The sequence below is a fragment of the Homo sapiens genome, chromosome 10 (assembly GCF_000001405.40).
Source record: "Homo sapiens chromosome 10, GRCh38.p14 Primary Assembly".
Taxonomy (NCBI): Eukaryota; Metazoa; Chordata; class Mammalia; order Primates; family Hominidae; genus Homo; species Homo sapiens.
The window spans coordinates 30,505,968-30,566,915 of NC_000010.11; the positions used below are offsets into that span (position 1 = coordinate 30,505,968).

A 60,948-nucleotide genomic window follows, 5' to 3' on the forward strand; every position below is an offset into this window, starting at 1 on the left:
CAGCAGGGGACTTTGCAGAGAAAGTACTCAATTGGACTGGGTGTTGCAGAAAAGCAATTCGCAACACGGACTCTGAAACGGACAGCCTGGGTTTGAATCCCCACTGCAGCACTTGTGGCTCTGTGGCTTGGGGAGTTCCTTACCCTCTCTGTGCTTTGATTTTACTCATGTGTCAGATGAAGATGATAATACAGCTGCCTCAAGGACTTGTCATGAGGATTAAATGAGGTGATATGTGTGAAACACTGGGAATATGCCTGACCTCACTAAAAAGTAGTTATTGCTGGGCGTGGTGGCTCACACCTACAATCCTAGAACTTTGAGAGGCCAAGGCAGGAGGATTGCTTGAGCCTAGGCATTGAAGACAAGCCTGGGAAAAATGGTGAAACTTCGACTCTACAAAAAATACAAAAATTAGCCAGGTATGGTGGTGAGTGCCTGTAGTCCCAGCCATTCTGGAGGCTGAAGTGGGAGAATCGCTTCAGCCCAGGAGGTTTGAGGCTGCAGTGAGTCACTCCAGCCTGGGTGACCAAGACAGACCCTGTCTGAAAAAAATAAATGAATAAAAAATAAAAATTAGTTATCAATGCTATAGAGGGGACACTCTCTCCAGATCATGCGTTCATTTCCTTGTTTGGGGGTTTAGGAAATGTGGTTGGAAATTTTATTCTGGTTCCTTTGAAGCAGAAGTGTTTCTAGTATATATGTTTTTGTTTAGTCATTACAGCTTTGCTCTTCAAAACAAACAAGACTTAGGCGATCACTTAAGAGCATACTTTTAAAATAAATTCGTGGTCAGCATCATCTAAACTTTAAGATAGAATCTAAGCTCCAAATCCTCATTAAATACTCATTGGCCTTTAAGATCCACCGGACATGAGGTCTGTCCTCAGCTGGTTCTATAGCTCAGGTGAACCACAGTCCGGCAGCAAATAATTGTTTACTAAGCTCAGGTGAGAAAAAAAAACTGTCTGGTTAGATTTTTTTTTTAGAACAACAACAACAACAACAACAAAACTGACTTTAGGCTGTTAATTTTCTGGGAAGGGGATTGCTTTCACATTCTGTTTTAAGGACACAGCAGAGTGACCCTCTAAGGGTTGGAAGCAAGAATCAATGATGGGAACAGGTCATGCCACACATAAACAAGGTTCATTATCCTTTGTAGACTTTCCCATGATGCCTCACTGCTTTAATTTTTCTCTACCTACCCCACAGTGTTCCTAGGCCTCTAGAATAAAAGACAAACATCTTAATTTCATTAGTTCCTTCCAGAAGGAAAAATGCATTGTATCTGCCTTTCTGAAATTGATAATTTTATTGTAGTTTTAAAAAGTATTTCTGAGTAAGCAGATTTTTCTGGCTTGTCTCTAAGAAAAAGCTAAAACTATTAAAAAATTACAATTTGGCAAAGATCCATGATTTGGAAAGCTGTGCATTTAGCACTTATTAAAAAATAGTTATGACTTTTTATGCTTATTTATTTATTTTTGAGACGGAGTCTCGCTCTGTCACCCAAGCTGTAATGTAGTGGCATGATCTTGGCTCTCTGCAACCTCCGCCTCCCAGGTTCAAGCAATTCTCCTGCCTCAGCCTCCCGAGTAGCTGGGACTACAGCCACGCACCACCACGCCTTGCTAATTTTTGTATTTTTAGTAGAGATGGAGTTTCACCATGTTGGCCAGTCTGGTCTCAAACTCCTGACCTCAGGTCTCCCAAAGTGCTGGGATTACAGGTATGAGCCACCGCTCCCGGCCTTATTTATTGGCCTTATTTATTTTATTTTATTTTATTTATTTATTTATTTTTGAGACAGGGTCTGGCTCTGTCACCTAGGTTGGAGTGCAGTGGCACAATCACCGCTCACTGCAGCCTTGACCTCTGTGGTCAAGCAATCCTCCTGCCTCAGCCTCCCAAGGAGCTGGGATTACAGGTATGAGCCACCACGCCTGGCTAAATTGTTTTATATTTTGTAGAGATGGAGTCTTGTTATGTTGCCCAGGCTGGTGTTGAACTCCTGGGCTGAAGCAATCCCCTTGCCTCAGCCTCCCAACATGTTGGGATTATAGACATGAGCCACTGTGCCGGCCTAATTATGACTTTTTAAAGAACTCACTTAGGTTAAATCTACAATATAGGAAATCATTCACTAGACTATCCTAAATCGTAAATTACTTTAAAATGTGTTTGCAATAGATATTTAATTGTTTAGAAATATATTTGAAGAACATGCAAAAGAATGCCGGGCGTGGTGGTGGGTGCCTATAATCCCAGGGGCTACTCTGGAGGCTGAGGAAGGAGAATCGCTTGAATCCAGGAGGTGGAGGTTGTAGTGAGCTGAGATCGTGCCACTGTACTCCAGCCTGAGTGACAGAGTGAGTGAGACTCCATCTCAAAAAACAAACAAACAAAAAAACATGCAAAAGGAATTCAAGGAAGCACCTTTTCATTGGCATAAATAAACACTTTTTTTCCATCGATTAAAAAAAATTAACACAGACATTGTTTTTCAGCATGCAGAAAGAATGCTTAATTTATAGAGTGACTTCAATATTTTGATCAAGAGGCCTCAAAATATAAGATTCAAGTAATATGATGGGTGATTTTTCAGAGTTTACAGGAGTGAAGATGCCAGGAACGGACAGCCCATTCCACTCTCATTTTCCTGGCACCAGTGGATTTGTGGAAGACAGAGTGAGGAAACAAGCTCTGGTGAATGTTTTCCTTGAAACTGTAGGAAATGTGATTTGATGGCTTGTATGTTTCTGCAAGGCTGCTCTTCACACAGACTTTCTCTATCTGACTTTGTATTAGATTTCAAACATCCAAACAGACCCTTTCCTCTGGCCTGGGGTGGACAGGGCCAGTCTAAGATAAGTGGCTTTAGTAATTCAGAGTTCTCTGTAGGATCTCTTATTTTCTCTCTCTCATTTTTTTTTTCAGACAAAGTCTCACTCTGTCGCCCAGGCTGGAGTGCAGTGGCTCGATCTCGGCTCACTGCAACCTCTGCCTCCCGGGTTCAAGCAATTCTCCTGCCTCAGCCTCCCGAGTAGCTGGGATTAGAGGCCCATGCCACCATGCTGAGCTAATATTTGTATTTTTAGTAGAGATGGGGTTTCACCGTATTGGCCAAGCTGGTCTCGAACTCCTGAGCCCAAGTGATCCACCTGCCTTGGCCTCCCAAAGTGCTGGAATTACAGGTATGAGCCACTGCGCCCGGCCGGATCTCTTATTTTCTCTAGAGCACGGTTCATCTTCTCAGACCTTAAGTTTATTACCAGAGTATGAAACGCTGGAACAGTCATCCATACAAGAACCCTTTAGATACCCACAAGTCATTTGCAGGGAGTTCAGTTGATATACTATTTACTCTTCTTAATGAAAAACTGCTCACTTTTTTTTTGATAGAGAGACACACAATAACTTACACTTCTACAGTGCTTTTTACTTTAATCTTCTTTGTGTATTGCAATTTGTATAGCCTGTATTAAAAGGAACATTGATCTTGAAGTAAGAGTTTGAAACTTTCCCCTTATTGTCAAATGTCTGAGAAATGTAGTTGGCTGTTCAGAACATTCGTTTCTTTCTATATAAGGTACGCACAATAATAACTCTTAGAGGACTATCAGGAAGTTTAAAGGGGTTTTGTACATTGCAAAACACCATTCATGTGTAAGTGGTTATTGTGAACATGGCTGGTGCTTGATAAAATATTTGTTGAGCCTCTTATGCAAGCTACCAGTAAGCTCCTACATTCAGTATTTCATGCTGCAATTTGACAGGGGTATCATGTGTAGACACTTTATCTGCTGGTGTGAGCTACAACGCCTAGGCTCAGGTCCTGGCTCTGTCACTAACTACTTGGGTGAGCCAGGACAAGTTAAGTTCTGTAAATGTGAAATAATAGCAGATGGGTTATTAATGTTTGCAAAGCCAACTTGCTTGGCCTTCGCTTGTTTAATTTGTGAAACACGGATTTAAAAATTGAGCCCAGGCACGGTGGCTCATGCCTGTAATCCCAGCACTTTGGGAGACTGAGGCGGGCAGATCACCTGAGGTCAGGAGTTCCAGACCAGCCTGGGCAACCAACATAGTGAATCCTCATCTCTACCAAAAATACAAAAATTAGCTGGGCATGGTAGCATGCGCCTATATTCCCAGCTAGTCGGGAGGGTGAGGCAGGAGAATCGCTTGAACCTGGGAAGCAGAGGTTGTGGTGAGCTGAGAGCTGAGGTTGTGCCACTGCACTCCAGCCTGGGTGATAGAGCAAGTCTCCTCGAAATAAAAAAACAACAACAAAAAAAACCATTGAATTTACTGATGAAGTGATATGATGTGTGGTATTTACGTCAAAATCACCCAGGAGATGGAATATGGGAAGTAGAGGGGGTGTAGGTAAAATGAGACCGTCCATGAATTCACAGCTGCTGAAGCCAGCGATCAGCACCTGTCAGTGAGTTCCATTCTCTCTGCTTCTGTATATTTCTGAAATCCCCATGATAAAAAGTTAAAACAGACAAACAACTAAGAGATGCCTTCAAAAGAATTCAAGATGTAACAATCTGAAAATTAGCTTCCGAAATCCCACTTGGTGTATTGGTGGATTCTTTTATTTTGTTTTTTATTTTTTGTTTGTTTGTTTTTTTAAAAAAACAAAGGAAAAAGCCCCTGGGTTACTTGAGACAGTGGGGGAAATATCAGCTCAAAGATTCTCAAGTGTAGCCGTTATCTGATTCACCCCTACTCCCTCAGCAAAGTTGGCCGCCTCTAGTGGACAGGGTATTCCCCGGTCCCATCCTGGGCTCCAGTGACTCATACACTAAATCAGAGTTTCACATCTAACTATTATGGGCATTGGTTACTAAGGCTGGAAGCCAAAAGCCTGCTTGAAATGAAGATTCCTTTCTAAAGGTCAAAACTTTCCTCCAGAAAATGTTCCTCTCCATCAGGAGGCCTTGGCATGATGTCACCTTAGATATGAACTTACGAGGGGACGTTTCCTAAAAGTACACTTATCTCTTTTGTGATATTCATGTTAGGGATGAAATCAGCCTATGTCATACACTGACTTGTTCACTTAAAGAAAATGCCAGATAAGCAGGGAATTCATCACAGTCTTGATCATTTAGACTGTCTGGATGGTCGACCGCTGTTTCACTTTACCTCTGCTTCATAGGAATTTGGAATAGGACTAAGGCTGCAGCCCTTGCTCTCAACACACTGACCAGATGCTAACTGGTCAGGACCTTTTCTCCCACAGACACTAAAAGAAGATTCAGAAATCTTCCATGCTCAGGGTGCCAGGCAACCATTGCCCATCAATAGAAGTTGGCAAGTGAAATGAAACCTAATCACCTGCCCCTGAAGCAGTCTTGCTTTCAAAGTTAAGAAAACTGAGGCTTAGAGAGGTTAAGAGGTTAAACAACTTTTCTCTAAAGTCATACCTGTCATGGCTGGGTTGAGTTTGAGGCCACTTTCTCTCTGAGCTCAAGCAAGCTAGAAATTCTATGTCCCAAATATGGAAATCAAGCCTTTGACAGAAATGTAATAAGGATAAGGTATATTTGCCCACACTTTTCATATCTTGAAATAACTCTGTGGGGGTAACTGTGGTATCTCTGACACAGGAGGAGAATGAAGTGCAGCCTAAGAGCATAGAATTGGTGAATGGTGGAGTTGCAAACCAAAGCCATTTTTCTTTTCTTTTTTTAACTTAAAAAAATTTTAAATTATTTTTAATAGAGATGGATTCTTACTATGTTGCCCAGGCTGGTCTGGAGCTCCTGGGCTCAGGCAGTCTCCCCACTTTGGCTTCCCAAAGTGCTGAGATTACCAGTATGAACAACTGCACCCAGCCAAAGCCCTCTTTCTCTATGCTCAAAAGCTATCTCTTCTTTTCTTTCCTTTTCTTTTCTTTTTTTTAGACAGAGTCTTACTCTGTTGCCCAGGCTGGAGTGCAGTGGCACAATCTCGGCTCACCATGACCTCCACCTCCTGGGTTCAAGCAATTCTCCTGACTTAGCCTCCTGAGTAGCTGGGATTATAGGCACGCACCACCACGCTCAGCTAATTTCTTGTATTTTTAGTGGAGATGAGGTTTTGCTGTGTTGGCCAGGCTGGTCTTGAACCCCTGACCTCAAGTGATCCACCTGCCTCAGCCTCCCAAAGTGCTGGGATTGTAGGCGTGAGCCACCATGCCCGGCCAAGCTACATTCTTTCTGTTTCACTGGAGAAAATGAGTAGACCCTTGATCCAGCAGAGATCATTCTTTCTCTCTCTCTCTCTTTTTTTTTTTTTTTTAATTTTTGTGAATCATGGCCCTGCACCATGGCTCACATCTGTAATCCCAGCACTTTGGGAGGCCAAGGCGGGCAGATCACTTGAGCTCAGGAGTTCAGGACCAGCCATGGTGAAACCCCATCTCTATAAAAAATACAAAAATTAGCCAAGTGTGATGGTGCATGTCTGTAATCCCAGCTACTTGGGAGGCTGAGGCAGGAGGATGGTTTGAGCCTCAGATGCAGAGGTTGCAGTGAGCTGAGATCGTGCCACTGCATTCCAGCCTGGGTGACAGAGACCCTGTCTCAAAAAAAAAAATTGTGAATCATTGTTTGCTCAAGGCAGACACTGTTCTACGGGAGTGGCAGACACTGTTCTACGGGAGTGGGAGGTAAGCTAGATGCAGGAGGTGGAATCTCGTATCCTCTCTCTCATTTTCCCAGCATCCTTTGTAGATCTTCCCTTCTCTCCTCTCTGCTTTTGATCCTGGTTCCCTCCTCCTGGTCAGTAACGCTCTTCCCTTCCTTCTCAACACCTTAAAAGTCTCCTCAGGGCTCGTCTCAAATGCCACAGGCCTTCCCTGATCTTCTCAGTTATAATTAGTCCCTTTTCCCCTGGCATAATTTGCTTATACATTTTGCATTATAGGTTATGTTTTACATGTCTGACTTCCCTCACTAAATTGTGAGCAGCTTCAGCTGGGTGTAATCCCTGTAATCCCAGCACTTTAGGAGGCCGAGGAAGGTGGATCACCTGAGGTCAGGAGTTCGAGACCAGCCTGGCCAACATGGCAAAACCCCATCTCTACCAAAAATACAATAATTAGCTGGGTGTGGTGGTGGGCACCTGTAATCCCAGCTACTCGGGAGGCTGAGGCAGGAGAATCACTTGAACCTGGGAGGCGGAGGTTGCAGTGAGCTGAGATCACACCACTGTACTCCAGCCTGGGTGACAGAGTGAGACTCTGTCTCAAAAAAGAAAAAAAAAATTGTGAGCAGATTGAGGCAAAGGACTATATTTAATAATGTACATATTTCTTATTTATTTATATATATTCTTAGAGAAAGGGTCTCATTCATCCAGGCTGAAGTGCAGTGGTGTTATCATAGCTCACTGCAGCTTTGAACTCTTGGGCTCAAGCGATCCCCCCACTTCAACCTCCTGAGTAGCTGAGATCACAGGCATGCACCACTATGCCCAGCTCTTGGGTTCAAGTGATTCTTGTGCCTCAGCCTCCTGAGTAGCTGAGATTACAGGTGCCCACCACAACTCTTGGCTAATTTTTTTTTTTTTTGTATTTTTAGTAGAGATAGGGTTTCACCATGTTGGCCAGTCTGGTCTTGAACTCCTGACCTCAAGTGATTCCCCCACCTTGGCCTCCCAAAGTGCTGGGATTACAGGTGTGAGCCACCACACCTGGCCAAACCCTTTAAAAATTTTTTGTAGAGACGGGGTCTTGCTGTATTACCCAGGCTGGTCTCAAACTCCTGGGTTCAAATGATCCTCTAGCCTCAGCTTCTCAAAGCGTTAGGATTACGGGTGTGAGCCACTGCTCCCGGCCTTCAATTGTCTTTTGATATCAAGTATCCCGATGATGTCAATAAGTTTTATGACTTTATGCACAAACGGTTTCTAAGTATTTTTAAAATTTGTTCTTGTTACTTTATAGTCTTTTTATTTTATAAAAGTTGTCTCTGAAAATACATTTTCTAATCCTTTGTTGTTGGTGTAGAGGCATGGACTTGATATTTGAATGTTCATGTTACATAAAAAAAATCTAGCTGGGCCAGGTGCAGTGGCTCACACCTGTAATCCCAGCACTTTGGGAGGCAGGAGGATCACTTGGGACCAGGAGTTTGAGACCAGCCTGGGCAACGGGGCTAAACGCTGTCTCTACAAAAGATACAAAAATTAGCTGGGCATGGTGGCGCATCCCTGTAATCCCGGCTACTTAAGAGGCTGAGGCAGGAGAATCATTTGAACCCGGGAGGCGGAGGTTGTAGTGAGCCAAGATTGCGCCACTGCACTCCAGCCTGGGCGACAGAGCAAGCCCCTGTCTCAGAAAAAAAAAAAGAAAAAATCTAGCTGGTTTATATCATAATTCTGTTACTTTTTTGATTGTCTTGGATTTTCTGCATATGGAAAAGCATATTATCTGTGAGAAATGACAATTTTGTTTCTCATATTCTAATTCTTTTAATTTTAAAATCTAAAATATTAAATAATTTACATTTAAAAAAATGAGTTATTCACCCAGGCTGGAGTGCAGTGGCATAATCATGACTCACTGCAGCCTCTATATCCCTGGTTTCAGGTGATCCTCCTACATCAGCCTCCCTAGTAGCTGGGATACAGGCACACACCACCACTTCTGGCTAATTTTCTGTAAGTTTTGTAGAGATGGTGTTTTACTATGTTGCCCAGGCTGGTCTCGAACTCCTAGGCTCAAGTGATCTGCCTGCCTTGGCCTCCCAAAGCACTGGGATTGCAGCTGTGAGACATTGCACCCACCCCTATTCTAGTTCTTATTCCCTTCATTTTGGCAACCTGTCTTACTGCTCAAGATAGTACACCTATTATACAATGGACAGAAGTGATGATAACGGACATCATCTTGTTTTCGGTTTTAAAGAGATGCTTCAAATACTTCACCACCAAGTACCTTAAATGAGCCAGTTGCCCTTGTAAGATAACATTTGTCTTCCTGAGTCTCTGCCTTCACTTTCCCTCCTGGCCTCCAGACCAAACACCAGGGTGAAATCCCAGTGTGACCTAACTGGGAGTGTGCTACCCTTGCTAAGGGAGAAGGATTATACTTACAAATAGCTGCAAGACCAGCTTACTGAGTACTGGCAGGAACAAGAGTCGTTCTGGGAGAGGACCTGGAGCGTGCAGGATCAGGGTGGGTCCATGCAAAGCCGGATAAGGGAAGTGTTTGTCAATATGGAGAGATTCTCCCATTATAATCGCATTGGCCCAAGGGACCAAGTCTTGGTGGGATGGCTTTGCAGGCTTGGAATAAGTGATGGGCCTCAACCAGCTGAAGCAGAGATGCTAAAAATGCCATGGGCTTACTGTGGAGGAGGGAATCTGAAGACTCAGAGAGATGGGCCTGCTGCAATGGACTTGCTATATAAGACCAGGACGACCACCAGCCGACATTGGGAGGCCCCGGAGGACACCCTGCTTACAAGGGGATAAGGAATGTGGGTTAGGGGAGCACCAGTACTGCTGGACTCTGCAGGCCAGGACGGTTGGTGAGACATGCTGCTCCAGAACCAGGATTTCTAGTAGCAAAAGCAATGCCGGATAGAAGCATTTAACCTGCAGAAGCGAGGTGGGTGTCAAGGCCATAGCAGGAAGCAGAGCCGGAAGAGCAGCTAGCTGGAGGGTCCTCGTTCCCCGTGGCCTATAAAGATGGTCAATAGCACATGCTGGTCCCAGGGCAAGAGAGATGGAAACTTTCAAAGGTATTACCCAATACATACAAAAGAGATATAAAAACATGTCAGCAGAAGGTTGAGATTAGACACCACAGTGGAAAGCCCCTTTGCTATTTCCAGATTTGAAATGGGTCTTATTTATTTATATTTATAAATGAGACTGGGTCTTACTATGTTGCCCAGGCTGGACTTGAACTCCTGAGCTCATGCATTCCTCCTGCCTCAGCCTCCCAGGTAGGTAGGATAATAGGCATGTGCCACCATGCCCGGCGTAACTCTTAAACCAAAAACTCACTGGCTGAAGGAAGGTCTAGGTCACCATAAAGAAGGGCTCTGCAGCACCATGACAATTGCATAGGGTAGCTATTTCCCTAATCTTTTCCCCGAAGGATTTACTTGGGTAACCATAACTAAGGAAAGTGGTATGCCCATGTTTTCAAGGACTGTTGGATACAGGGCAGAGTCAGGCTGAGACTTGCTGTCCTGGACATGTGTCAGAGTAGGGCACATGGAGATAGTGGAGTCCTGGCCATTGGAAATATTGGAAATAAGAGGTCTGGAGGGGAGACATGTGGCTGGATGTATGGGAAGCAGCAAAAAGTGTGAGAATCTTTGGTTTTGTTTGTTTGTTTTTTGAGACGGAGTCTCGCTCTATCGCCCAGGTTGGAGAGCAGTAGTGCAATCTCAGCTTACTGCAACCTCTGCCTCCTGGGTTCAGCAATTTTCCTGCCTCATCCTCCAGAGTAGCTGGGATTACAGGTGTGAGCCACCATACCCGGCTAATTTTTTTGTATTTTTAGTAGAGATGGGGTTTCACCATGTTAGCCAGGCTGGTCTCAAACTCCTGATCTCAGGAGATCCACCTGCCTCAGCCTCCCAAGGTGTTGGGATTACAGGCGTGAGCCACTGCGTCCAGCTGAGAACCTTTGTATCACTCGCTAATACCCACCAAAGAGCACACACCACAGAAGAGAACAACCAAGTTGACAGGATGACTGGGCCAGTAGATGCCAGCTATTCCTGTCCTCATCCCCCCTAATGCTTGCACCATGGGATCACAGAGATGGCAGAGAGTTGCAGGCTACATGTTGGGTTCCCTCTTGCTAAGTCTGGTCCATCTCACAATGGGTGCACTGAGTGCCTGGGCTCACCCAGTGGAAATTTCCTGGATTCCCAAATGTGTGATAGAAATGAACATACCTAACACATAGAACCCTTATACTTTTTTCTTGATTTTTACAGTAAGGGCGATTATAGTAGGAAAAGCCAAATAGAAGCCCTTGAAATCATGAGATGAATGGTGACCCATGCCACCCTCAAAGACTTAGAGGATGTCAGAATAGCAGTCCTCATCATAGTCACCCACATTACCTGTCTAGCTTCTATATAACATAAATGGATTATGACAGATGACAGTGACCTACTGCAAACGTACCCAAGTGTAAACCCAAACTGCAGTTGCTAGGCCAGGGGTAGTATCTTCATTAGAGCAGATTAACATAGACGCTGGTCTGTAGGATGCAGCTATTGATCTGGCAAATGCTTCAGCCTTGGTAAGAGAGAGCCCATTCTTTTTTTTTTTTTTTTTAAAGACACATTTATTTAGGGTCATGATCAGACTATTACATTTAGCAATCAACAGCATGGGTGCAAAAACCAAAATCTACATTAAAGCCCTTTGTTGGACTGCTTTATGCTTTCCAACGAACAGAAATTGAAAATAATCTGTTATGCAATTAGTCATCAATACAGTCTTGGAGTTTTTTGCCCATACATATATTTGTCAAAACCATGTCTTCTTTGTAGCAGCTGGACCCTGCCACCATGGTGCTTGGCTGAGTTCACAATGTGTTGTAACCTGTAGCTTCCCTGTCCCTTCTCTGGCTCGCCTCTCCTGCTAGGCTTTCTTTCCTGGCAATAATTAAAATCTTTTGCCACTGCCATAGGTACTGCTGCTACTGGAACTGCCACAGCCACCTTGGTTTCATGGTTCGGCAAAGTATTGGCCTCCAACATCACAGGGGCCAGAGCTTCTGCCTCCAAAGTTTCCACCCTTCATGGGTCCAAAATTTGAAGACTGATTCTTGTAATTGCCAAAATCATTGTAGCTTTCACCACCTCCAAAATTGCTTCCCTCATTACCAAATCCATTATAGCCATCCCCACTGCCCCCATATTCACCATCACCACGGCTGCCACCAAAGCCACCATGACGACTGAAGTTTCCTCCACAACCCACCAAAACCACCCCCTCCACCACCACCGAAGTTTCCAGAACCACTTTGACCTCTTTGGCTGGGTGAAGCACTAGCCATCTCTTGCTTTGGCAGAGCTTCCCTACCTAACTTCAAAGTTGTGACCATTCATAGGGTGGTATTTCTTTTTTTTCTTGAGACAGAGTCTTACTCTGTTGCCCCAGTTAGAGTGCAGTGGCATGATCTCAGCCCGCTACAACCTCCACCTCCCAGGTTCAAGCAATTCTTGGGCCTCAGTGTCCTGAGTAGCTGGGATTACAGGTGTGTGCCACAATGCCCAGCTAATTTTTTGTATTTTTAGTAGAGATGGGGTTTTGCCATATTGGCCAGGCTGGTCTTGAACTCCTGGGCTCAAGTGATCCACCTGCCTCGGCCTCCCAAAGTGCTGGGATTTTAGGCATGAGCCACTGCACCCAGCCAGGATGGCATTTCTGGATGACAATCTTATCCACAGAGTCATGGTCATCAAAGGTTACAAAGACAAAGCCCCTTTTCTTGCTGCTGCCTCGTTTCAGTCATGATTTCAATCACTTCAATTTTTCCACACTGTTCAAAATAATCTCTTAGGTGATATTCTTCAGTGTCTTCTTTAATGCCACCAACAAATATCTTTTTCACAGCTAAGTGGGCACCTGGTCTTTGAGAATCTTCTGTTGAGACAGTTCTCTTTGGCTCCACAACTCTTCCATACACCTTGTGTGGCCTTGCATACATGGCGGCATCCACCTCCTCCACAGTGGCATATGTGATAAACCCAAAGCCCCTGGAATGCTTGGTGTTTGCATCTCACAGTTCGTTGAGCATTCCCCATGCTTAAAATGGCTCCTCAGGCTTTTGTCAGTTGTTTCAAAGCCCAACCCTCCAATGAAGAGCTTCTGCAGCTGTCTGGTCTCTTTAGGAGACTCTGACTTAGACATGATGGCAGTGGGAAGAGAGACTTTACCAATGCTTCTTCAGTGGAATCTACAAGCAGAAAGGCAAGGGAGCCCATTCTGTCAAACCAACATGTTGCCTGCAACTCTCTACCATCTCTAAAGTTGATTTAGCAAGCAGTAGGTGGTTAGGGACTAACCCTGCCAGTAGCTGGCATCTACAGGACAAAGTTGGAGATCTCACACTTCTTGACTTCAAACTTACTACAAAGCTACCATAATCAAAACAGTGTGGTATTGACATAAAGACAGACATATAGATCAATGGGACAAAATAGAGAACTCAGAACTAAACCCTTGCATATATGGTTCAAATAATTTTAGACAAGGATGGCGATATCAGTCAATGAAGGAAAGGACTTTTTTTTCAACAAATGGTGTTGGGACAACTGAATATCCACATGCAAAAGAACAAAATTGGACCCTTTGGTTTTGGGAATAACTCTCAAATCCATATTTTTCCTCTGCTCTCACATCACAACAATCAACACAGAAGACTTCTGTGACCAAATATGTGGATTTTTTCTCCCCCATCAACAATCAGTGGACACCAGCTGGTGTCCTCCAATTCAATTCCACCACTATCTACCTGGAGATTGCATCAGATCCCACAAGTTGAGGGCTCAGTCCCACAAGACTGACCCCTCCTTTCCCTCAGTTACAAGTCTGGGCCTCAGGAACTTTTGACCAAACTGGCTTCAAGTTGGGGTTCCTATAACCCCTTCTTTGGGTTCAATTAACTTGTTAGAGTAGCTCACAGAACTCAGGGAAACACTTACTTATGTTTACCAGTTTATTACGAACTTCCATGTGTTCAGCTATCTGGAAACTCCCTGAACCCAGTTCTCTTGGATTTTTATGGAAGCTTCATGACATCAGCATTCCTTTCCCCAGGATATAGGGTAGGACTTTCTCTGGGGCGGGCCTTAAGACCCACAATAAGAAAGGTGGGGGAAAATTAGAGTCCTGCCTTCGGGCAGATGAAAGGAAGGCAAGAGTAGGACAGAGAGATTCTGTTTCCTGAGGCCTGCCCCAGGGGCTCATTTTAACACACCCGACATTAAAAGGAAAGACTCTAACAAGGGCTATGGGGTTTCTGAGCCAGGAACCATGGACAAAAACATATGCATGTGTATATAACACTACACCTTTCCTTATACCACATATAAATAATAACTAAAAATGGATCAAAAGCCGGGCTCAGTGGCTCATGCCTGTAATCCCAGCACTTTGGGAGGCCGAGGTGGGTGGATCACCTGAGGTCAAGAGTCCAAGACCAGCCTGACCAACATGGTGAGACCCTGTCGCTACTAAAATTACAAAAAATTAGCCAGGCGTGATGGTGTGCACCTGTAATCCCAGCTACTTGGGAGGCTGAAATAAGAGACATGCTCAAACCCAGGAGGTGAAGGTTTGCAGTGAGCCGAGATTGTGCCACTGCACTCCAGCCTGGGCAACAAGAGGGAAACTCCATCTCAAAAAATAAAAATAAAAAAAGATCAAAGACCTAAATGTGGAGCTAAAACTGTAAAACTCTCAGAAAATAGGGGAAAAACTTCCCATTTAAGATAGGGGAAAACAACTGGGTTAAAAAGTGGGCAAAGGACTTAAACAGACGTTTCTCCAAAGAAGATATACAAATGGCCTCTAAGCACATGAAAAGATGCTCAAAGATGCCCAACGTCACTAATCCTTAGGGAAATGCAAATTAAAATGGCAATGAAGTACCATGTCCCACCCGTTAGGATGGCCATTATCAAAAAACAACAAGAAAGCAATGAGCGTGGGTGAAGATGGGGAGAAACTGGAACCTTCTGCACTGTGGGTGGGAATGTAAAGCAGTGCAGCTACTGTAGAGAACAGTATGGCAGTTTCTCCAAAAATTAAAAAGAGTTACTATATGATCCAGCCATTTCATTTTGGGGTATATAACCCAAAGAATTGAAAGCAGGGACTTGAACAGATAGATATACACTCATATTCATAGCAACATTATTTATAATAGCTGAAAGGTGTAAGCAACCCAAGTGTCCATCTACAGATTTTTTTGTTTTGTTTTGTTTTTTTGAGACAGAATCTTGCTCTGTCGCCCAGGCTGGAGTTCAGTGGTGCAATCTTGGCTCACTGCAGCCTCTGCTTCCCAGGTTCAAGAGACTCTCCTGCCTCAGCCTCCTGAGTAGCTGGGATTACAGGCATGCACCACCACATCCAGCTAATTTTTTTTTTTTGAGATGGAGTCTTGCTCTGTCGCCCAGGCTGGAGTGCAGTGGCACGATCTCTGCTCACTGCAAGCTCCGCCTCCCAGGTTCACACCATTCTCCCGCCTCAGCCTCCCGAGTAGCTGGGACTACAGGCGCCCGCCACCAGCCCAGCTAAATTTTGTATTTTTTTAGTAGAGTTGGGGTTTCACCGTGTTAGCTGGGATGGTCTCGATCTCCTGACGTCATGATCCACCCGCCTTGGCCTCCCAAAGTGCTGGGATTACGGGCTTGAGCCACTGTGCCTGGCCATTTGTTGTATTTTTAGTAGAGATGGGGGGTTTCCTCATGTTGGCCAGGCTGGTCTTGAACTCCTGACCTAATGATCCACCCACCTTGGCCTCCCAAAGTGCTGGAATTACAGGCATGAGCCACCATGCCTTGCCTACAGATGAATTGTTAAACAAAATGTGGTATATACATAAATGGAACATTATTCAGCCTTAAAAAGAATGGAAATCCTGACATATGCTACAACATGGATAAACCTTGACATTATGCTAGGTGAAATAAGCTACTCACAAAAAGATAAATGCCATATAATTCTATTTATGTAAGGCACTACAGGTGTCAGATTAATAGAGGGAGGCAGAAAGTACAATGGTGGTCACCAAGGGCTGGGGAGGAGGGGACATGGGTCAGGGAGCTTATTGTTTAATGGGTACAGAGTTTCTGTTCTGCAAGATGCAAAGAGTTCTGGAGATGGATGGTGGCGATGGCTGCACAACATGAATGTTCTTAATAGCATTGAACTGTACACTTAACAATGGTTAAGAAAGGGTCTTGCCCTGTTACCCAGGCTGGAGTGCAGTAGCCCTATCATAGCTCACTACAGCCCCAAACTCCTGGGCTCAAGTGATCCTTAGCCTTCCAGTGGTCTTTGTTGTAGACAACCTGATGGATTCTCATGGCACAGAAGATTAATTAAACAATGTCTTTCAATTTTAATACGTTTCTGCAATCCAAAAAAAAAAAAATAGTTAGCATGGCAAGTTTGATGTTTGTTGCGGGAAGTCCGGGACCCCGAATGGAGGGACCGGCTGAAGCCATGGCAGAAGAACATAAATTGTGAAGATTTCATGGACGTTTATTAGTTCCCCAAATTAATACTTTTATAATTTCTTATGCCTGTCTTTACTTCAATCTCTGAACATAAATTGTGAAGATTTCATGGACATTTATCACTTCCCCAATCAATACTTGTGATTTCCTATGCCTGTCTTTACTTTAATCTCTTAATCCCGTCATCTTCATAAGCTGAGGATGAATGTCGCTTCAGGACCCTGTGATGATTGCGTTAACTACAGAAATTGTTTGTAGAGCATGTGTGTTTGAACAATATGAAATCTGGGCACCTTAAGAACAGGATAACAGCGATTTTCAGGGAACAAGGGAGATAACCTTAAAGTCTGGCTGCCTGTGGGCCAGGCAGGACAGAGCCATATTTCTCTTATTACCAAAAACGGGTAAGAGAAGTATCACTGAATTCTTTCCCCAGTAAGGAATATTAATAATTAACAGCCCTGGGAAAAGAATGCATTCCCGGGGGGGCCTCTCAAATGGCTGCCCTGAGAGTGTCTGCCTTATGCAGACGTAGGTAGGGATGAAACACGCCCTAGTCTCCTGCAGCGCCCCCAGGCTGGCTAGGATTAGGAAATTCCAGCCTGACAAATTCTAGTCAGACCGGTTCTCTGCTCTTGAACCCTGTTAAGATGTTTATCAATGACAATGCGTACACAGTGGGGCATGGAAGTTCATTAGTGATTCTAGTTTCACCCTGACCTTGTGATCTCGCCCTGACCTCCTGCCTTGTGATCTTTTGTTGCTCTGAAAGCATGTGATCTCTGTGACCCACATCCTATTCGTACACTCCCTCCCCTTTTGAAAATCACTAATAAAAACTTGCTGGTTTTGCAGCTTGTGGGGCATCACAGAACCTGCCAACATGTGATGTCTCCCCTGGACACCCAGCTTTAAAATTTCTCTCTTTTGTACTCTTTCCCTTTATTTCTCAGACTGGCCGACACTTAGGGAAAATAGAAAAGAACCTATGTGAAATATCGAGGGTGAATTTTTTTTTTTTTTGAGACAAAGTCTCACTCTGTCGCCCAGGCTGGGGTTCAGTGGCATGATCTCAGCTCACCACAACCTCCGCCTCCCAGGTTCAAGTGATTCTCCTGCCTCAGCCTCCTGAGTAGCTGGAATTACAGGCGCGCACCACCACCCCCAGATAATTTTTGTATTTTTAGTAGACACGGGGTTTCACCATGTCGTTCAGGCTGGTCTTGAACTCCTGATCTCAGATGATACACCCACCTCAGCCTCCCAAAGTGGTGGGAGTACAGGCATGAGCCACCGTGCCCGGCCACATGTGACTTTATAGTTCCTCCCAAGAAGCAGTGTATCCTTCTCTGCCCCCTAGTCCAACCCAGCCTAGATTAGCAGAGCCCCAAACCATCTGTGTAAATATGAGTGGTTGTAAATGATTCTTGTCTATAATCGCTGAGTTTTGGTGTCTGTAGTGTATTTCTCAGCAATAGCAAACAAATTTTTCTTTTTTTTCTTTGAGACAGAGTCTTGCTCTGTCGCCCAGGCTGGATTGCGGTAGTACAATCTCAGCTCACTGCTGACCACAGTGAGCTGAGTGCCACCACACCTGGCTAATTTTTGTACTTTTAGTAGAGACTGGGTTTCACCATGTTGGCCAGGCGGGTCTCAAACTCCTGACCTCAGGTGATCCACCTGCCTCGGCCTCCCAAAATGCTGGGATTATAGGTGTGAGCCACTGCGCCCGGCCTGCAATAGCAAAGAAATGTAAGTACAAACATACTTCAAATTTTAAAAGAGTTTCTAAGCTGGGCACAGTGGCTCACACCTGTAATCCCAGAACTTTGGGAGGCCGAGGTGGGTAGATCATGAGGTCAAGAGATTGAGACCATCCTGGCCAAACTGGTGAAACCCCATCTCTAGTAAAAATACAAAAATTAGCTGGGCATGGTGGTACATGCTTGTAGTCCCAGCTGCTCAGGAGTCTGAGGCAGGAGAATTGCTTGAACCTGGAAGGCGGAGGTTGCAGTGAGCCAAGATGGCACCACTGCACTCCAGCCTGGGCGACAGAGCGAGACTCCGTCTCAAAAAAAAAAAAATAAATAAATAAATAAATAAATAAATAAAAAATAAAAACCCCATAAAGAAGCAGTTTCTATAATGCCTATGTACATTTCAAATAATACTAACACTAATATTAATACAAATGCTAATAAAAGAATATAAATATTTTAACCCAACTTAAGTAATAAACATTACCAAATACCTTTTCCCATTCTTTTCCCAGAGCTAATTATGATCCTGATTTTGTTAATTACCTCTTTGCCTTTCATTAATTACTTCTTTGCCTTTCTTTATAATTTTGCCAATTTTTACTTATCTCTAAGTAATAAATACATTACTGAATATTGCTTATTTTTAAGCTTTATTGTACTATGTAAACTTGGTTTGGCACAAAATTATGTTTTTGAGATTTAACCACATTGATTGAGATACTCCCTTCCCCCCGCCATTTTTTCCTTACCTTATTGGTTGCAATTGATTATTAATATTTCACATGAATATTTTACCTAATCCAAAGTTAACTAATAAACTTTATTCTGCTCCCAAATCAAAGAACCTCAGAATGCTTTAACATCAATCTCTCCACTCACAGTTAACATACCATTGTTGTCCAGTAATGTTCAACTTCACACATATAATGTTCAACACAATATATGTTAACCATTATATTGGTTAACATAATCAGTGAATTTATATTTTCCCACATTTAGGCCAGGCATGGTGGCTCATGCCTGTAATCCCAGCACTTTGGGAGGCCGAGGTGGGTGGATCACCTGAGTTCAGGAGTTCAAGACCAGCCTGGCCAACATGGTGAAACCCCGTCTTTACTAAAAATACAAAAATAAGCTGGGCATGGTGGAGGGCACCTGTAATCCCAGCTACTCAGGAGGCTGAGGCAGGAGAATCACTTGAACCTGGGAGATGGAGATTGCAGTGAACCGAGATCACATCACTGCACTCCAGCCTGGGTAACAGATTAAGACTCAGTTTAAAAAAAAAAAAATAGCAGGGCACGGTGGCTCACACCTGTAATCCCAACACTTTGGGAGGCCAAGGTGGGTGGATCACCCGAGGTCAGGAGTTCGAGACCAGCCTGGCCAACATGGTGAAACCCCATCTCTACTAAAAAAAAAAAAAAAAAAAAATTAGCCGGGCGCGTTGGCAGGCGCCTGTAATCCCAGCTACTCAGGAGGCTGAGACAGGAGAATCACTTGTACCCTGGAGGCGGAGGTTGCAGTGAGCCGAGACTGCGCCATTGCACTCCAACCTGGGCAAGAAGAGCAAAACTCCATCTCAAAAGAAAAAATGTTCCCACATTTTATTTATTCACCAATCTTTCTTGTATCTCAGACTTCTCTGTGATCATTTCCTTTTATTGGGAATTGTATATTTTAGAGTTTTTGAGAGTCTGTTAATGGTAATTATTCTCAGTATTGCTTTTTCAAAAACAATCTTTCAAAAACATCTTCAAGATGTCACAATTTTACTTTTTTCTTTTAAGAATTGCCTTGTTTGGGCAGGCAGTTTCCTGTCAATACTCACTTTCTCACGGCACTAATATTGAAGATAATAATCTACAGTTTCCTGACTTTCACTTTTGCTGCTGAGTAATTAGCTGTTCATTTTATTTTCACTCCTTTGTAGATCATATGTCTTTTCTCTCTGGCTGTTTCTTTCCAGATGCTTCTTTTTTTTTTTGAGACAGAGTTTCATTCTTCTCACCCAGGCTGGAGTGCAGTGGTGCAATCTCAGCTCAAGGCAACCTCTGCCTTCTGGGTTCAAGAGATTCTCCTGCCTCAGCCTCCTGAGTAGCTGGGATTACAGGCGCCCGCCACCATGCCCGGCTAATTTTTGTATTTTTAGTAGAGACAGGGTTTCACCATGTTGGCCAGGCTGGTCTCAAACTCCCGACCTCAGATGATTCATCACCCTCAGCTTCCCAAAGTGCTGGGCTTACAGGCATGAGCCACAGTGCCTGGCCCCCGGATGCATTTAACAATTATTCTGCTTGGGATCTGTGGGAGTTGCTGAATGTATTACATCAATGATCTCTGTCCACCTCCCTGGTTCAAGGTTTTCTCCTGCCTCAGCCTCCCAAGTAGCTGGGACTACAGGTGCATGTCACCCCATCTGGCTAATTTTTGTATTTTTAGTAGAGACGGGGTTTCACCATGTTGGTCAGACTGGTCTCAAACTCCCATCCTTAAGTGATCAACCCCCCTCAGCCTCCCAAAGTGTTGGGATTATAGGTATAGGCCACCGCACCCTGCTTTCTTTGTTTTGATACAGGGTCTTGCTCTGTCACTCAGGCTGGAGGGCAGTGGCACAATCTCAGCTTCCTGCAGCCTCAACCTCTTGGCTCAAGCGATTCTCCTATCTCAGCCTCTTGAGTAGCTGGGACCACAGGCATGTGCCACCACACCTGGCTCGTTTTTGTATTTTTTGTTGAGATAGGGTTTCACTATGTTGCCCAGGCTAGACTTGAACTCCTGACTCAAAAAATCCTCCCACGTCCCAATGTGCTGGGATTATAAGCATGAGCCATCACACCTGGCCGTATCAATTCTCAAAATTCTGAGTCCTACCCTTGCTAATATTGCCTCTCACACACATTCTCTGCTACTGCTTTCCTGACTCAATGCATGCTGGGCCTTCTCTGCTATGTGTCTTAACCTCTTTATTACTTTCATTTTTTATTTTTATTTTTGGCACTGTAGGGTACATTTTGAGTAATTTATTCAAAAGTATCCTCCATCCCACTAATTTGGTCTTTAATTGTATCTAATCTGGTGTTTGCGTTTCGATTTTTAATTGTAGTCATTATCTTTTTATATGTTAGTTGTGTTAGTTGAAGTTTGGATTTAGTTCTATTGTTTTTTCTTTCTGTGCATTCTTCCTCATGATTTTTTTTTTTTTTTTTGAGACAAAAGTCTCGCTCTGTCAGCAGGCTGGAGTGCTGTGGTGTGATCTTACCTCACTGCAACCTCTGTCTCCCGGGTTCAAGTGATTCTCCTGCCTCAGCCTCCTGAGTACCTGGGACAACAGGAGCGTGCCACCAGACCCAGCTAATTTTTGTATTTTTAGTAGAGATGGGGTTTCACCATGTTGGCCAGGATGGTCTCGATCTCTTGATCTCATGATCTACCCGCCTTGGCCTCCCAAAGTGCTGGGATTACAGGTGTGAGCCACTGTGCCCAGCTGAGCTCATAGTATTTAGAACTCTACTCTGGGGATTATTTAATACTTAAGGCTTAGTTGGTTTGAGTGTACATTTTTCCAGAAAGTATTTGTGTTTGTGTCTGCTTGGCACTGCAGACATTATCAGCCAGATCCCTGTTGTCTCCTCTTGTGGCTTTCCAGGCTACGCAGACCCCATCAACATGAAGATTGTCCATGAATGCCCAGGGAGAACTGAAAGACATGACCCCAGAGCCAAAGCAGAAATAGAACCTGTCTCTTTGCCCTCTGCTTCAGTGAGGTCAATTTTTTTTTTTTTTTTTTTTATTGAGACAAAGTTTTACTCTGTTGCCTAGGCTGAAGTGCTGTGGGGCGATCTCAGCTCACTGCAACTTCCGCCTCCTGGGTTCAAACAATTCTCCTGCCTCAGCCTCCCCAGTAGCCGGGACTAGAGGCGCCCACCACCACTTCTGGCTAATTTTTACATTTTTAGCAGAGACAGGGTTTCAAGGGTGAGCCACCACACCCAGCCAGTGAGGTAGAATTTTTCTCACTTCACCGTTTCCTGGGTCTGGGCGCTGTGTGTGTGTGTGTGTGTGTGTTTGGGATGAGGAGTGTTCATTGATTTGACTTCTGTTCAAATGGAGCTCAAAGCTTATCTCCCGTGTCCATAAACAAGGCTGTTCAAACAGGTTAGGCCACCTGGGGTCGGAAGGTATTTTAAAGTATTTTAGGCATGTTCAAGACATTATACGGGGCCCCTGACAGCCATCAGATATGCAGAAACTTATGTACAAACACATCAAGTGAGACTTCACTGGATAAAAAGATTTCCAAAGCCATCTGGAGTTGGAAGGTATTTTAAAGTCGGCCACAGCATCATTGCAGGCTGGCCCCCTGAGCTTGTATTTCTGCTTTGTTCCACGCGAGCTTCCTACAACCTTATCCATTCATTTCAAAATATTGAACTTTGTATTTTTTCTAAAATTTTAAGGCTTTATAACAGAGTTTCAGGACGTCTAGTCTGCCATATTCCTAGAAGCAGAACTCTCACTTTATTTTATAATACACTGGAGTCTTGCAACGTGTCTTTCGCAGTGGAGGCCCTCACATGTGTGCTGGATGAATGTGTGACGGCTGCTTTTCACATGTTAATTCCATCTCTCCTGTCAGATACTCTTGCATTTCTTTCATGTCTGCCCTAGCGTCTAGCTTAGTGCTGTGCGCTTGTTAGGGGTTCATTATAGCACTTGTTGAATGAATACACAGGTCCTTGTCTTGTCTCTCTAGGGAGGGAGTTTTTATAATTGTTCTTGGAAGCCTGTTTTATATATTAGTCATCTTTACATTAAAAAGTGCCTGTGGGGCCAAGTGTGGTGGCTCACACCTGTAATCTCAGCCCTTTGTGGGGCTGAGGTAGGAAGGACACTTGAATCCAGGCGTTTGAGACCAGCCTGTATAACAAAGCAAAACCAAAATAAAATAATGATAATTATTACATATTATTTATCATTCTATAATAATAATTATTATTAGCCAGACTTGGTGGTGCGCACCTGTAGTCCCAGCTACTCAGGAGGCTGAGGCAGGAGGATCACTTGAGCCCAGGAATTCAAGGCTAATCATGCCACTGCACTTCAGCCTGGGCAATAGAGTGAGACCCTGTCTTTAAAAAAAAGTAAAGTTTTAAACCATTAAAAAATAATAATAAATAAAAAACACTCATGCAGTCTAATCAATGCCTCTTCCCCAGATGTTAACCTGTTTCCCTCCCTTTTGCCCTTTGTGAATATGGAGAACAGTTGCTTGACAATTTTCTCATTTAACAACAATTACGTTTTTAGATACCTAAATGATGTTAAGGCAGCTCTTTAAAACATTGCTTTGCTGAAGCAACCTCATTCTTCCAGTGGTAGAGAACATAATTCCGTATATTTGTGGGGGTGGTTGGGTGTGGAATGACCAAAGCTTTATTTCGGAAGTTCTCTGTCACTGAAAGTGCCCTGATAGAAATAAAGCACTTAATGAGGTCTTGGACAGGTGCTGCCCGCCCAGCATTCTTGCTGAAACTCTCCCTGTGCGTCACTGGCTCCTGGGCGCGATGTTTCAGGTAACTCGGGCAAAGCACGCATGCTGCTGTGGCTCTGTGGTCAGCCCATGACGAGAGCCTCGTCCACGTTCCGTGAAATCTGTGAGTGCTGCCCGAGTCGAGCTACCGTTGCTCACCACCGCCACTTCCTGTCTTCCTACCCAGCGCCGCGGCTCTCGGAGGCTGCCAGTGGCTGGGTGCGCCTGGCCTGAGTCCTCCACCCGAAGAAAATAAGGAACCTGGCCAGAGAGAGGCAAAAGGAAGAGTCTGCTCCTCATGTTCCTTCTTGCTGTGGTTTTACCCTCGCCACTTATTTCGTGGTCATTCATTGGTGAGTATTTGAGCAACGTTCATAACATGACTGGGGGCCCTTGACAGTGATCGGATGTGCGGAAACGTAGGTAAAAGCTCACTCAACAGTGAGCGAGACTTCACTGGATTAAAAAAATAGTCCATTTCCTTTTTTTTTTTAACTTTTACTTTCAGTTCAGGGGTACATGTGCAGGTTTGTTACATAGGTAAACTTGTGTCATGGGGTTTGCTGTACAGATGATTTCATCACCCAGGTATTAAGCCTAGTACCCATTAGTTATTTCTCCTGATCCTCTCCCTCCTTCCACCTTCCATCCTCTGATAGGAACCAGTGTATGTTGTTCCCCTCTATGTGCCCATATGTTCCCATCATTTAGCTCCCACTTATAAGCGAGAACATGCAGTATTTAATTTTCTCTTCCTGTGCTAGTTTGCTAAGGATGATGGCCTCCAGCTCCATCCATGTCTCTGCAAAAGACATGATCTCATTCTTTTTTATGGCTGCATGGTTGTCCGTGGTGTGTATGTACCACATTTTCTTTATCCAGTCTACCATTGATGGGCATTTAGTAGATTCCATGTCTTTGCTATTGTGAACAGTGCTGCAATCATATGAAAAAAGCTTAATATTACTGATCATTAGAGAAATGCAAATCAAAACCACAATGAGATACCATCTCACACCAGTCAGAGTGGCTATTATTAAAAAGTCAAAAAATAACAGATGCTGGCGAGGTTGCAGAGAAAAAGGAATGTTTTTACACTGTTGGCAGGAGAGCAAATTAATTCACTAGTTGTTGAAGACAGTGTGGCAATTCCTCAAAGGCCTAAAAACAGAAATATCATTTGACTCAGCAATCCCATTACTGGATATATACCTAACGGAATGTAAATTTTTCTATTATAAAGACACATGCACACATATTGGCCGGGCGTGATGGCTTACACCTCTAATCCCAGCACTTTGGGAGGCTGAGGCAGGCAGATCATTTGAGGTCAGGAGTTCGAGACCAGCCTGGCCAACATGGCTAAACCTCATCTCTACTAAAAATACAAAAATTAGTCAGGCATGGTGGTGCATGCCTGTTGTCTCAGCTACTCAGGAGGCTGAGGTGGGAGGATTGCTTGAACCCAGGAAACAGAGGTTGCAGTGAGCCGAGATCATGCCACTGCACTCCAGCCTGGGTGACAGAGTAAGACTCTGTCTCAAAAAAAAAAAAAAAAAAAAAGACACATGCATCTATGGTCCATTTACTTTTGCCTGTTCAATGAGATAACCAATTGTGCCACTAGCAAGAATGAAGCTAGTTCTTCTCAAATGCTCAGCTTTGTGCTTCGAAAATGAGAAGAGACACAGGCCCTGCCTCCCTGAGAACACCTCTTGACAAATGGATTTCTGAAAAGGAATTCATTCAGTTATTCAACACAGATGTTTACGTGCCAGATACTATTGTAGGCATTTGAGATACAGCAGTGACCAAAACAGACATCAATCCCTGCCCTGGTGAACATTCGTCCAAGTTGTGCACAAATACATTTTTATTAATGAAAGGAGGTTTTTCAACTCCCAGGGGGTGACTGTTACTTAAGGAAAGCTGACTGTGGATTCTTCTCTTCTTCTTTTTATTTATTTATTTATTTATTTGAGACAGAGTCTCACTCTGTTGCCCAGGCTAGAGTACAGTGGCACGATCTCAGCTCACTGCAGCCTCTGCCTCCTGGGTTCAAGTGATTCTCCTGCCTTAGCCTCCCAAGTGGCTGGGATTACAGGCATACGCCATCATACCAGGCTAATTTTTGTATTTTTAGTAGAAACAGGGTTTCACTATGTTGGCCAGCCTGGTCTCGAACTCCTGGCCTCAAGTGATCCACCCACCTCGGCCTCCCAAAGTGCTCGGATTACAGGCATGAGCCACTGCACCTGGCCGGATTCTTATCTTCTCTTAAGAAAAGACCCTTTCTGTGCCCATGCCAGGGGTCCCCTGGTGATGGGAGGCAGTAGAGGTTGCTGATCAGTGGCCATGGAGGACCAGGTGACCAAAAGCTGGGAGGCAAGAAGGCAGTAGGGTGCAGGACTGAGGCTCCAATCCTGGTGCACGTTCCATTGTCCCGCTGGACTTCGCTTACAAAACACAAATTCAAGGTTGGGCATGGTGGCTTGCGCCTATAGTCCCATCCACTTGGGAGGCTGAGGCTGGAGGATCACTTGTGCCCAGGAGGTGCAGGCTGCAGTGAGCCATGGGTGCAACACTGTTCTCCAGCCTGAGTAACAGACCATGACCTTGGCTTCAAAACAAACCAACAAACAAAACATAAAGTCAAAGATCAAATTAGTAAGATTTTAAATGAATAATTAATTAAACCCCAAGTGCTAGGGGAATGTGAAAACTTCCAAATGCTGGGACTTTCTGAACATGTGGGGCCCTGAGTGACTATCCCGGTTACTCAAGCTGGCCCTGCCCAGAGCTGTTAACTGGTATGTTCTACAGGGATGGTATCTCTCTTCCTACCTTGCAGCTATGCTGTGAAGAGTAAGAGGAAGTATTCTGAAAAGTGCAAGGTCTTATACTGAGGTAAGACACTCTATTGTTTTGTTTTGAGACAGAGTCTAGCTCTGTCACCCAGGCTGTTGTGCAGTGGCTGGATCTTGGCTCACTGCAACCTCCGCCTCCCGGGGTTCTAGCGATTCTCCTGCCTCAGCCTCCTGAGTAGCTGGGACTACAGGCATGCGCCACCAAACTTAGCTAATTTTTGTATTTTTAGTAGAGATGGGGTTTCACTATGTTGGCCAGGCTGGTCTTGAACTCCTGACCTCAGGTAATCTGCCTGCCTCAGCCTCCCAAAGTGCTGGGATTACAGGCATGAGTCACTGTGCCCGGCCCACTCTATTGCTTAAGTCTGATTTTTTTACATCTGGATCAAGTTGGTTTACCAGAAATCACATGCATGTGTTTGGTGTTCTGTGCCCCATAGTGTAGAGTCAATTTCCCAATTCTATGGGAACAGATTATCTTAGAGGCCATAACATGTTCTTTTATAAAGGAGCCACATAGCGGACTGCAGAAGAGCTCCAGGATCAGCTTGGCCCACTAGTCTCCATGATCCTCTTAGTATTACAGGAAAACTCCCTGAAGAGTTTTAGAACATTTTCTTGGAAGTTTGTTGGTCTTGGTGGGTGGGGGCGAGGTGGCAGTGGTTTAACGTAGTGTTACTTAAATCTGGATTGAATCCAGAGCTACTGCTTCCTAGCTGGGAGGCCTTGTGCAAGTTGTGTGAATAAGCCTTTCTTCATTTACAATAAAATAAGTGTGATGTTAATGATACCTTCTTTAAAGTTTTCTTGTACAAAGCAACAGAGGATTCTTTACATTGTCAGGTATGCAGTAGGTGCTCAGTAAGCATTAGCTGTTACTATTTTTAGCTTGGAGAGGCGCAAGCAAAGACTTTCAGAGTAAAAGATAGTTTGTGCTGGTCGCTTATTTGGTGAGTATTATTCCCACCGCCCAAAGTCAAGGAGAGGCCAAGTCTAGCTGGCTGCTAGAGACTCAAGTCTTTGGATTTATCCCATGCACTTGAAATTGTCCATTCCAAGGTCTATGTGGAGGGAGAGGAGAAAAAAAAACAAAAAACAAACAAAGAAAAAAAACCCAGAAACAATAACCCAAGCATCATAACTCAATTGAAATCTTCACTTTTTCTATTGTCACAGAAAGGCACAGAAGCAACACTGCAAATATCACAAATCTCCAGCACCGTATGCTGTTACTCTGAGCTGGATTTTTTGTTCTTTTGTTTGCATAGATTATTCTGCTTTTAATCTTCAAAATCTGCGCATGAAAGGGGACTGCACAGAATTTTTTTTTTCTTTTTGAGATGGAATCTCATTCTGTCTGTCACTCAGGCTGGTGTGTGCAGTGGCAAGATATAGGCTCACGGCAACCTCTGCCTCCCTGGTTCCAGCGATTCTCCTGCCTCAGCCTCCTAAGTAGCTGGGATTACAGGCATGGGTCACCACACCTGGCTAATTTTTTTTTTTTTTTTTTTTTTTTTTTTTTTTTTTTTTTTTTTTGAGACGGAGTCTTGCTCTGTCGCCCAGGCTGGAGTGCAGTGGCGTGATCTCGGCTCACTGCAAGCTCCGCCTCCCAGGTTCACGCCATTCTCCTGACGCCTGGCTAATTTTTGTATTTATAGTAGAGGCGGGATTACACCATATTGGCCAGGCTGGTCTCGAACTCCTGACCTCAGTGATCCACCTGCCTCAGCCTCCCAAAGCCCTGGAATTACAGGCGTGAGCCACCTCACCTGACCTGCATAGAAATTTGATAATCATGGTTTAGGAGGAGCTGCTTCTTGGTTAGATCATAGGCCAGGATCATATTTTTGCATGCTGGACTCTCACAGAATTCTCCTGCACCTGCTTCGGGATTAAATGTTGCTGATTCTAGAACTACTTTTGAGAAAATAGTCACAACAGTTCACCAACCACCAAAGAAAATACTGCACCAAGTGGCCGGGCGCCATGGCTCACGCCTGTAATTCCAGAACTTTGGGAAGCCGAGGCAGGTGGATCTTCTGAGATCAGGAGTTTGAGACCAGCCTGGCCAACATGGTGAAACCCTATCTCTAATAAAAATACAAAAATTAACCAAGTGTGGTGGTGCGCACCTGTAATCCCAGCTACTCAGGAGGCTGAGACAGGAGAATCGCTTGAACCCAGGAGGCGGAAGTTGCAATGAACCGAGATCGCGCCACTACACATTCCAACCCGGGTGACAGAGCGAGACTTCATCTCAAAAAAGAAAAAAAAAGAAAAAAATCCAATGGTGTTTCATTAATTAGAAATGAGTGACAGAAACCAGAGCCGAGTCTCCGTCTTGACAAATGTGTGCTGCCATCTAGTGACAAACTGTAAAAATGCAGGCACGCTGTTGCACCATTCATGTCTCCATGGCCAACACAACCCTGGGAAGGAAAAGGTCTAAGGTGCCCCCTCAGCCACAGCCACGCAGAACGTGTGCTGAAGTTCATAGAATCGGAAGCCCCTGGAGAAGTCGTGTGGAACGCTCCTCTGTATCATGGCCTGACCACGTTAGCCCACCCCTGCGGATGAGCATCTGTGACAGCATTACCTGGACGTGTTCGTCTGTTTTGTGTTCATACTGTACCCCTAAAAGGTGGACTCTTGACTGATGGGCTTCTGTTCTGAGTTGGGTTAAAGATGTGATTATTAACCTTGAATATCCCAGTTCTCCACCAAAAACTTGTTTTGGGAAGAGAGAATACATATGGGAAGATATCAGAGTGGGAAACCAAAATCAACTTTTATCCACCCCATCCTTTTTTTTTATTTCTTTATTTTTTTGAGACAGGGTCTCACTCTATCTCACAGGCTCGAGTGCAGTGGCGCCATCATGGCTCACTGCAGCCTTGACCTTCTGGGCTCAAGCAATACTCCTGCCTTGGCTTCCCAAAGTGCTGGCATTACAGGCGTGAGCCAGTGTTCCCAGCCTATTTCCTTATTTTTAATGCACGATATAAAGAAAACGAATTAACCCCCAAAGCCCAACTCTGCTCCACATGGTGGGGAAATTTGCCTACTCCTTGGATTTTGAGTTTAAGATGTCCTTATGTGGTTTTTACTCATTTCATTATTCATTAACTTAGTCAACAGATGCATTCCCCAAACACTGGGTATAGGACGGAGAACGGGATCCACATAGTTCTTGCTCACATGGAGTTTTTAAAACAGATCTGTTTTCTGGATGGGCACAGTGGCTCTCACTTTGGGAGGCTGAGGCGGGCGGATCACCTGAGGTCAGGAGTTCGGGACCAGCCTGGCCAACATGGTGAAACCCCGTCTCTACTAAAAATACAAAAATTAGCTGGGGCGTGGTGGTGGACTCCTGTAATCCCAGCTACTCAGGAGGCTGAGGCAGGAGAATTGCTTGAACCCGGGGGGCAGAGGCTGCAGTGAGCGGAGATGGCACCATTGCATTCCAGCCTGGGTAACAAGAGAGAAACTCTGTCTCAAAATAAATAAATAAATAAATAAATATATAAATAAATAAATAAATCTGTTTTTCAAAGGGTGGGTTGTGAAATCAAGGCATTAAAAATATGAAATAATACAGAAGCATGGGCTTACACAGGGAGATGGGGAAATAGCAAAAGCATAATGGTTAATCCCAGGAAGGTGAAGCCAGTAAAAAGTAACAATGAAATACACTTACTTTTGGCAAGATGAATGGATTTAGGAGAAAACTCCACCGTTCGGAGTCACACGCGAAGGCTGGAGCTCAGATGGGTGAGTAGAGGCAAAGCTCATTGGTAGGGGTGATGGGATTGTTTGCAGAGAGACCTAGGGGTCGAAGCAGAGTGAATTCTTTATTCTTGGTCCTGTTGGCTGAGCCACTGATTTGAGACAGTTATGGGAAATGTGGATGTTGCAGACATGCCCTGAATTTAGTTATTTGTATTATTTAATAAGCTTTTGGAAAGTTAATCCTCCAAAACTTTTGGATTTCCTATTTTCTCTATGAAATATGCTTATATTTGTTCTGTTTATTTGTAGCTGTTTCTTTTTTCTTTTTTTAGGACCTTGTGGTGCAACGGTATATAGCAGTTTCTTTAAGCACAGTCTCATGCCTTTCTTCTTTTGCTGTCCTTTGGCATATTTAATTTTCCTTTTCCCCAATAAACCCTATTCCTTATCCACAACTATGTGGTGCTGTGGAATTCATTCTGGAAGGTGGTAATGTATTTTGCACGACAACAGCTAATGAGGCAAACAATTCTTCGAGTATATAAATCAGGAGAATGAGAAACTGTGGCCTGCGTCATTGATGACTTCTGAGGAAGAAAAAGTAAATAATGAGCTTGGAAGGCTCATCTCTGCCAAGTCAGGGACAGTATGTGGTGCATCTTTGGGGCATGAATGCCTAACCTGGGGCAAGCTGCAAAGCAGGTGTTCAGATCCAGTTGTTAAGTGAAGATTATTAAAAGACCATGTGACCTAACAAACAAAAGGATGTGGGTAGTTAGAGTGGAACAGCCTGTTTCAGCCGTTCCTGGCTGGGTAACCTTTGGCAAGTAATTAATCTTTCTAAACTTCAATTGTCTTATCTATGGAATGAAGCTAATGGTCTTACAGCATTGTTGGAGGGATCAGAAATAATACTGGAAGCACCTGGAGTATGTTAGATACTCCATCAAATGGTATCAGTTACTGTGTGACATTTACAGATTTGCAATATCTTTTTATTGCTATTGGTTGGGAGTAACTATAAAGATTCATTCATATGATCAGCTAAGCTTTCACTAAAGTGCAGATTTTATTATTATTATTATTTTAGAGACAGGGTCTTGCTCTGTCACTCAGGCTGCAGTGCAGTGATGCCATCATAGCTCACTGCAGCCTTGAACTCCTGGGCTCAAGTGATCCTCCTGCCTCAGTCTTCTGAGTAGCTGGGACTAAGGCATAAGCCACCATGCTCGACTATTTTGTTAATATTTTGTTTTTAGAAATGAGGTCTTGCTATGTTGTCCAGGCTGATCTTGAACTCCTGGCCTTGAACAATCCTCCCACCTCAGCCTCTCAAAGTGCTGGGATTACAGGTGTGAGCCACTGTGCCTAGCCTGAAATTGTTTCTAATGTCATTTGTTTGGCATCTGTGGGTCTCACAATTATATAATTATGTCATTGTCTAGTATGTGATTATTCATGGAAGACTGTATTTGAGTTTAGTGCTGTTTCCAAAGAGACTTCCTCTCATCACCAGGCAAGGGGTTAAGCTCTTCTACTGCTGTATTTTGAAAAGCACATGAAAAAATTTGATTGATAAGTACCTACTGTATAAATATGAGTCTCATGGACTGAGATATTGAAAGTTTGCTGTAATGACCATCAGTTTATTTCTCCACAAAATAAGAACACAGGAAACTTCAGAGTTTAGCCCTTCCGTTCTGGCAGCTGCCACTTATCAGAAAGTTCCTCTAAATATTTGTATTGCTGGGAATCCTCTGTTTCTAAAAATGGCATCTGTATTTCCTGACTAGTTTTATATTTCAGGTTTTGTGGGTGGGGGGCGATTCTGCTTGACCCCCAGACTTGCCCTTCTAATAATACAAATTAGTAATGTTATTTGTATTATGATTTAGTGTTTTCTAATTGGAAGATAATCTAACATCGTACTGAACAAGGCAGGTTATCCACTCAATTTTACAGACAAGGAAAACACATCAGAGAGGTTTTGAAATTGCCTGGCATCATCAACTAGAAAACGGTCAGCCTGGGATTCAAACACAGGGAGTGTGACTCCAGAATCCACACTCCCAACAGCAAGCTCTGTAGCCCATTCTAAGTAGGCATTGAGTTCCGATTTGGGGCACAGGTTACCATCAGTAAACATGAACTTATTTGTGGAGAACAAATAAGTCATGATAGATCCCTGCCTGTTAACATGGTGACACCTTAATGAACACCCACTACGTGCCAGACTCTTTACAACAATCACACAGAGATAGGTATTCTCATCCTCATTTTTTTAAGATGAGTCATTGAGACTCAAAGAGTTCAAGCAATTTTCCTAAGGCCACACAGCTGGGTAACGGTAACTTTGGTTTGCAAACCCAGCTGTTACTGACTCCCAGCTCTATCTGCTGTGAACGCAATTGATTTATAGGAGACAAAAAATGTGGATGAGTCTAGACTTTCCTCTCCAACCTCCAAGGACCATCAGCATACCAGTTTCTTCCCTCCAAGAGGTACTTTGAAATTCACAGAATTTCTGTCTCAAATACATATTTTGGTCTAGTATTTACACCTTCCATGCCCTGATATTGGTAGGGTTCTCTTCTTTTTCAAGACTGTTAAAGCAGAGTATCCAGGCCAACCTACTCAGCCTACTTCAGATGGCAGGCTTGCTCCAATGCATCTGTTGTGTTAGGACATTCTGCTTTTGGACATTCTTGGTATCTCTTGCTGGGCACTGGAGATGGCATGCAGCCGAAGACCCTACTGAGCTTCCAATTGAGCCTCTAGGTCAAGATGGAGAAGAAGGACAGTTTTAGTTTGGTGAATGCTTGACCAAGTAGCTTGCAAAAAGTGGACAATAAAGCAAACACAAAATGAAAATTTTAAACTATCTTCATCACAAAAATCAAACAGAATAGAATGCAATAGATCAAAGTGGTCTTCCCTCCTTTCCCCCTGGAAAAAACCAAAGTTGTTTTTCCCAGAAGAAATTGCTATTGACAGTCCTTTAGGATACTCCCTGAAATTTTATTTATATATTTACTTTCATTTATTTATTTATTTAGAGACAGAGTCTCACTCTGTTGCCTAGGCTAGAGCGCAGTGGCATGATCTCGGCTCGCTGCAGCTTCCGCCTCCTGGGTTCAACTGATTCTTGTGCCTCAGCTTCCCAAATAGCTGGGATTACAGGCATGTACCACCACGTCCAGCTTATTTTGTATTTTTAGTAGAGACAGGTTTTCACCATGTTGGCCAGGCTGGTCTCAAACTCCTGACCTGAAGTGATCCTCCCACCTCGACCTCCCAAAGTGCTGGAATTACAGGCATGAGCCACAGTGCCTGGCCCTGCTTCCGGAAATTTAAATGGACTTTAAAGGTGAATATTGGGTTCAACATCCTATTTCTTTGGTTTAGGAGAAAATGTCTGTACACAATAGTAAGAAAATACCACCATGCAAGGACAGAGAACCATTTATACGTATCCCTCCAATGGACTCCGTAGAATGAATCTTTCATTCTAGGGAGGTGTTTGCTTTGTAGTGCCCACCCTTTGCCCCCACCTTCATTTCTTACTTTGATATCTCTGATATTGAATTTTTTTCTGTATTTTTTTGTGTGGGTACAACAAGACTGTCCCAATACCTGTCTTGGATGATATTTAGGTGGAAGAGAAAAACAAACAAGAGAACTCTGCAAAAGGGTAATCATTCATGAATAGATGGAGGAGAAGGAGTTATGTATGGTCTGGATTTGTAAGACCGGAAAATGTTGACCAGGAATCAAGACCAAATATTTCTTAAATTATCAAGTGTCAAAGAAATTAGAATGGTGCAAATTTGGGTCCAAAATCAGGTACTGTGCATAAATGAAAGCAGTGGTTTCTGGTAGACAGTTCTCCATCGTCTCTTGCATTTCTATTGTCTGCCCAGGTGCTAATTGCCTTTATTTTGATCTATGTATTCACAGATGCTTATATAGCAGACAGCCTTGGAAAATTGAGATAGTGTTCCCTTCTGGAGCAAAGGACAGGTTTGTTTATTGTCCAGTATGATAAAAACAATGTTTTCTTCTGGGGCAAAGGCCAGGCAGGTTTACTGCCCACTATAAGAGATTTGAGTTTCCCAAATTCAATGTTCCTCTACTGCAAGGCAATCCTGTATGTGTGCATCATTTGGCCCTGTTCACATCATCGTTTGGGAAATGGAGTTCAGGGAAGTGGCTCAAATGTTGACACTGGCTACTGCTACTGCTGTGAGCAATGAAGTCCTTTGTTTCTGACCCAGGAGTCTCATGTCTTCTGTCAGTATCCATGAAATTGGGTCACGCTGAATGATTAGCTTGCAAATAGGGTATAGTCTCAGACCTGTCATAGTTCTTGACTATGGTATATAGAATAACAAGAAATATCAGTGACTCAATGATTTCACAATTAAAATGATACATTCTTCAGATGACTAAGAAGCCCAAGTCACAGAGAGGTACCCATGAGATAAGGGAAATAAATGTTCAAGTAATAGCTTACAACCTTAAACAATTAGTGTCATCTACAAAACTGAGAAACAAAAGTACAATTTCTAGGCCACGCCCAGAAGGCCAGGCCTCTGGGTTGCCATTCTCTCAGGACACCTCAGCTGAGCCCAGTGGGATGGGAGGTTTCAGATTTCTGGATGCTATTAGAGGGATGTCTTCAGGGTGGATATAAAGAGTTTGAAATAGAAGGCAGGTAAACATCTCTATGGTGCATGAAATTCAAAGCAAACTCAGGCAAATTGCTGTGAGTTAAACTGATATTTAATTCATAAACACATGTCACATATACAATTATGCTTTTTGTTTTGTTTTGTTTTGTTTTGAGACAGAGTCTCACTCTGTTGCCCAGGCTGGAGTGCAATGGCGTGATCTCAGCTCACTGCAATCTCCACCTCCCGGATTCAAGCAATTCTACTGTCTCAGCCTCCCGAGTAGCTGGGACTACAGGTGCACACCATCATGCCTGAATAATTTTTGTATTTTTATTAGAGACGGGGTTTCACCATGCTGACCAGGCTGGTCTCAAATTCCTGACTTCGTGATCCACCCGTCTTGGCCTCCCAAAGTGCTGGGATTACAGGTGTCAGCCACCATGCCCAGCCCATAAATAATTTTAAAATGAGTATATTCTTTGCCTTGTTCACTCACATTCTCATCTCTTTGTGGTAGCTTTTTGCAGAGGTTCCATGACTTATGATTCCACAAGAGATTGAATGAAAAAGCAGATATAAGAATTCAGCTATCTGAATTGATTTTATGGTATGAATACCGCAAGTTTCATTTCTGAGATTCCTAGTAGAAGTTTCAGAAAGAGAGCCTCAATGCTATTTCCTTTTGTTAATCAGGAAATCGTGGAATTTCTAGCAAAGAGGCCCTTTGGCATGCCTGCAGACGCTTAGGGAATAATTAGGTTTTATATTGGGGAGAATTTTATTTAAGCCTCTAGGAATGTGGGATTTTGATAACATTGCAAAATAATACATTTTATTAATTAGGGCTTAAGGATTAAGAACTTATTTAGCATGATGGAGGGTATACGATACAGGCAAAAAACCATTGGCTTTGAAGCCAAATCCACCAGGGTTTGAATACTCGTTAGGCAACTTTAGGTGGATTATTTAGCCTCTGTGAGCCTCAGTTTCTTCATCTGCAACATGGGAGTGATGATGAATCCCAGGCTTGTTGGGAGGATTCTACTCCTACATCCAAAGGCTGGCATCACCCAGTGCCCAATACACGGGAAGGCACAGGCTGAATTCCCATTTGTGTCTCCGGTGGGATTGAATGGAGCCTCAGCAGTCCCCAAGATGTGCATCAGCCTCTGAGAAAACTCCCAGCAACAGAAATGCTCTGCTTCCCCAGGCAGCCCCTTCCACTTCAGGAAAGGTCTAATTGCTAGAAAACGTGGAGAGCTAAAATGTCACTTTGTCATTTCACACTGGCCCCTGCTCCCCCCTCGGAGTGCGCTCTAATTCCTGTTCACATGATAGCTCTTCCGTCATTTGAGCAGCTCTTCAATCCCATCGAACTGGAAAAAAGGAGCTTTTTTCCAGACTAAACATTGTCACAGCCTTCAACCATCACATGCATGACATTTTGAGCCCTGTTTTCCTTCAGACACAAAGAGGATCGATCAGGTTTTGGACATCAGAGAACCAGGTCAGGCTCAAATCACAAAACATATGTACTTTTCCTTTCCACTGCCCCTTTTGGTGTGTTTGTGGGAATTTGTTTACTATGCCTAACTGGACAGGTCATCCTTGTATGGTACCAGGGTCATTTGAATGCTCTTGTTTGCTTGTTGCTTAATCTACTCATGATATCAATCATTGCGTAGATCAATTGCCAGCTAGGCAAACAGCTACACGGCTCTGTCAATTCTTGGCAGGTCTACATTTCACCATTTCTTCAACATCACGTGGGGTACCATGACATTGACTTCCAGGTCTAGCTTGACGAGTGAAATAGAACGTTGTTGGCTTAAGAAGAGCCGGAGCTCATCTGAAAACCTGATGAGTCACTGTCCCCTCTCTGGCAACCTAACACGAATGTTCACTTAGTGCAGATTTTGGGGAGCCTTGGCCTTTGCCCTAGATTGCAGTAAAAATGCTAACATTTTCCCAATTGCTATCTTTACATAACTGTCAGAGTTTTTACTGTCTCAGAGGTCAAAGCACGGAGAGTTATTAGTCAGCCCTAGTAAATTTCCATTTCTGACCCAAAAAGCTACAGGAACTTCCCCTTTGAAAGTTCTCCCCTTCCATATTTTGAAATCACAAAATAGAGAAAACACATAGTTTCAGGTGTAACATCTTTTTTCTCCAACTCCCAGAAAAAATCCCAGGAGTTTTACTAGTGATTCTGCTGCCTGTTCACTCTTTCAACTGGAAGTCAGAATGAAACTCTCTGTAGCCCCTGCTGGAGATTGCATTTCCTGTCTACCTATGTGAGTCCTTCATGGTGGGCTTGGGAAAGTACATTCCATAACTGAGGTCCTGTTTGGGGGTTTTGAAGAAGGCCAATTGGCTTCTTACAAAGCTCCACAAGCCTGCGCTCTTTTCTGAGTTCATAGCCTACTCTGCATGGGCAAGAAGCAGGATGCGATGTCTCCTAGAACGAGCTGCAGAATTGAATGACCTCAGCAGAACAAGCCCACTGTGGCCAGCCTGGGTGTTTGGAAATTCATGGCTCTCTTTTCTATTCCTTCTGTGTGAAGGAATCCTAACTGCCTCTTTTTTTTTTTTTTTGAGACAGAGTCTCACTCTGTCACCCAGGATGGAGTGCAGTGGTCCTATCTTGGCTCACAGCAACCTCCGCCTCCCGGGTTCAAGTGATTCTTGTGCCTCAGCCTCCCCAGCAGCTGGGATTACAGGCGCATGCCACCACGCCCAGCTAATTTTTGTATTTTTAGTAGAGACAGGGTTTCTCCACATGGGCCAGGCTGTTCTGGAACTCCTGACCTCAGGTGACCTGCTCACCTCGGCCTCCCAAAGTGCTGGGATTACAGGCATGAGCCACCGCACCTGCCCCTAACTGCCTCTTTCTGATTGTGGCAGTGAGGCCACTTTCCTGGAGTTTTCTTGCACTATCCAGAGCTGTCCTGGGAGAAGCACTAAGCCTTGGGGTCACCAGACTTCTGGGACAGGCAGAAGCACTTGTTCCTCTTAAAGAGACCACGGACCTACTCAAGAGCTTCAAGACCTTTAAGAGTTGAGACCTAGGGAGGAACAGCCAGAGGGTCACCAGCAGGGTGTCATGGCTTAAGCGTCCCTGCTTAGATGGCCCTGGACCCAGGAGGGGACCAAGATCCACTGTGAGCAAGGAGGCATCTTGTTGTGTGTATCAGTCTGGGGACCCAACCTAGTGATGCATGGGAGTTTCTGCCACACTGAGCATCCAGTTTGAAGGCTGGAATGCCCAGTCTGGAGCCAGAAACTAACTCTCCAAAAGTATTGAAGCATTTCTAGAGCTTTCATGGTTTAGAAATATATGCACTTGTTTCTCTCTCTCTCTCTCTCTCTCTCTCTCTCTCTCCCTGTCTCTCTCTGTTTTTGTTTTGTTTTGTTTTGTTTTTTTTGAGATGGAGACTTGCTTTTTCGCCAGGCTGGAGTGCAGTGGCATGATCTTGGCTCAGTGCAACCTACCCCCTCCTGGGTTCAAGCGATTCTCCTGCCTTAGTCTCCCGAGTAGCTGGGACTACAGGCACGCACCACCATGCCTGACTAATTTTTGTATTTTTAGTAGAGACGGGGTTTCACCATGTTGACCAGGCTGGTCTCAAACTCCTGACCTCAAGTGTGGAGGCCTTCCAAAGTGCTGGGATTACAGGAATGAGCCACCATGCCTGGCCATACTTGTTTCTCTTACTACAGAAGTAATGCACATTTATACTCAACATTTTGGAAAAGTGCTGTAAATGAAAAGAAGACATATGAACATATGACACCCCAGTTCAGATATAACCACCACTGCTAATTTAATAGCCCTTTCTAATAATTTACATATGCATGTAAAAATATATATTTACAAATAATATAAAAGATGTTTGTATTTTAATATGTTATATATTTATTATCTATATTTTGATAAGTGGTACACTATTTCACTTATCAAAAAATACTTGCTAAGTAGATAATGGCAAGAAAGCATAGCCCTTGCCTCAAGAACCTAATGGATTAAGCTGGGTGTGCTGGCGCATGCCTACAGATGTAAGCTACTCAAGAGGCTGAGGCAGGGGGATCTCTTGAGTCCAGAAGCTTGAAACTGCAATGAGCTATGTTTGTAATACTGCACTCCAGCCTCAGAGACAGAGCGAAACCATGACTTTAAAAAAAACCCAAAAAACAAAAAACAAACAAAAAAAAGGCCGGGCATGGTGGCTCACACCTGTAATCCAAGCACTTTGGGAGGCCGAGGCAGGTGGATCATAAGGTCAGGAGATCGAGACCATCCTGGCTAACACGGTGAAACCCTGTCTCTACTAAAAATACAAAAAGTTAGCCGGGTGTGGTGGCGGGCTCCTGTAGTCCCAGCTACTTGGGAGGCTGAGGCAGGAGAATGGCATGAACCTGGGAGGCGGAGCTTGCAGTGAACCGAGATCACGCCACTGCACTCCAGCCTGGGCGACAGAGTGAGACTCTGTCTCAGAAAAAAAAAAAAAGAAGAAGAAGAAAAAGAAAGAAAGAAAAAAGCAAAAGAAAAGAAAAAGAAGCTATTGGATTGATGGGGGAATCAGGTAGCAAATAAGTAGACAAATAGGATGGGCAAGGTGGCTCATGCCTGTAATCCCAGCACTTTGGGAGGCTGCGGTGGTGGGAGGATCACTTGAGGCCAGGCGTTCAAGACCAGCCTAGCCAACATGGTGAAACCTTGTTTCTACTAAAAATACAAAAAAAAAAAAAAATAGCTAGTGTGGTGGCTAACTCCTGTTATCCCAGCTACTCAGGAGGCTGAGTCAGGAGAATCACTTGAACCTGGGAGGCAGAGGCTACGGTGAGCCAAGATTGCACCACTGCACTCCAGCCTGGGCAACAGAGTGAGACTGTCTCAAAAATAATAATAATAATAGTAAGTAGACAAATAGATAATTACAAGACGCTGAGCTCTATGAAGTGATCCCGTGCTATCCCAGAAAATAATAGAGGGGGAACTGCCTATGTGGCTGATGAGGAATGAGGGCTCCTTGGAGAAATGACCAAATCTGGCTCTAGGAAAGGAAATGAACAAGATGAGTCTGGGCATCTTGTCCTAAATGAAGGAAGGAAGCCATCAAAACCACTCACGTCAGTCCAAAAGACTCAGGAGCCAAAAGGAAGAGGTTTCCTCTGGCCACGTGGGGGAAAATTGGAGCATCCTTAAGAACGATGATGGTGGCCGGGCGTGGTGGCTCATGCCTGTAATCCCAGCACTTTGGGAGGCCAAGGCAGGCAGATCACCTGAGGTCAGGAGATCAAGACCATCCTGGCTAACACAGTGAAACCCCGTCTCTACTAAAAATACACAAAAATTAGCCAGGCATGGTGGTGCATGCCTGTAATCCCAGCTACTCAGGAGGCTGAGGCAGGAGAATCGCTTCAACTCTGGAGGCAGATGTTGCAGTAAGCTGAGATCAAGCCACTGAACCCCAGCCTGGGTGACAGAGTGAGATTCCATCTCAAAAAGGAAAAAAAAAGATCATGGGGATGGATGCAATAAGCAAAGTCCGAACTGACGGATAAAATGAGACTTTCCTTAGGATTGCTGGGAGGATTAAATGAGTTAATGTATGCAAAGCACTTAAAATAGTGCCTGACATTCAGTGAATGTGAGCTATTATGATTACCATTATTATCAGTATTATTGGAACCAAGCACAACACTGTGAGGAGAGTCCCCTTCCCCCTGACCTATTATGTGAGCAATGGGGGAAGCCTAGGAATCAGCAGTATTCAAGGACCTTAGGGCTGCTAAAGGTGGTGCCTGGGACCATTGCTTCTGCCAATGGTCAAGAGCGATGCTGGGCTATGGGGCCAGCTACTGCCAGCAATGCTCCCACATGGCTGCAAGAGAATCACACAGCCAAACGGTGCTCTGCGGGGTGGTCAGATTTCCCCAGGTTTTGTTTCTAAGGAAGAGAAAATGAGGAAGGAAAAGATAATTTCGTGATTACCCATGGACACTAGCAGCCACTAAATTTGATACTAAAAAAGATGTGGCCTTGAGGCCGGGCGCGGTGGCTCACACCTGTAATCCCAGCACTTAGGGAGGCCGAGACAGGCGGATCACCTGAGGTCAGGAGTTCAAGACCAGCCTGGCCAACATGGTGAAACCCCCATCTCTACTAAAAATACAAAAATTAGCCGAGCATGGTGGCTTGTACCTGTAATCCCAGCTTCTCCAGAGGCTGAGGCAGGAGAATCGCTTGAACTTGGGAGGCAGAGGTTGCAGTGAGCCAAGATCGTGCCACTGCACTCCAGCCTGGGCAACAGGAGTGAAACTCCTTCTCAAAAAAAAAAAAAAAAAAAAAAGATGTGGCCTTAATTTGTAATCCACATATTAGACTGCATATTTATTCTATTCCATTCTGTATATTTTTATACATTTTTAGATATATATTTTATTTTTGAGAACAGTCTTAAATTTATAGAAAAGTCAAAATATGTCCTGCACCTATTTCCCTTTTATAAATATCGCCCATTAGTATGGCACATTTGTTACAATTAATGAACCAATGTTGGTATGTTACCATCAGCTAAAGTCCATACTTTATTCAGACTTCCTTAGATTTTACCCGATATCCTTTTTCTGTTCTGGTATCCCATTTGGGACACACATTACATTTACTTGTTATGTCTTTTTTTTTTTTTTTTTGAGATAGTGTCTCACTGTCGCCCAGGCTGGAGTCCAGTGGCACAATCATGGCTCACTGCAGCCTTGAACTCCCAGGTTCAAGTGGTCTTCCCACCTCCGCCTTCCAAGTAGTTGGGACTACAGGCATGCACCACCACGCCCAGCTAACTTATTTTTTTTTTCCATAGAGAAAAAACTCCATGGCTCAAGCAATCCATCCACCTCAGCCTCCTGAAGTGCTGGTATGACAGGCATGAGCCACTGTGTCTGGCCTACCATAAATTTTAAACTTTAGTTGTGTTAATATTTTTCTGATTGATATGTTAATTTCTGAAAAGCCTGTTGCCCAGGCTGGTCTTGAACTCCTGGCCTCAATTCTCCGACCTTGGACCCCCCAAAGGGCTGGGATTACAGGCATGAGCCACCACACCTGGCCTCTTATGTCTCATTAGGCTTTACTTGGCTGTGACAGTCTCAGACTTTTCTGGTTTTTGATGGCCTTGACAATTGTGAGGAGTACTGGTCAAGTATTTTAAAGAATGTTTCTCTGTTGGGGTTTGTCTGATGTTTTTCTTTCATGGTTAGACTGGAGTTATGGATTTTGAGGAGGCAGATCATACAAGTAAAGTACCATTCTCCTCACATCATATTAAGAGCACACATTATCAATGTAATTCATCACTGTTGAGGCTGACGTGGACGACCTGGCCAAAGCAGTACTTGTCGTTTTCGCCACTATAAATTTAGACTTCCCCCCTTCCCCTTCCCATCTTCTACACTGTCTCTTATTTATTTATTTATTTAACAACAACCTCTCATCCAACAGACATCCTTTCCACTTTGAAAGGAAGCCACTACGTGCAGCCCACACTTTTTTTTTTTTTTTTTTTTTGACAGAGTCTCTCTCTGTCACCGAGGCTGGAGTGCGGTGGTGTGATCTTGGCTCACTGTAAACTCTGCCTCCCAGGTTCAAGTGATTCTCATGCCTCAGCCTCCTGAGTAGCTGGGACTACAGGTACACACCACAATGCCTGGCTAATTTTTATTTTTTATTTATTTATTTATTTTTTGAGACAGAGTTTTGCTGTTGTTGCCCACGCTGGAGTGCAATGGCACAATCTCAGCTCACTGCAACCTCCGCCTCCTGGGTTCAAGTGATTCTCCTGCCTCAGCCTCCCAAGTAGCTGGGATTACAGGCATGCACCACCACACCTGGCTAATTTTTGTATTTTTAGTAGAGACAAGGTTTCACCACATTGGTCAGTCTGGTCTTGAACTCTGACCTCAGGTGATCTGAGCACCTTGGCCTCCCAAAGTGCTGGGACTACAGGTGTGAGCCACTGCTCCCGGCAAAAATTTTTTTTTTTTGTAGAGACGAGGTCTCACTATAGTTTCCATGCTGGTCTTGAACTCCTGCACTTGAGGCCATTTTGGACCAATCATCCCAGGCAATCCATCAGATTAGAGTGAGCTCATGAATGACCCCAGCTGAGACCAGCCAAAACTCTGCTTAGCTGAGCCCCGCCCAAGTTGTCTGCCCATAGTATCACGAACAGTACCCTACTAGGTTTTGAGGTATTTTTTTTACACAGCCACAGATAACCAATATAACTAAAGGAACTGCTTACTGTTGAGAAGAACACAGATTATGCCAATGTAGAATAAAATCAGCAAGAGAATCAGACCAGAGCATCCATCCACTCAGAGTTCCTAAAGACTCAATAGAGCAGTGCTGGTGTTCTGTTCTAACATATCATCAACTTATTTTTCCTGAAAACCGAATGAAAAGAATTTCCTCAGTCATTCCAGTTTTGTCTCTGATCTCTCTTCTCCTTCTATTTTGTCTCTTCTGTTTCCAGTTTCTCTTACAGCAACTTGTACTTTTTAGATATGTTAACGCTGCACAAATTCCTTTCTACTTGGGGTAATACCAGTATGTTGAAATTTCCTATGCTCTATAGATGCTCTTGTAGTTCTTCCATATGTAGACCTATTATTTCCTCTTTTTCATTTCTTTTTTATTTTTATTTATTTATTTATTTATTTATTTATTTATTTATTTATTTATTTATTTATTTTTGAGACAGAGTCTCACTCTGTTGCCCAGGCTGGAGTGCAATGGCATGATCTTGGCTCACTGCAGCCTCCGCCTCCCAGGTTCACGCGATTCTCCTGCTTCAGCCTCCTGAGTAGCTGGGATTACAGGCATGCACCACCATACTCGGCTAGTTTGGTATTTTTAGAAGAGACAGGGTTTCATTGTGTTGGACAGGCTGGTCTTGAACTCCTGACCTCAGGTGATCCGCCCACCTCCGCCATCCAAAGTGCTTACAGGCGTGAGCCACCACGCCCGGCCCCTCTTTTTGCTTTCTTGAAGATATCCCTTAATTAGGAAAGAAAAATATTTAGATTTCTTAATATTTTCCTTAATTTTCTCCCAAGAGTTAAATATACAATTTTTATATTATAATAATTGTCTGAAATTATAGATATCATTTACACAAATCTCTGTATCAAATTCTGTCTTCAGTATTATAGGGGTGGTAATGTGATAAAAAAAAGCAGAATTGCATGGTAGGAAAATTAACTGCAGACTTCTTGCATATCAGTTATCCCGGAAAGTTCATTACCAAAATGCATCCTCCGTTTAAGACTCATTTTTTTTTTTTCGGCTAGGCACAGTGGCTCACGTCTGTAATCCCAGCACTTTGTGAGGCCGAGGCGGGTGGATCACCTGAGGTCAGAGTTTGAGACCAGCCTGGCCAACATGGTGAAACCCCATCTCTACTAAAAAAAAAAAAAAAAAAAAAATGAGCCAGGCATTGTGGTGTGTACCTGTAGTGCCGGTTACTCGGGAGGCTGAAGCAGAAGAATTGCTTGAACCTGGAAGGCAGAGGTTGCAGTGAGCTGCGATCACACCACTGCACTCTAGCCTGGGCAACAGAGTGAAACTTTGTCTCAAAAAAAAAAAAAAAAAAAAAAAAAAAGAAAGGAAAAAAGACTCATTTTATTCTACCTAAAAAATCTTGCCTCATTTAAACAAACTTTAACATCATGTGGCTCTTTTACATTCACGCATTCCATCACTAAATATTCATTGAGAATTTTCTATATATTTGGCTCTATGCTAGGCCATGAGAATCCAAATAGATTCTGCCTTCAAGAAAGAAAGATGATGATAGCAAAATGATATTAATTCAGGCCGGGTGTGGTGGCTCACGCTTGTAATCCCAGCACTTTGGGAGGCAGAGGCAGGTGGATCTCTTGAGGTCAGGAGTTTGAGACCAGCCTGGCCAACATGGCAAAACCCCGTCTCTACTGAAAATACAAAAATTAGCTCAGCTTGGTGGTGGGCACCTGTAATCCCAGCTACTTGGGAGGCTAAGTCATGAGAATTGCTTGAACCGGGGAGGCGGAGGTTGCAGTGAGCCGAGATTGTGCCACTGTACTCCAGCCTGGGTGACAGAGTGAGACTCCATCTCGAAATAATAATAATAATGTTAATTCAATATGCTAAGTATAATAGTAGGCATGTGCACATGGCCTTATGGGAGTCAGAGGCCTATGAGTGTGTTTGGGGTGTGTGCAAATAAGAAGGGCTTCCTGGAGGAGGAGATGTTTGAGTTAAGTGGTAAATTACAAGTAGGAGTTAGTTGTGAACAGCATGTGGGATGTGCATGGGGTGATAGGAGCAGGAGCACGTGAGCCAAAACGCAGTGCCCAGAAGCAGATGTATGCAGGAAGTGTGCAGTGTGGGGCGGGATGTGGTGGGAAGACCACGGACAGGGTGCACCTGGCCAGTGGCTGGAAGCCCCAGAGAACGATGTTGAGGAGCAATATTTTTTTTGTTTGTTTGAGACAGAGTCTCACTCTGTCACCCAGACTGGAGTGCAGTGGCACGATCATGGCTCACTGCAGCCTCGACCTCCCAGGGTCCAGCAACCCTTCCACCTCAGCTTCCTGAGTAGCTGAGACTACAGGTGCGCACCACCACACCCAGTAAATTTTGTAATTTTGTAGAGATGAGGTCTTACTGTGCTGCCCAGGCTGGTCTTGAACTCCTGGGCTTAAGGGATCCTCCTGCCTTGGCCTCCCAAAGTGCTGGGACTACAGGCATGAGTCACTACTCCTGGCTAAGGAATGAAATTTCATCTCCTAATGCATAAAGAGCCGTTGGAAGGTTTTAAGTGAAGCAATAATGATGTAGGATGTGATGGTGGATTTGAGGGGCAAGAACACTGACTGGGAGGCTGTTACCTTTGTATATCTGCTCAATTGGTGGTCACAATCTTTTTGGCATAGGGGACTGGTTTTGTGGAAGACGATTTTTCCACAGACTGGGGTGGGGGTGGTTTCAGGATGATTCAAATGCATTACATTTATTGTGCTCTTTATTTCTATTATTATTACATTGTATTAATAATGTACAATGTATTACATTGTATAATAATGTACAATGTATTACATTGTATAATAATGTACAATGTATAACATTAAGAATGTATAACATTATACATGTATATATGTATAACAATGTACAATGTATAACATTATACATGTATATATGTATAACAATGTACAATGTATAACATTAAGAATGTACAATGTATAACATTCTGTTATTATTACAATGAAATACTTATACAATTCACTGCAATGTTCAATCAGTGGGAGCCCTGAGCTTGTTTTCCTGCAACTGATTTAGGAGTTAAGAAGAAATTACTTAGGCAGATAGTAAGAGTATGGGAGTCCTCGGTAAAACTTTTATTTTTAGTGAAAAGCAGCCCCAAATCATTTTCCTTTCTAATGAAGAGCAGCCTGTAAAATCGAGCTGCAGACCTGATACTGGCAGTTGCGCCGATTATATTCAAGATGGCGGCTCCATCTTCCCTTCTTTTGTCAGCCACGTGTCCAGTAAGAAGCAGACAAAATGGCACTGATCAACTGGAATGGCCATTTGTGTGATAAGATTAGGGTGGGGCAACCAGCCTTCCCCAAACACTATGTAGACATCATAACTGATCAAACTAATCTATGAGCCCTATGTAAATCAGAGACTGCCTCCTCAAACATGACTATAAAACTCCACGCATTTGCACCAGCTGGTTCTTTTTCCCACTTGGAGACTCTCTTTTGGGCTTTCTTAGCATGAGGAAGCTTTTTCTCTCTCTTTTCTTCCTTTTTTTTTTTTTTTGAAATGGAGTCTCGCTCTGTCACCCAGGCTGGAGTGCAGTGGCCTTATCTCGGCTCACTGCAAGCTCCGCCTCCTGGGTTCAAGCAATGCTCCTGCTTCAACCTCCCAAGTAGCAGGAATTACAGACACTTGCCACCATGCCTGGCTAATGTTTGTATTTTTAGTAGAGATGGGGTTTCACCATGTTGGCCAGGCTGGTCTTGAACTCCTGACCTCAAGTGATTCGCCCACCTCGGCCTCCCAAAGTGCTCGGATTACAGGCATGAGCCACCGTGCCCGGCCTCTTTTCTTCTTTTTTCTATTAAACTTTCTGCTCCAAAACCCACTCCTCATGTGTGTCTGTGTCCTGAATTCCTTCTCAACCGAGACCAAGAGTCAAGGTATATACCCCAGAAAATGGAGCCATTTCACAACTAGAAGGTCCCATCTGGGGGTGATGGGAGACAGTGACAGATCATCAGGAATTACATTCTCATAAGGAGCATGCAACTTAGCTCCCTCAGATGTTCAGTTCACAATAGGTTTTGCACTCCCATGAGAATCTAATGCTGCCGCTGATCCGACAGGAGGTGGAGCTCAGGCAGTAATGCAAGTGATGCGGAGCGGCTGTTAATTCAGATAAAGCTTTGCTTGCTTGCTGCTGCTCACCTCCTGCTGTGTGGCCCAGTTCCTGATAGGCCAGTACTGGTCTATGGCCTGGGGGTTGGGGACCCCTGTCCTAGAGAATAAGGAAGTGAATTAGCGCAGTGTTAGCAGAAATTGAAAAAGAGGTAAGTTAGAAATGTTTAGTCTGCTAAACTGGCTGACTTACCATTAATTGGTGGGGGAAGTGTGAAAGGAAAAGAAAATCTCAAGACCCCAAACTCACAATGCCAAAGGGAAAAGTTAAGCTTGGGAACTGAGACAAGAGAAAAACAAAGCAAAACTGTGTTCCTTTCGTTCCCAAGGGATAGCTGTAATTTCATGTGCTGACTTTATCTTACGTAAAATGTAGATTTACTCAGCAAGATAATTATATGACTTTCCCCTCCCTCCTATCTTTTCACATGTAAAGTGTGGATTCAGTGAGTGCTATTCAAGGCCTCATGAGAATGTGACCACCTGGCTCATTGCCTATCCTACCCCCTTCTTTTTCTTCTCTCCTTCTCCTCCTGCCCACTCTTCCCCCTTTACATATTGAAGTCCTCAAAACTCTCCTTGGAAAAAAGCAGAGAACACAAATCCTATTGTAACTCGTGTTTCTTTTTTCCTGAGTGTTTCCTCAACCTCAGCAAAATAAACCTCTAAGTTGACTGAGATCTGTCTCAGACACTTTTTGGTTTACAGAAGTAAGGAAGAAGGAATTGCATGACTTCCAGGATCCAGCTTGGTGAGGGCGTGGACGGCAGAGCCCTGAGATGGGATCACGTGAAGACGAGCAGGGAACGTCAACAAGGGAGGAGACCTTGGCAATGCCTGCACAGCCCGCTCAGCCGCGTAGCAGAGCCCTCACAGTCGCTGGCTTCATGCGGTGTAGAGAAAGCTGGTTAAATTCATCTAACTGCAATTTGCCTTCCATGTCTAGTCTCCTTTTGGCCATGAGGAAGATAATCCAGCCGGCTAGGTATAGCTGAAATGTGACATAATCAATTACAAATTTGTTGATTTAGAGCAAGTGATAGATACACAGCCCAGAGTAAATTTCCCAGAGGCTCTTACCACTGTGGGGAGGACAAAGTCTCACTTCCTGATCAGCAGTGGCCAAGGGAGGCTTTTCTCTGCATTTGTGAGGCTGTGATATCTTTCATGCACTCCTTTGAAAGTGCTCACCAGCACGATGGAACACATTAGCTTAAATATTTCTCTTCACAGGTTGCTGTGTCTTTTAACGTAGGCAACTCTTCATGTAAATGCTAGTTAGAAAAGAGGTTTTGTTTTGTTTTTCAAGAAAAGTTGCTTTAATTAAATAAAGGACAGGAAGTTCCTTCCTGAATGGTTACAACCCCGTGGATTATACAAGCAATGTGCTGATTACAAACCGCCCCTTTGCCAGTTCCGCTACAGTTACCAGAATCCTTGTTAAATAACATTCTCCCAAAAAAGATGTGAGGAAATTAAACAATGAAGCTATAAGAATTGAACAGACAGAGAGAAACAAAATGAATATGAAACTTTTTATGCTTCTTCACTTTTAGATAACATGTGTACACCTTTCTCCATAAAATATATATTTTTATTTTTTCAGTTTTATTTATTATTGTTATTATTATTATTATTTTTGTAGAGACGGGAGGGGGTTCTCACTTTGTTGCCTAGGCTGGTCTTGAACTCTTGAGCTCAAGTGATCCTCCTGCCTCTGCCTCCTGAAGTGCTGGGATTACAGGTATGAGTCACCACACCCAGCTGTAATTTTTCTTTTGAGACAGGGTCTCACTGTTGTTACCCGGGCTGGAGTGCAATGGCGCAATCTTGGCTCACTGCAACCTCCGCCTCCCGGGTTCACGTGATTCTCCTGCCTCAGCCTCCCAAGTAGCTGGGATTACAGGCACCTGCCACCGTACCCAGCTAATTTTTGAATTTTTAGTAGAGATGGGTTTTGCCATGTTGGCCAGGCTAGTCTCCAACTCCTGACCTCAGGTGATCCACCCACTAAAGCCTCCCAAAGTGCTGGGATTACAGGCATGACCCATCTTGCCTGGCCCGGCTGTAACTTTTAAGTAAAAATTCAGCTTTGCTGGCATTGTTACACATGTTAACTTTTTAGTCATCAACACAATCTTTTAAGAAAGATAAAATGTATTAAACAGATATTCATCTTATAGAACATTTAGACGATACAGATGAACAAAAGGAAGAAAGTAAAAAACTCTCACAATTTCACCACTTTGAGATAATCCATGTTAAAATAGTTTTTCCATTCTCTTTCCTTACATTTACATGTAACAGAGTGAAGAGAACAGTTTACACCAGTTTCTTGTATTTACTTATTTTTTTAGAGACAGGGTCTTGCTATGTTGGCCAGGCCAGAGTGCAGTGGCTATTCGCAGGCACCATCCCACTACTAATCAGCATGGAAATTTTGACCTGCTCCATTTCCAACCTGGGCCAATTCATCCCTCCCTAGCCAACCTGTTGGTCCTCGGCTCCAGGGAGTTCACCATATTGGTGATGAACTTAGTGTGGACACCCAATCAGCACAGCGCACTGCAGCCCAAAACTCCTGGCTGGGCTCAAGCGATCCTCTGGCCTCAGTCTCCGGAGTAGCTGGGACTACACATGTGTACCACCACACCTCAGCCTTCCAAGTAGCTGGGACTACAGGTGTGCACCACCATGCCTAGCCACACCTGAGTTTCTTGGGAGGAGAGGATTGTCTGTGTCTGGAAGGAACATTGGAAACTGTGGTGTCAGGAAATCTCAAAGAGTAAACTCATAGACTCAAAACATCCAGTTGGCTGAACTCCCCTCTGAGGAGAGATGGTGCTGGTGGCTTCGGTGGGGGGTCTCTCTGTACTGAGAGTTGTGATGAATGGCGTGTGCAATTGGAGAACTGTAGCTGGGGCCAAGCTGAATTCCTCTATGTAATAGAGGGGAGGGGATTTTTAGCTTCATTTTGGGGAGGGGCCAGATGCCAAGTTAAAGGGAGGAAAATAGGATCAAAAGAGCTGGGTACACCATGAGGGGGAGAAGAAAAGCCTCCTGTTTTTGTAGAGACTGGGAACTTAGCAAGGTAGGAGACAGCTATACACTGCATGCTCAGATTCCTCAAAAACTCAGGAAATTATTCATCATTTGCTAATCCTGTTGGGCAAGTGGATTCTTCTGCTTTTGACATAGGAGTGCTTGTTCAATAAGTATTTATGATTTTTTTTTTTGAAATGGATTCTTGCTCTGTTACCCAGGCTGGAGTGCAATGGCATGATCTTGGCTCACTGCAACCTCCACCTCCCAGTTTCAAGCGATTTTCCTGCCTCAGCCTCCCTAGTAGCTGGGATTACAGGCATGCGCCACCATGTCCAGCTAACTGTATTTTTAGTAGAGACGGGGTTTCACCATGTTAGCCAAGCTGGTCTCAAACCCCCGACCTCAGGTGATCTGCCTGCCTCAGCCTCTCAAAGTGCTGGGATTACAGGAGTGAGCCACCGCACTCAGCCTAAGTTTTTTTATATTATCTGAGTTCCTGCAGCTACCAGTGTATTGAGGGAAGCCCAATCTAACCAGCATGAAAATATTCAGGAATGCACTGACCACACATAAAATCAGTCAGAGCTAGCTCATCTCTCCCCACTTTTATTCTAAAGTCATAGTTTAGGCCAGGCATGGAGGCTTGAGCCTGTAATCCTAGCTACTCAGGAGGCTGAGGCAGGAGGATGTCTTGAGGCCATGAGTTTGCAACCAGCCTAGGCAACATAGTGAGACCCTATCTCTAAAAAAATAAAAAATTAGGCCAGGCACAGGGAGTCACGTCTGTAATCCCAGCACTTTGGGAGGCCAAGGTGAGCAGATGACCTGAGGTCAAGAGCTCGAGACCATCCTGGCCAACATGGTGAAACCCTGTCTGTACTAAAAATACAAAAATTAGCCAGGCGTGGTGGTACGCACCTGTAGTCCCAGCTACTCTGGAGGCTGAGGCAGAATAATTGCTTGAACCCAGGAAGCAGAGGTTGCAGTGAGTTGAGATTGTGCCACTGCACTCCAGCCTAGGCAACAGAGCGAGACTCTGTCTCAACAAAAATAACAATGAATAAAAAATTAGCCAAGCCTGGTGGTGTGCACTTGTAATTCCAGCTACTTGAGAGACTGAAGCAGGACGATCACTCATGCCCAGGAGTTTGAGGCTGCAATGAGTTATGATTGTGCCACTATAGTTTAGCCTGGGCAACAGAGCAAGATCCTGTCTCAAAAAAAAGAAAAAAAAAAAGAAAAAAACACATATTTTTATTACGTTTTATGTAGGCATTTTCTCCTTATCTAAAATTAAAGAAGCAGAACTGGTCCCCACCCACTGTTTTGTGGGTCTCCATTTTCCTGTTGCTTGATGCTGCAAAATTCCACAAGCAGGGCCCAAACAAAATGAACATTACTACAAAGATAATTTCTTTCTTTTTTTCTTTTCTTTGAGACAGAGTCTCGCTCAGCCGCCCAGGCTGAAGTGCAGTGGCATGATCTCAGCTCACTGCAACCACTGTCTCCCCAGTTCAAGCGATTCTCCTGTCTCAGCCTCCCGAGTAGCTGGGATTACAGGCACCTGCCATCATGCCTGGCTAATTTTTGTATTTTCGTAGAGACAGGGTTTCACCATGTTGGCCAGACTGGTCTTGAACTCCTGACCTCAGGTGATCTGCCCGCCTCGGCCTCCCAAAGTGCTAGGATTAAAGACGTGAGCCACCGCACCCGGCCTACAAAGAGAATTTCAAATCTTGCAAAAGAAGTGAGATTTCACGAAAGTGTTGAAATTGATGTTTGGAGAATGGCTCAAAGAATCTGCAATGTCATTGACAAATGAGGATCTGGCAGAGTTAGACCAAGTCAGCAATAGAAGGAGAGAAAATTCCACAAGGATGATGTCATAGGTTGTTTCGAAGCATGTGATTTTACCATAGGTATCAAAGAATTACAGAAGGCCCACAGAGAAAAGGATGAAACTCTCTGAGCAAAACATGACCCACTTTATGGATTCATTGTGAAAATTCAGCAAACAATCAAAGTGCAGCAAATGATGCTATAGATCTATTCAGGATTCATTTCATTCATTCTAAGAATTAGTGCATGGATATGATTTTAACTTACATTGTGTTAAATAAAATTATTTTTGCACTTGTTCTTAGCCAAATGGCCGAGAAGCGATACATTATTTTTGTCCTTGTTAGTTTGATTTTTTAAGATCAAATTTGTGCCAAATCTTATTTACATACTACTTAATATTGTTAGAGTAGGTAGCTAAGCAGACATGAGCAGGCCAGGATATAGCCCGACTCCCCCAGGAGTGTCAAGCGATTATCAGGTGATGATCAGGCAGTTGTTTTGTTTTGTTTTGTTTGAGACGGAGCCTCCATATGTCGCCCAGGCTGGAGTGCAGTGGTGCGATCTCAGCTCACGGCAACCTCCGCCTCCTGAGTTCAAGCGATTCTCCCGCCTCAGACTCCCGAGTAACTGGGATTACAGGCGCCCCCACACTAAACTCGGCTTTTTTTTTTTTTTTTTTTTTTTTTTGAGACGGAGTTTTGCTTTTGTTGCCCAGGCTGGAGTGCAATTGTGCGATCTTGGCTCACAGCAACCTCTGTCTCCAGGGTTCAAGCAATTCTCCTGCCTCAGCCTCCCGAGTAGCTGGGATTATAGGCGTGTGCCGCCACACCCGGCTAATTTTGTATTTTTTTTTTTTTATTAGAGACAGGGTTTCTGCACGTTGGTCAGGCTGGTCTCGAACTCCTGACCTCTCAGGTGATCCACCTGCCTCTGCCTCCCAATGTGTTGGGATTACGGGCGTGAGCCACCGAGCCCGGCCCATCAGGCAGTTGTTAAACTATCGCTCTAAAATAATAATTGGTTGCAGCTGGCACCAGGGAAAGGCAGGCTCCGAACAGATAGAAAACACCTGAAGCTGGTGATCAGCTTCCTGGTAAGATCCCAGGAGTTGGGCGAGTGGGCTCAAGCATGAGCACTAACAGGCAAAGTGGTGGCGTTTACCTGGTTTATGACCTTCCTCTAGGAACACTCAATTGGTAAGGGAAGAACGCACCAATTAGGCATGCACAACTTCACTAAACACACTGCGCATGCGGTCCCGCCCAAGTGCTGGCAGGCCACTGAGCATGCAGACAGCCCATCCCAACGGGAGAATCAGGGGAGAAGGGATGCAACCCCCTGGAAGCATGCCAATGTATAAAACCCCAAGTCAAAGGTCAAACAGCGCACTTGGCCCTCTTCCAAGTGTACTTTCCTTCCTTTTGTTCCTACTCTAAAACTTCTTAATAAATTTACACTCCTGCTGTAAAACTTGCCTTGGTTTCTCACTGTGCCTTATGCCCCTTGGATGAAGTCTGTCCTCTGAGGAGGAAAGAATTGACTTGCTGCAGACCTGTGCAGATTGGCTGCTGCTAACAATATAAAAATTTTAGTTTCTAATAGGAAATTTAAAACACAAGTCAACATAGATAATTGTCTTTATAACTCCTATGTATCCATCACCCAGCTCAAACTATTATTGACTTATGGCCAATTTTTGTAAGTGAAGTTTTTATTAAGAACATAAAATTATAAAGGTATACAAGAATGCATAAATCATAGTTGTATAGCTTGTAAATTTTCACAAATTAAAAAGTTTATTTAATCAGCACATAGATCAAAAGATACAATGTCACAGCACCCTGGAGGATTCTCTCTGCCCACTTCTAGTCAATATCCCTCCCAAAGTAAGGACCTTCCTTTTAACACCATGGACCAGGGGCACAAGGCCAATCTTATCACCTCCTCCATGCTTGCCAATCTCGCCCCTCTCCCCGCTGCTTCTGACTCTGCATCCTGTCATTTTGCCTGAAAATATTTCAGTTTAAAATTAAACTTAAATATTTAAAAATAAATATTAAATATTTAATCTTAAATATTTAAGTTTAAAAAATACTTACGGCCAGGAGTTCAAGATCAGCCTGGGCAATATAGTGAGACCCCCGTCTCTACAAAAACAAAAAAAAATTAGCTTGGAGTGGTGGCTGTCAGCTGTAGTCCTAGCTACTTAGGAAGCTAAGGCAGAAGGATCACCTAAGCCCAGGAGTTCGAGGCTGCAGTGAGCTATGATTTTGCCACTGTGCTCTGGCCTGGGCGACAGAGTGAGACCCAGTCTCAAAAAAAGACCCTTTAAAAATAATAGTAATACCACAGTCACATTTTAAAAATTAACTGTAATATTAATAATTGCATGTGTCAGCAAATATCTTGAATGTTTATGTATTTCCCTGGGTTTCTTATAATTTAAAGTTTTACAGTTTGAATCATTACCTAAGTAAAATCCATAAGTAGTTGTTTTTTTTTTTTTTTTTTTTTTTTTTTGCCTGTTGCCCAGGCTGGAGTGCAGTGGTGTGATCCCAGCTCACTGCAACCTCCACCTCCTGGGCTCAAATGATTCTCCTGCCTCAGCCTCCCAGTACTTGTGATTACAGGCACATGCCACCACACTCGGCTAATTTTTGTATTTTTAGTAGAGAGGGAGTTTCGCCATGTTGGCCAGGCTGGTCTCGAACTCCTGACCTCAGGTAATCCACCCACCTTGGTCTCCCAAAGTGCTGGGATTACAGGCATGAGCCACTGCGCTGGGCCCCATAAGTTTTTAACATTTTTAAAAAAATCTGTAGGTTCCTCTCCCATCTCTCTCTTTCTCTTTCTTCCTTCTTTCCTTCTCCTCCTCTTCTCTCTCCTCTTCCCCATCTCCTTCACTGCAATTTTTTTTTCGTTGAAGGAACTGGGCATTTGCGTTGCAGAATTTCTGTGGTCTGACTTTCTTCATTGCGTGCTGTAGGGTTATTTATCACAGCTTTTCTCTCCTACGTGTATTCTGTAAATCAGTAGGTAGATCCAGGATTTTGATTAGATTCAGGTTCAGTTTTTTTAGCAAAAACTTCCCCTGGTGGCGTGGGGTCTTTCCATGCACACTGCTTGGTTGTCTCTCTTTTGTGACTTCAGCAGCCATTGATAGTCATTGCTTCAATCCATTAAGTCATAGGGATTTGCAAAATGATGTTATTCTATCATTTCTTCTTCATTTATTAGTCAAAATACTTCTAAAAAGAAACTTTCCCTCATCAACTATTTGGCTACCCTGAGGGACAGTTTACATAGAAAATGCAGAATAAATGCATGATTCGTTTTCTTTATTTACAGTTAAAGAAAAATGAGTCCTCAAGAGGTGAGTATCATTGTGAACTTTTGCAGCTAGAGATCTCTGAACTGATATTTCTAAAGTCCCTGTGAGTCTGAAGGTTTGAATCCCAAAGCTGGGCTTCATTGGCCTCACCTGGAAAAGGGAGACAGTGCCTGGGAGAGAACCTAATCGGGAAATGTTGGTTGAATACAGATTTCGTTTGAAAGAATGCAATGATTTACTGGGCATGGACGATGTGCTTTCCTCTTTTGTGTATTTCTCTCAAAAACATCGTGATGATATGAGCTCTGATCCGCCCCCCCACCCCCCCCCCTTTTTTTTTTTTTTGAGATGGAGTCTCGCTCTGTGGCCCAGGCTGGATTGCAGTGGGTGATCTTGGCTCACTGCAACCTCTGCCTCCCGGGTTCAAGTGATTCTCCTGCCTCAGCCTCCTGAGTAGCTGGGACTACAGGCACGTGCCACCACGCTCAGCTAATTTTTGTTTTTTAGGAGAGACAGGGTTTCATCATGTTGACCAGGATGGTCTAGATCTCCTGACCTCGTGAACCACCCATCTCAGCCTCCCAAAACCCTGCGATTACAGGCATGAACCACTGCACCCGGCCGATCCCTTTTTATAGACGAAAACGATGATTAGAGAGGCCTGGTAGCTTGTCTAGATCACACGGCTGCACAGAATCCGAGCCAGGCTTCACATCCCAGCTGTGTGACTTACAGACCAAGGTGGGTGCGGATGTCCCATGCTCATAGCTACCTTGTTGGGTGGGCTCTCTGGAGCACCTGAGCCCTGCTAGCTCCATAGAATATCGAGAACTGCCTTGGAGGACTTACTCCCCTACCATACAGGGTTCCTCTTCACCGTGATTATTTCTCACCTGTGCTACCACAGTATCCCCTTGACAGGTCTCCCTGCCTTCCCTCCCAGTCCTCTCCGTAGTCTGTTTTCAGCATGGCGGGCGGAGCGAAGCTTGCAGAGTGCACGTCCCGGGACCACACCCTCCCAACTGCCACTGAGGGAATGTGGTCAAAATAATCTTAGAATAAATTATACCCAGATTTTGCCTAGTAGAAAATATTGATTCAGATGATGGGAGCCCCTTTATCTCAAGGGTGCTAAGGAGAATTATGGAAGGTTTACACATCAGATGGGATTACCACACTCCTTGGCATCCCCCTTCCTCTGGAAAAGTAGAAAGAATGAATCAGACTCTCAAAAAGCATATTACTAAACTAATCTTAGAAACTAAAATGCCTTGGACCAAATGGATCCCAATAGCACTCCTTAGGATTAGGACGGCCCCAAGGAAAGACTTGGGATTTTTTCCTTACGAGCTATTATATGGACTCCCGTATTTAGGTAGGACTACTGGCCTTTCTACTATGGAAACCAAAGACCAATTTTTAAGAAATTATATACTGAGCATATCCTCCTCCCTGTCATCCCTGAGGTTCAAAGGACTCCTGACTCAAACCCTGCCTCTTGAGTTCATGGTTAACCACTTCCAGCCTGGCAACTCAGTGCTGATTAAGACTTGGAAAGAAGACAAGCTCCACCCAAGCTGGGGAGGTCCTATCGGGTGCTCCTAATCACTGACACAGCCTACGAACAGCTGAAAGGTGTGAACACATTACACTCAGGTCAAGAGACTGGTAAAAGAACTCCCGTAAGGAAGGGAAAAGGGTGAATGGGAAGTGTATAGATCACCTAAGGAACCCTTAAAATTAACTCTAAGGAAAACCTGGAAGGAAGCTATGAGCAGGCTCCATCACTGGGGGTGGATGTGGTTAGGATTAATCCTACTACCAGGGGTGAGAGGGTACACAATTATTGGATGGAGCCCGGTAGAAGAATATCCAATCAAACTAGTAGTCAACATAACTAGAACCTCCACCCCCTAGACCATAAAGTTTGATGCCTCCTAAGTCGTACATTGTGGGAATTTAGGGAACCAAAGGCAGCTGTCACAAGCAAACAAACATCTATGTCCTGAAACAGGTCGCTATTGGGGAAAGCCCTGCGCTAGCTGGAATGAGGTCTGGTGGACCACCCAATTTCGAGGCTGAGCCATTCTTCCAAAAACAAACCCTTAAGAAGAAAATACATTTGTATAGGGGCCCCCTGTCACCTGACTGTAGAAATGTAGAATGCAATCCTATATTAATTACCATAAACAACCCAGCTACTCTAGACCAGGAACCTTAGAGGTATGGGTCAGGAATAGATACCTCAGGAAGGGATCCAATAGGATGGTTAGCTCTTAGGCTAGTCACCAACTCTACTCTGAGCCCACCCAGGATTACTATAACTCCCAGTCCCACTACTTCCTTTAACCAGACAATGACCCTAAGAGAGTAAAAATAATTAAGGTAACTGACTTGAGGCAGACTTTAGAAATTGAGACTGGATATGGGAATGTAAATGCCTGGGTTGAATGGGTCAGATTTTTGGTACTAGCTCTTCATAAGAGTGACTGTTCCGCATGCTCTGCTGGGCAGCCTCAGGCACAGGTGGTTCCATTTGCCCCAGGATGGGATACCAATCCCGATGGAATGTGTTGCATGTTGGCTCTATACCAGGAAAGGGATGCATAGGGAAATGAGACTTGCAAAATCTATCATTGCTCTTTACTGCCTTGTGGAGGTCAGACCCTAGAGCAATCCCCTCATTCTCCATAGGGTATATGAACCACTCCTCTTGCCTCTCTAGGCAGGGGGCAGAGTTCAATAAGCCTGTGGGAGAACCCTCGACTTGTACCCACATCCTAAACATTACTGGTGAGTCAAACAAAGGCAACTGCTCAGCTCTTCATATACCCCGGGCTGATGTCTGGTGGTATTGTGGAAAGAGGGACCTCCATGACCTATTACCATCCAACTGGATCTGCACTTGTGCCTTAGTTCAACTGGCCATTCCATTCATCCTGGCATTCTGTAAGATTCCCAAGAATCCACATGGCCACTGAAGTCGGAGAGACCTAACAAATTATTTTGATCCCAACGTTTATATTGACTCAACAGGAGTTCCTAGAGGAGTACCTGATGAATTTAAGACCCGAAACCAAATAGCTGTTGGGTTTGAATCAGCACTCTTCTGGTGGTCAACTACTAATAAAAACGTGGATTGGATTAATTACATCTATTATAATCAACAAAGATTCATCAGCTATACTCGATACACTCTCAAGGGAGTGGCTAACCAGTTAGATGCCACCAGCCAAATGGCCTGGGAGAACAGACTTGCACTGCATAAGATCTTAGCAGAGAAAGGGGGCGTATGCATCATGCTGGATGGAAAGTGTTGCACTTTAATTCCTAACAATACTGCCCCAGATGGAACCATCACAAATGCATTACAAGGGTTAATTGTTCTAGTCAATGAATTGGTGGAAAATGTTGGAATTGATGACCCATTTACTGATTGGCTAGAAAGTTAGTTCAGGAAATGGAAAGGAATGGCAGCCTCCATTCTAACATCCCCTGCAATAGTGGCTGGAGTCCTAACAGCTGTAGGCCATCGCACTATCCCCTGTGTTAGAGGGTTAACCCCCAAATTAATGGAAACAGCCATCAACAAACAAATGCCCATAACATGTCAACTATTATTAGAAACTAAATCAGTTCTACTCTCTTATGATGAAGAGAGTCAATAGCTCTTGAAATGATTTGAGGAGCAAAGGACACAAAAATAAATCTGGAATTGGGACCAATAGGAGTAAAAAGAAAAAGAGGAGGGAGTTGAGGAAATAATGCACATCCTTTTCCAAGGCAAAGTGCCTTGAATTGGCATCGAGGCATTCCAGATAGGCCAAGGAAATGCTGTGGGAAGAAAGTTAGATTTACACCTAATATAATAGTGAAAATGATAGTGAAATATATAATAGTGAAGTGAATTATGAAGCAACAAACTACGGAAGAAACGGGGCATACTAGGACCCCTGCTTGGATAGCCGACACCTGCTTGTCCTCCCCACCCTTAGCTGCCCTCACCCAAACCAAGAAGTTTAGTCTAAGATGAAAGTTTACTAGCCTGCAAAATAGCTTGCTTCATCTGTTCTTATCAGCCTGCCCAGCTACTTAGGTCGTAAGTCAAATACTTGGAGAGCCCCAGAGCTAATTAAGACTGCAACATATTATGGGCTGCAACAAAATGCAGCAGGACAACCCTGAAGAAAACACCTACAACCCCTACCCAACAACCAATAGGCGACATCTGGGAAGACTGTGACCCCATGATACTCAGCCTATAAGGAACTGGGGGAGGGACCTGTGCACTAGGGGATAAATTGCTTGTTGCAATTGTGCTAAGTGTACCTGCCCATCAGATACCCAGTCTTGCAAGACTGTCCTTAAAAATCTCACTTTTGCTGTTCTCCAGGTCTCTGAGTTCGTTCTTTGGGTTTGGAGGGGTGAATTTGTTTCTCACTATTAGGTGTTCCATTCTTTATCTGTGCTACATGCCTTGTTGAATTTCTATATAGTTGTTATATAGTTGGTGTAATTTTATGTTGCTTTTAAAAAATTTATGCTGTTACCATTCCATTTGTTTAATAATAGCTATACGGAGCTATAATTCACATACCATTTAATTCACCTATTTTGAGTACAATTCAATGATTTTAGTATGTTCACAGAGTTGTGCAACCATCACCACAATCAATTTTAGAACATTTTCATCATTCCAAAAGAAACCCTGTATGTACTTATAGTCTTTTCCCCACTTTCCCCCAATTCCCTCAACCTTAGGCAACCACAAATCTACTTTCTGTCTCTACAGATTTGTTTATTCTGGACATTTACAAATGGAATCATATGATATATGGCCTTTTGTGTCTGGCTTCTTTCACTTAGCATAATTTTTTAGGGTTCATTGATATCGCAGCATCTATTAGTACTTCATTTCTTTTTATTGTTGAACAGTCCATTGTACAAGTACACTGCATTTCATTTATCAGTTGATGGACATTTGGGTTGTTTGCACTTTGTGCTGTTGTGAATAATGCTGTTCTGAACATTTGTTTATATATTTTTATATGAACATGTGCTTTCATTGCTCTTGGGTACATATCTTGCAGTGGAATTGCTGGTGATAGGGTGTCTCTATGTTTAAACTTTTGAGGAATTAGCAGACTGGTTTCCAGTAACATTTTGTTTCTGCCAGCAATTATGAGGGTTCCATCTTCGGCACATTCTTGTCAATAATTGTTGAAATCTGTCATTTTGATAATAGCCATCCTAACGGGTATGAAGTGGCAAGGTTTTGATTAACATTTTCCTGATGGATAACAATATTGAGTACTTTTTCATGTGCTCATGGGCCATTTGTTTATCTTTGAAAAACGTCTGTTTAGATCTTTCGTCCATTGAGTTGTCATTTTATTTGATTTTTTTTGAGACAGGGTCTTGCTCTATTGCTCAGGCTGGAGTGAAGTGGCAT

General features: G+C 43.8%; 1 long non-coding RNA gene and 2 pseudogenes across 2 annotated transcripts, besides 7 other annotated features; 1 reads left to right on the plus strand and 2 right to left on the minus strand.

The window, feature by feature from the left end:
* Positions 4,663–4,892: an enhancer, noted in NCBI's record as "active region_3217". NCBI's record gives its function as "activates an Ori minimal core promoter by ATAC-STARR-seq in GM12878 lymphoblastoid cells {active_cell/tissue: GM12878}" and the evidence as "EXISTENCE:reporter gene assay evidence [ECO:0000049][PMID:35858748]".
* Positions 11,689–12,959, minus strand: HNRNPA1P32 (heterogeneous nuclear ribonucleoprotein A1 pseudogene 32; annotated as a pseudogene).
* Positions 23,603–23,752: an enhancer, noted in NCBI's record as "active region_3218". NCBI's record gives its function as "activates an Ori minimal core promoter by ATAC-STARR-seq in GM12878 lymphoblastoid cells {active_cell/tissue: GM12878}" and the evidence as "EXISTENCE:reporter gene assay evidence [ECO:0000049][PMID:35858748]".
* Positions 23,696–48,641, plus strand: LOC105376478 (uncharacterized). 2 transcript variants are annotated; one of them, XR_930792.3, is made up of 3 exons: positions 23,696–23,875; positions 26,346–26,429; positions 27,566–27,767. It is a non-coding gene; the product is annotated as an uncharacterized LOC105376478 (long non-coding RNA). The 2 variants fall into 2 exon arrangements; XR_007062102.1 differs by lacking the exons at positions 26,346–26,429; positions 27,566–27,767 and adding an exon at positions 47,987–48,641.
* Positions 23,973–24,362: an enhancer, noted in NCBI's record as "active region_3219". NCBI's record gives its function as "activates an Ori minimal core promoter by ATAC-STARR-seq in GM12878 lymphoblastoid cells {active_cell/tissue: GM12878}" and the evidence as "EXISTENCE:reporter gene assay evidence [ECO:0000049][PMID:35858748]".
* Positions 32,346–32,846: an enhancer, noted in NCBI's record as "H3K27ac hESC enhancer chr10:30827242-30827742 (GRCh37/hg19 assembly coordinates)". NCBI's record gives its function as "activates a minimal SCP1, AML or CMV promoter by ChIP-STARR-seq in naive H9 embryonic stem cells {active_cell/tissue: H9 hESC(naive)}" and the evidence as "EXISTENCE:reporter gene assay evidence [ECO:0000049][PMID:30033119]".
* Positions 46,804–47,416: an enhancer, noted in NCBI's record as "NANOG-H3K27ac-H3K4me1 hESC enhancer chr10:30841700-30842312 (GRCh37/hg19 assembly coordinates)". NCBI's record gives its function as "activates a minimal SCP1, AML or CMV promoter by ChIP-STARR-seq in primed H9 embryonic stem cells {active_cell/tissue: H9 hESC(primed)}" and the evidence as "EXISTENCE:reporter gene assay evidence [ECO:0000049][PMID:30033119]".
* Positions 47,893–48,187: a silencer, noted in NCBI's record as "tiled region #6088; K562 Repressive DNase unmatched - State 1:Tss". NCBI's record gives its function as "represses a minimal TATA promoter and a strong SV40 promoter by Sharpr-MPRA in K562 cells {active_cell/tissue: K562}" and the evidence as "EXISTENCE:reporter gene assay evidence [ECO:0000049][PMID:27701403]".
* RN7SL63P (RNA, 7SL, cytoplasmic 63, pseudogene) lies at positions 49,634–49,937 on the minus strand (annotated as a pseudogene).
* Positions 53,101–53,680: an enhancer, noted in NCBI's record as "H3K27ac-H3K4me1 hESC enhancer chr10:30847997-30848576 (GRCh37/hg19 assembly coordinates)". NCBI's record gives its function as "activates a minimal SCP1, AML or CMV promoter by ChIP-STARR-seq in naive H9 embryonic stem cells {active_cell/tissue: H9 hESC(naive)}" and the evidence as "EXISTENCE:reporter gene assay evidence [ECO:0000049][PMID:30033119]".